The sequence below is a fragment of the Salvelinus alpinus genome, chromosome 2 (genome assembly GCF_045679555.1).
Source record: "Salvelinus alpinus chromosome 2, SLU_Salpinus.1, whole genome shotgun sequence".
Taxonomy (NCBI): Eukaryota; Metazoa; Chordata; class Actinopteri; order Salmoniformes; family Salmonidae; genus Salvelinus; species Salvelinus alpinus.
Genome location: NC_092087.1, coordinates 63902269 through 63963216, shown reverse-complemented (window position 1 = coordinate 63963216; position 60948 = coordinate 63902269). Strand labels below are relative to the sequence as shown.

Genomic DNA, 60948 nt, shown 5'->3' with positions numbered 1-60948 from the left:
AATGATATAGTACTGCTGGCTGGTGAAATAGGCTAGCTAGCAGTGGCTGCGTTGTTGACTTTGTTTGAAAGTGTAGCTGGCTAGGTAACCTCTAACTGGCTAGGTAACCTCGACAATTACTCTAGACTACACAATTATCTTGGATACAAAGACGGCTATGTAGCCAGCTAAGATCAAACAAATCAAACTGTTGTACTGTAATGAAATGAAATGTAATACTACCTGTAATACTACCTGTGGAGCAAAGCGGAATGCAACTACTCGCTCCAAACCAAACCGGAAGTGCGTATCGTAGAGGGAGAGGCAATAGAAGTGTTGTTTCTTGTATTATTGTCTTTTGTGTCTTTAGAGGACTGCTTCACCTTAATGTCCCCTTTCCCTTTTCTTCTGTCCTTATTTTGTCCCACTTTGTCCCTTCTTTGTCCCTTCTTCTCTTCTGCCAACTAGACACTCCTTGTTAGCTAGCTAGCTTCTTTCAGGAATGTCCCTAGCAACTGCCTAGCAACAGGTAAACAACTTAGCTAGCTAAGAAAACGGTATAATTTTATGAAAAATTGTTACTTTTTCAAAAGCCTTTCTTCTTTGTTTGCTGCTTGTTTGGTCTCCTATTCAGTTTGAAGTTTTCTTTTGATTTTTTTTCGATGTACTTTACTCTAAAAAAAAACATTTAAATTTCAATATTTGTAGGAGCTCATCTTTTCAAAGTAGTAAATAGTAAATAGTTTAAGTATACAACAGCATTTTTTTTAAACCCAATTGAGTATAACACAAACATAGCTTGTTGCACAAATTTGTTCATTTATCTTCTGCGATCATGGTCAGATATGGGGAGTTATCTTAAACTGTGACGTGTGCAAAAACACACCATCAATGAGGTCACCCAATGACTGGGGAGTTTTGACAAAGGGGGTGTGGGGGGCAAAGTCAATCATTGCCTTTTCTTCAATCAGGTCTAAAATACAATGGTTTAATCACTGGACGGTAATATGCTCTCTTTGTATCTTTGCTGATAGAAAATGTATTTTAAGAGTCTTGACTGATAACTGCATCAGTGGTGTGGTTGAGAAAGGCAAATTACTTTTACAGTAAGAGATTTGCTTTTCACTGTTCCTGACATTCTTGGGTGTAAACCTTAACCCTGTGTTATAAATGTGTACACATAGCTATGTTTGTAGTACATTTTCCTTTTAAGGGGGAACAGAAAAGCTAGTTCTTGAATTATTTATCCCTCTTCCATCCCAAATGTAGTTTAACGTGCCCAGAAAGCACCCCCTTTTGCCCTCAGAACAGCCTCCATTCGTCGGGGCACGAACTCTACAAGCTGTTGAAAGCGCTCCACAGGGATGCTGGCCCATGTTGACTCCAATGCTTCCCCTAGTTGTGTCAAGTTGGATGGATGTCCTTTTGGTGGTGGACCATTCTTGATAAACACGGGAAACTGTTGAGCATGAAAAGGTCAGCAGTGTTGTAGTTCTTGACATACTCAAACCGGTGTGCCTGGCATACCCCGTTCAAAGGCACATGCATCTTTTCTCTTGCCCATTCACCCCTCTGAATGGCACATATACACAATCCATGTTTTAATTGTCTCAAGGCTTAAAAATCTTTCTTTAACCCGTCTCTTCCACTTCAAGATGGTGCCGACAGATGGTTGCCTCGCTTTGAGTTCTTAGGAAACTATGCAGTATTTAGTTTTTTTATGTATTATTTCTTACATTGTTACCCCAGGAAATCTTAAGTCTACATGCAGCCGGGAAGAACTATTGGATATAAGAGCAACGGCAACTTACCAACATTACGACCAGGAATACGACTTTCCCGAAGCGGATCCCTTGTTCGGATCACCACCCAGGACAGTGGATCTAATCACAGTAGCCGACCCAAAACAACTGTGCCGCAGAAGTGGCAGACGGAGCGGCCTCCAGTCTCTTGACAACAAGGTAGACAAAATTCGAGCAAGGGTTGCCTTCCAGAGAGACATCAGAGAAAGTAACATTTTCTGTTTCACGGAAACATGGCTCTCTCGGGATATGTTGTCAGAATCGGTTCAACCACCGGGCTTCTCCATGCATCACGCCGACAGAGATAAACACCTCTCTGGGAAGACGAAGGGCGGGGGTGTATGCTTCATGATTAACGACATAAAGGGACTCAAGTCCTTCTACTCACCCGACCTAGAATTCCAAACAATCAAATGCCGGCCATTTTACTTACCAAGAGAATTCTCGTTAGTTATAGTCACAGCTGTGTACATTCCCCCTCAAGCAGACACCAAGACGTCCCTCAAGGAACTTCACTGGACTCTATGTAAACCATATATCTGGATGCTGCATGTATTGTAGCAGGTGATTTTAACAAAGCAAATTTGAGAACAAGGCTACCTAAATTCTATCAGCATATTGATTGCACTACATTCAGGGGTAATACACTCGACCACTGCTACTCTAACTTCCGTGATGCATACAAAGCCATCCCCCGCCCTCCCTTTGGCAAATCCCACCGCATCTTGGTCCGACCGTCTTATAGGCAGAAAATCAAACAGAATGTACCAGTAACGAGAACCATTCAACCCTGGTCTGACCAATCGGAAGCCATGCTTCAAGATTGTTTTGATCATGTGGACTGGAATATGTTCCGGTCAGCCTCAGAGAACAACATTGACCTATACACTGACTCATTGAATGAGTTTATAAAGAAGTGCATTGGAGATGTTGTACCCACTGTGACTACTAAAACCTACCCTAACCAGAAACCGTGGATAGATGGCGGCATTTGCACCAAACTGAAAGCACAAACCACCACATTTAACCATGGAAAGAGGTCTGGGAATATGGCTGAATATAAACAGTGTAGTCATTCCCTCCGTAAGGCAATCAAACAAGCGAAATGCCAGTACAGGGACATGGTGGAGTCGCAATTCAACGGCTCAGACACGAGACATATGTGGCAGGGTCTACAGGAAATCACGCTTCCAGACATACTAAACACCTTCTTTGCCCGCTTTGAGGATAATACATTGCCACCGTTGCAGCCCGCTAACAAGGACTGTGCACCCCCCCCTCTTCTTCTCCGTGGCCCGACGTAAGTAAAACATTTAAAGGCTGCAAGGCTGCTGACCCAGACGGCATCCCTAGCCGTGTCCTCAGAGCATGCGCAGACCAGCTGGCTGGTGTGTTTACGGACATATTCAATCGCTCCCTATTCCAGCCTGTTGTCCTCACATGCTTCAAGATGGCTACCATTGTTCCTGTACCCAAGAAGGCAAAGAACTGAACTAAATGATTACCGTCCCGTAGCACTCACTTCGGTCATCATGAAGTGCTTTGAGAGACTAGTCAAGGATCATATCGCCTACCCCTTAATGGCCACCCTAGACTCACTTCAGTTTGCATACCGCCCCAACAGGTCCACAGATGATGCAATCGCCCTCACACTGCACACTGCCCTATCCCATCTGGACAAAAGGAATACCTATGTAAGAATGCTGTTCATTAACTACAGCTCCGCATTCAACACCATAGTACCCTCCAAGCTCATCATCAAGCTGGAGGCCCTGGGTCTCAACCCCGCCCTGTGCAATTGGGTCCTGGACTTTGACGGGCCGCCCCCAGGTGCTGAAGGTCGGAAACAACATCTCCACTTCGCTGACCATCAACACTGGGGCCACACAAGGGTGCATGCTCAGCCCCCTCCTGTACTCCCTGTTCACCCACAACTGCGTGGCTATGCACGCCTCCAACTCAATCATCATATTTGCAGATGACACAACAGTAGTGGAATTGATTACCAACAATGACGAGACAGCCTACAGGGAGGAGGTGAGGGCACATGGAGTGTGGTGTCAGGAAGACAACCTCTCACTCAACGTCAACAAAACAAAGGAGATAATCGTGGACTTCAGGAAACAGCAGAGGGAGCACCACCCTATCCACATTGACGGGACAGCAGTGGAGAAGGTGGAAAGTTCTAAGTTCCTCGGCGTACACATCAGACAATCTGAAATGGTCCACCCACACAGACATTGTCGTGAAGAAGGTGCAACAGCACCTCTTCAACCTCAGGAGGCTGAAGAAATTTGGCTTGTCACCCAAAACTCAAACTTTTACAGATGCACAATCGAGAGCATCCTGTCAGGCTGTATCACAGCCTGGTACGGCAACTGCACCGCCCTGCAACTGCACCGCCCTGCACAACGCATCACCGGGGGCAAACTACCTGCCCTCCATGAAACCTTCAGCACCCGATGTCACAGGAAGGCCAAAAAGTTCATCAAGGACAACAACCATCCGAGCCACTGCCTGTTCACACCGCTACCATCCAGAAGGCGAGGTCAGTGCATGTGTATCAAGCTGGGACCGAGAGACTTAAAAACAGCTTTTATCTCAAGGCCATCAGACAGCTAAACAGCAATCACTAACTCAGAGGCTGCTGCCTACATCTCTGGCCACTTTAAATGGATCACTAGTCACTTTAGATAATGCCACTAATAATGTTAACATGTGTCAGATCATATGTATATACTGTATTTTATTCCATCTACTGCACCATGCCTATGCCGCTCGGCCATCGCTTATCCATATACTTATATGTACATATTCTCATTCACCCCTTTAGATTTGTGTGTATTAGGTAGTTGTTAGATATTACTGCACTGTCGGAACTAGAAGCACTATCATGACACAAGGCGAGACCCAGTTCAGAGTCCAAAAGGTACCGAAGGGTAGGCAGAGTCAAGGTCAGGGCAGGCAGGATTATCAGGCAGGCGGTGAAAGTAGTCCAGAGACAGGCAGGGGTCAAAACCGGAAAGACTATCAAAAAGAGAAAAGCAAAAGGAGACGGGGAAAAACACACTGGTTGAATTGACTAACATACAAGATGGCACAGAGACAGGAAACACAGGGATAAATACACTGGGAAAATAAGTGACACCTGGAGGGGGTGGAAACAATCACAGGGACAAGTGAAAGATCAGGGCATGACAGTATTCCCCCCTAGGGACGCCACCTGGTGTCCTACCTGGGCACCGGGGTGTCGGCTGTGGAAGTCGGCGATGAGGGCCGGGTCCAAGATGTGTTTAGCAGGGACCCAGCACCTCTCCTCTGGGCCATACCCCTCCCAGTCAACCAGGTACTGGAAACCCCTGCCCCGTGGTCGAACCTTCAGGAGGAGTCTCACCGTTTACGCTAGCTGGCCACCGATAATCCAGGGGGGAGGGATGGGCTTGGAAACAGAAGACAAAAGGACAGTGAGACACAACACAGGCTTAATCCTAGACACATGGAAGGTAGGGTGACTACGGAGGGTACAGGGTAACACAATACGGACAGCAGTGGAACTGCAGTGAAACTCAGGACTCTAGAGATGAATGAACCAATGACCAATGAACCGGGGAGACAGCTTGCGGGACTCTATCCGAAGGGGCAGATCCCGAGTGAAAAGCCATACCCTCTGCCCAATGCGGTAGTGGGGAGCTGGGGTCCGGGGACGGTCCGCTTGTCGACGATACCTGGAGTTGGTCTTGAGAATAGCCGCCCTGGCTCTTGGAGAACAGGGTGGCGTTGGAGAACTGGTTGACTACCGTCAGAATGACAGTGTTGCCATCAGACAGAGGGAGCCCAGTGACAAAGTCCAGAGATATACGAGACCAGGGACGATGAGGAACAGGTAGTAGCTGCAGGCGGCCAGTAGGAGCTTGCCGTTGAGTCTTGTTTTGAGCACACAGTGCATGCAGTGACAAAGGCAGAGACGTCAGGGACCATTGTGGGCCACCAGAAAGGTTGTCGAAGGCAGGCTAGTGTACAACGGGACCCTGGATGACACGTCAACCTGGAGGAATGAGCCCATTCCAGGACCCGGGACCGGACTGGGTTAGGGACAAACAGCCGGTTAGCCGTGCCTCCTTCAGGTTCAGGCTAGGAGCATTCAGCCTCGCGAACCAGGTTCTCAATAACCCAATCCACAGTGGCAGCAGGGCATGAGGTAGGGAGAATGGTTTCAGAGGTCGAGGGTGTGGCAGAGGAACTATATAGGTGGGAAAGAGCATCAGGCTTCACATTTTTTGACCCTGGGCGGTAGGAAATGGTAAAGTTGAATCTGGTAAACAGGAGGGCCCACCGGACCTGCCTTGAGTTGAGGTGTTTGGCTGAATGGAGATATCCCAAGTTTATGGTTGGTCCAGACCAGGAATGGCTGCTCTGCTCCTTCCAGCCAGTGTCGCCACTCTTCCTACGCCATCTTCACCGTTGTCAACATCGTAGTTCCTCTCAGCAGGATTGAGACGATGGGACAGGAAAGCACAGGGATGAAGCTTCTGGTCCTGGGCAGATCGCTGGGAGAGGATGGCCCCCACGCCAACATCCGAAGCATTCACTTCCACCACAAATTGACTTGAGGGATCCGGATGGATGAGGATGGGTGCTGTTGTGAACCGATGCTTCAGGTCCACAAAGGCTTTGTTGACAGCTGGAGACCATTTGAACGGTACCTTGGGGGGAGGTGAGTGCAGAGTGGGGTCGCCAGGGTGCTGTAATCCCGAATGAAACGGCGGTAGAAGTTTGCAAAACCAATAAACCGTTGCAAGTGCACCCTGGACGTTGGTTGAGGCAAATCCACCACTGCTTTCACCTTTCCAGGATCCATCTGAACACTGCCCTCAGCAATGACACATCCCAGAAAGGTGATAGAAGAGTGGTGGAACTCACACTTCTCGGTTTTCACAAACAATTGGTTCTCCAGGAGGAGCTGAAGGACCTGTCTGACATGGAGTACATGTTCTTGGGAAGATCGGGAAAAAAAACAGGATGTCGTCCAAGTAGACGAACACAAACCGGTTTAGCACAATGATGTGCTTCGGGACATGTCCCGAAGCACATCATTGACCAAAGCCTGGAAGACAGGTGAGACCAAATGGCATGACCTGGTACTCAATAATGTCCACTGGCTGTGTTGAAGGATGTCTTCCACTCATCCCCCTCGCGTATCCGAAACAGGTGGTAGGCATTCCAAAGGTCCAACTTAAAAAACCCGGTAGCCCCCTGGAGAGGTTCAAATGCCGAGGAGAGGTAGGGGGGTAACGATTTTAGACAGTGATAACATTAAGTCCCCAGTAGTCAATGCACGGGCGCAAGGTCTTGTCCTTCTTCACAAAGGACCTTGCGCCGGCAGGAGAAGCAGACGGACAGACAGCCCCAGTGGCCAGAGACTCTGATATGTACTGATATGTACTGAATTATAATTGAAACAATCTGTGTAAACAATTGTTGTAAAAATTACTTGTGTCATGCACAAAGTAGATGTCCTAACCGACTTGCCAAAACTATAGTTTGTTAACAAGAAATTTGTGGAGTGGTTGAAAAACGACTTTTAATGCCTCCAACCTAAGTGTATGTAAACTTCCGACTTAAACTGTATATATATACAGTGAGGGAAAAAAGTATTTGATCCCCTGCTGATTTTGTACGTTTGCCCACTGACAAAGAAATGATCAGTCTATAATTTTAATGGTAGGTTTATTTGAACAGTGAGAGACAGAATAACAACAAAAATATCCAGAAAAATGCATATCAAAAATGTTATAAATTGATTTGCATTTTAATGAGGGAAATAAGTATTTGACCCCCTCTCAATCAGAAAGATTTCTGGCTCCCAGGTGTCTTTCATACAGGTAACGAGCTGAGATTAGGAGCACACTCTTAAAGGGAGTGCTCCTAATCTCAGTTTCTTACCTGTATAAAAGATACCTGTCCACAGAAGCAATCAATCAATCAGATTCCAAACTCTCCACCATGGCCAAGACCAAAGAGCTCTCCAAGGATGTCAGGGACAAGATTGTAGACCTACACAAGGCTGGAATGGGCTACAAGACCATCGCCAAGCAGCTTGGTGAGAAGGTGACAACAGTTTCTGCGATTATTCGCAAATGGAAGAAACACAAAAGAACTGTCAATCTCCCTCAGCCTGGGGCTCGATGCAAGATCTCACCTCGTGGAGTTGCAATGATCATGAGAACGGTGAGGAATCAGCCCAGAACTACACAGGAGGATATTGTCAATGATCTCAAGGCAGCTGGGACCATAGTCATCAAGAAAACAATTGGTAACACACTACGCCGTGAAGGACTGAAATCCTGCAGCGTCCGCAAGGTCCCCCTGCTCAAGAAAGCACATATACATGCCCGTCTGAAGTTTGCCAATGAACATCTGAATGATTCAGAGGACAACTGGGTGAACGTGTTGTGGTCAGATGAGACCAAAATGGAGTTCTTTGGCATCAACTCAACTTGCCGTGTTTGGAAGAGGAGGAATGCTGCCTATGACCCCAAGAACACCATCCCCACCGTCAAACATGGAGATGGAAACATTATGCTTTGGGGGTGTTTTTCTGCTTAGGGGACAGGACAACTTCACCGCATCAAAGGGACGATGGACGGGGCCATGTACCGTCAAATCTTGGGTGAAAACCTCCTTCCCTCAGCCAGGGTATTGAAAATGGGTCGTGGATGGTTACTCCAGCATGACAATGACCCAAAACACACGGCCAAGGCAACAAAGGAGTGGCTCAAGAAGAAGCACATTAAGGTCCCGGAGTGGCCTAGCCAGTCTCCAGACCTTAATCCCATAAAAAATCTGTGGAGGGAGCTGAAGGTTCGAGTTGCCAAACGTCAGCCTCGAAACATTAATGACTTGAAGAAGATCTGCAAAGAGGAGTGGGACAAAATCCCTCCTGAGATGTGTGCAAACCTGGTGGCCAACTACAAGAAACGTCTGACCTCTGTGATTGTCAACAAGGGTTTTTCCACCAAGTACTAAGTCATGTTTTGCAGAGGGGTCAAATACTTATTTCCCTCATTAAAATGCAAATCAATTCATAACATATTTGACATGCGTTTTTCTGGATTTTTTTGTTGATATTCTGTCTCTCACTGTTCAAATAAACCTACCATTAAAATTATAGACTGATCATTTCTTTGTCAGTGGGCAAACGTACAAAATCAGCAGGGGATCAAATACTTTTTTCCCTCACTGTATATAGGACAAAACACACATCACGACAAGAGAGACACCATAACACTACATAAGAGAGACCTGAGATAACAACATAGCATGGCAGCAACACATGACAACACAGCATGGTAGCAACACAACATTACAACAAAATGGTAGCAGCACAAAATGGCAGCAGCACAATTCATGGTACAAACATTATTGGGCACAGACAACAGCACAAAGGGCAAGAAGGTAGAGACAACAATACATCACGCTAACAGCCACAACTGCCAGTAAGAGTGTCCATGATTGAGTCTTTGAATGAAGAGATGGAGATAAAACGGTCCAGTTTGAGTGTTTGTTGCAGCTCGTTCCAGTCGCTAGCTGCAGCGAATTGAAAAAAGGAGCAACCTAGGGATGTGTGTGCTTTGGGGACCTTTAACAGAATGTGACTGGCAGAATGGGTGTTGTATGTGGAGGATGAGAGGGCTGCAGTAGGTATCTTAGATAGGGGGAAGCGAGGCCTAAGAGGGTTTTATAAATAAGCACGAACCAGTGGGTCTTGCGACGTGTATACAGAGTTGACCAGTTTACAGAGGAGTATAGAGTGCAGTGGTGTGTCAAATAAGGAGCACTGGTGCCCAATCTAATGGCCGAATGGTAAAGAACATCTAGCCGCTCGAGAGCACCCTTACCTGCTGATCTATAAATGATTCTAGCATGGGTAGGATGGTAATCTGAATCAGGGTTAGTTTGGCAGCTGTGGTGAAAGAGGAGCGATTACGATAGAGGAAACCAAGTCTAGATTTAACTTTAGCCTGCAGCTTTGATATGTGCTGAGAGAAGGACAGTGTACTGTCCAGCCATACTCCCAAGTACTTTAGTTTGATATGTTACGTTTCTTATGGTATGTATTCATTTTTGTATGTTATGTTACGAATTACAATTCATATTATATATTACGAATTTGATAAATTTACAATAGTAAGAATTCTAGCAAGGTGGCTAAAATTAGTTAGCTGGCTAATGTTATCTAGGCTAAATGGTTAACGTTAGGGTTAGGGGAAGGGTTTGCTAAAAGTGTTAAGATTAGGGGAAGGGTTAGTTAACACGCTAAGTAGTTGCAAAGTATCTAAAAAGTAGTAATAAGTTGAAAAGTAGCTAAAATGCTAAAGTTCCGTGATGCGATTCGAACTCGCAACCTTTAGGTTGCTAGACATTAGCATTATACGCCTACCCATCTACCCCGACCAACCACCCTACTTTCATTTTTGCCTTAAGTAATTATCTGTCTTATGTAACCAAACAACATATCCTACTAAAGTGAGTATCCCGGATTTAGTTTCATTATGTTACGTCTAGTCTATGAGACCAGGCTGTGTAGGCACAGGACAATGTCCTGTGGACAACATCGCCACCATGGCCTATTTATTACCTTACCTCCCTTATGCTACCTCATTTGCACATGTTGTATATAGACTTTTTCTACTGTATTATTGATTGTATGTTTGTTTATTCCATGTGTAACTCTGTGTTGTTTTATGTGTCGAACTGCTTTGTTTTATCTTGGCCAGGTGGCAGATGCAAATGAGAACTTGTTCTCAACTATTCTACCTGGTTAAATAAAGGTGAAATAAAAATGTTGTTGAGTCCTGTGTACTCAATCCCAGACTTCAGGCTAGACTGGTATTAAAGAACTACAACATTTGAGCAACTGTAGCAACACAACCATATCCAGTTCTGGGATGTTGTTGTAATGGATTTCAAAGTTAATGTTGTCCCACTTCCTTTGGATAGTGCCCCACAAATGATTTCTGAATGCCCAAAACTGACTATCAACAGACAGCCTATCTTGCAGATTTACTGTATGTGGTGATAACCGATGGCTTATGCTCAGTGGCGGTTCTAGCTTGTACTAACGGTAATTTTTATTCAGACATTTGGAACAACACAAATAAATAATCCTAACATTTAAAACTATATAAATATAAACAAAAATAAGACTAATAAATATCAAAAAGAAGTAACAAAGACAAATAGAAACAAATTTGTGTTGATTTGGCACTTGAGCATCAATACATTACCCATCCCCCAACATTGTCAACCAAGAGTCAAGACTAAACCAATTCAGCTTGGTGGTGTGCAGACTGGTTTTATATTGTTCTTAACGATTTCACACAAACCAGAAAAGTGAAGTGAAGCCACTTGCCAGTTGGTCAGCGCATACAGGCAGTACACGTCCTGGTAATCCGTCTGGCCCTGCGGCCTTGTGAATGTTGACCTGTTTACGTGCCCCCAGACGATTGTGTTTGCTTATTTGCGTTGTTTGTTACTTATTTTGTACATAATGTTGCCACTACCGTCTCTTATGACCGAAAATAACTTCTAGACATCAGGACTGCGATTACTCAACACGGACTTGCAGAATCCTCTTTTTCCTTTCACGACTCTGACGAGCCCGATGTGAATGATACGCTGCTCCATCGGGAACAGGCCCCGATCCACGTGATCTGCTTGAAGAGGAGGTGAAGAAAGAGGGGCTAAAGGTCCGGCTGCCTTCGGAGAATTTGTAGGCGATCGAATAAACCCCCACTTCCCTCCATTCTGCTAGCAAACGTGCAATCTTTGGACAATAAAAGCGGAAGATTAAACTACCAACGGGACATTAAAAACTGTAGCATCTTATGCTTCACAGAGTCGTGGCTGAATGACGACAACATCAACATACAGCTGGCTGGTTATACGATGTACCGGAGGATAGATCAGCGGCGTCCGGTAAGACAAGTGGTGGCTGCCTATGTATTTTTGTAAACAACAGCTGGTGCACGATATCTAAGGAAGTCTCGAGCTATTGCTCGCCTGAGGTAGAGTTTCTCATGATAAGCTGTAGACCACACTACCTACCGAGAGAGTTTTCATCTATATTCCTTATAGCTGTTTACATACCACCACAGTCAGAGGCTGGCACTAAGACAGCAATGAATGAGCTGTATTCCGCCATAAGCAAACAGGAAAACGCTCACCCAGAGGCGGCGCTCCTAGTAGCCGGGGACTTTAATGGATGGGAACTTAAATCCGTTTTACCAAATTTCTATCAGCATGTTAAATGTGCAACCAAAGGAAAAAGAACTCTGGACCACCTTTACTCCACACACAGAGACGCATACAAAGCTCTCCCTCTCCCTCTCTTCCATTTGGCAAATCTGACCATCATTCTATCCTCCTGATTCCTGCTTAAAAGCAAAAATTAAAGCAGGAAGCACCAGTGACTAGATCAATAAAAAAGTGGTCAGATGGAGCAGATGCTAAGCTACAGGACTGTTTTGCTAGCACAAACTGGAATATGTTCCGGGATTCCTCCGATGGCATTGAGGAGTACACCACATCAGTCATTGGCTTCATCAATAAGTGCATCGATGACGTTGTCCCCACAGTAACCGTACGTACATACCCCAACCAGAAGCCATGGATTACAGGCAGTATCCGCACTGAGATAAAGGCTACAGCTGCCGCTTTCAAGGAGCGGGACTCTAACCCGGAATCTTATAAGAAATCCCGCTACGAACCATCAAACAGGCAAAGCGTCAATACAGGACTAAGATCGAATCATACTACACTGGCTCTGATGCTCGTCAGATGTGGCAGGGCTTGCAAACCATTACAGACTACAAGGGGAAGCACAGCCGAGAGCTGCCCAGTGACACGAGCCTACTGGACGAGCTAAACTACTTCTATGCTCGCTTCGAGGCAAATACCACTGAAACATGCATGAGAGCTCCAGCTGTTCCGGGAGAACTGTGTGATCACGCTCTCCGCAGCCGATGTGAGTAAGACATGATATCATTGACATGACATACAAATGAGCGGTAGAAAACAGATCACGCAATTGTCACCATTCCAAAATGTTTTGTGCGGGCGCCCCGTGCCGCCCCCGGCAAGATGCCGCCCTGGGCTACTGCCCATGTCACCTGTACCTAAATCCGCCACTGCTTATGGTGCAATGGGACAACATTGGTAAAGTAAATGCTAACTGCAAGTCTGTTGACATGCAGGAATTTATGTCACAGACATCTTAGAGATATCTTACCACTCCAAAAAGTAGTTGTGTTGTGTTTGATTAGTAGGCCAGACTTAGGTAGAATTAGACATTGAGTATGGCTTGCTTGATTAGCTGACTCTGAATCTGTGGATATAGTATTTTGTCTGTAGATAGTCTATTTAGTCTCTTTTCTCTGTATACATCAATGATGTTGCTCTTGCTGCGGGCGATTCCCTGATCCACCTCTACGCAGACGACACCATTCTATATACTTCCGGCCCTTCCTTGGACACTGTACTATCTAACCTCCAAACGAGCTTCAATGCCATACAACACTCCTTCCGTGGCCTCCAACTGCTCTTAAACGCTAGTAAAACCAAATGCATGCTTTTCAACCGTTCGCTGCCTGCACCCGCACGCCCGACTAGCATCACCACCCTGGACGGTTCCGACCTAGAATATGTGGACATCTATAAGTACCTAGGTGTCTGGCTAGACTGCAAACTCTCCTTCCAGACTCATATCAAACATCTCCAATCCAAAATCAAAGCAAGAATCGGCTTTCTATTCCGCAACAAAGCCTCCTTCACTCACGCCGCCAAACTTACCCTAGTAAAACTGACTATCCTACCGATCCTCGACTTCGGCGATGTCATCTACAAAATAGCTTCCAATACTCTACTCAGCAAACTGGATGCAGTTTATCACAGTGCCATTCGTTTTGTTACTAAAGCACCTTATACGACCCACCACTGCGACCTGTATGCCCTAGTCGGCTGGCCCTCGCTACATGTTCGTCGTCAGACCCACTGGCTCCAGGTCATCTACAAGGCTATGCTAGGTAAAGTGCCGCCTTATCTCAGTTCACTGGTCACGATGGCTACACCCACCTGCAACACGCGCTCCAGCAGGTGTATCTCACTGATCATCCCTAAAGCCAAAACCTCATTTGGACGCCTTTCCTTCCAGTTCTCTGCTGCCTGCGACTGGAACGAATTGCAAAAATCTCTGAAGTTGGAGACTTTTATCTCCCTCAACAACTTTAAAAATCTGCTATCCGAGCAGCTAACCGATCGCTGCAGCTGTACATAGTCCATCTGTAAACTACCCACCCAATTTACCTACCTCACCCCCCATACTGCTTTTATTTATTTACTTTTCTGCTCTTTTGCACACCAGTATCTCTTCTTGCACATGATCATCTGATGATTTATCACTCCAGTGTTAATCTGCTAAATTGTAATTATTCGATTTATTGCCTACCTCATGCCTTTTGCACACATTGTATATAGATTCTCTTTTTTTTTCTACCATGTTATTGACTTGTTTATTTTTTCATCCATGTGTAACTCTGTGTTGTCTGTTCACACTGCTATGCTTTATCTTGGCCAGGTCGCAGTTGCAAATGAGAACTTGTTCTCAACTAGCCTACCTGGTTAAATAAAGGTGAAATAAAATAAAAATAAAATATTCAAGTAAAGTGTTGGCATGTTTTTTTTCTTAATACAACTCTACTTTCTTCCCTGCAAGAAAGGTCCAATGCCAGTACTCCTTGTTGTGTTTGGAAACCGATGATAATGATTAACTGGTGCCAAGAGTTTCCCGGTTCTACCTGGCCTGCTTGCCTAACTGTGTTTGCCTTACAATTGGGAGCAAACACATGTCAAGGATGTGTGCTGTGCTTTGAAGGTGTGTGTCTGCAGTTGGGTGTAGGTGAGGTGTGTGTGTTGCAATGTGTATATTGGTACAGGTGTCTTTGCATGTGTGCTATGTGGATATGCATAGTACTTGGGAATTCAGGTTCACTTAAATGTGAGGGAACAAAGTTAAGTGTGCGTGCATGTGTGCATGCGTACGTGTGTATGTGTATGGGTGTTGCAATGTGTGTATTGTTACAGGTGTTTTTGCATGTGGGCTATGTGGATATGCATAGTACTTGTGTATTCAGGTTCACTTAAATAGGAGGGAACAGAGTGAAGTGTGTGTGTGTGTGGGAGAGAGAGAGATAAATAGATACTGATGGAACAGTCCAACAGAAATAGATACGGAGACCTAGATTTGAGACTACAAATCCCAAAAGTCTGGCTTTATTGAACAGTCACGCCTCCTTTGTCTCGTGCAGCCTAAAACTGTCTTCGCTACTTACCACAGCCACAAAGTCATAAACCCCGCCTATTTCTACCATTTATCTTTTTAAAATCTGAGATTAAACCTAACCCTTACCTCAACCGTAAATGTATGCCTAACCCTAACCTTAAATTAAGACCAGAAAATATATATTTGTTTTCATGATTTTTTTGTGATATATTGACTTTGTGGCTGTGGTAACTAGTTGAAACCCTAAAAGTGACGTGGTTAGTTTAAATGCCTTTGACTGATCTCCCTCTACCCAATGAAATCGCTCTTTGAAATTAGTTTTTTGGGCAACGGGATGGCTGTTCGCCAGCTCAGAGAAAGTGCCACGACTCCACACTCAGCGGCTATTCAGAAAGAGTGAACATTGGTGGTCGGGGTAAGAGATTCTTTATATAAAAAAAATTATGAATCATTTAAAAGAATAGGAAATGGTCTTAACTGAGCGTAGTGTAAGGAACAGTTGTATCGTAACCCAGCCTCGTACGAATAGACAAATGCATGTCGGAAAATGAATTGATAATTTTTCACGTTGAGAGAAAAAAAATGATGTTCTTGAAACTTTGACTTCGGAACTATCGTTACTTTTCGTGATACAATGTTGCTTGATCTTTTCCGTTTGAAAGAGTAGACAGTATTGATTAATGTTTGGGGAAGCCTAAGCCTACTTTTTACTCATTTTTGGTGCCCTATTCTAATGAACTGCATCTGTAGACCCAGACTAATGTATATATATTTTTAATATTACGTAGTCTAACCAAGTGACGTGTCAAATATCATAAGTTTGGCATTGAGATGCATTTTAATGGCTGTATTGATGGTATTGGGGTAGCCTTATCTCCTCGCTCATATTCTTGAGTTAAAGGGCTCAACATCAAACACATTGAGATGCTGCGGTCAATGAGTGATCAATCAACGGGTTCTAATGATGGTTGTAGGCCGTCTCTGGAGGACACGTAGCTAAGGACACTGGACACTGGAGTTAAGTTTTCTTCGCTAGAGACAACGAAAACAAATTGGCCAGTTACATTTATTTCGTGTGGAGGGGATGCTAGACATTTATTTCGTGTGGAGGGGATGCTAGATGTTTTAAAATTTAAAACACTACATAATGAGAATAAGGAAAATGGTCTATTGTAGACCTGCCTGTGGTGAAACGTTTTAACACTGCATAAACCTATTCAAAATAATATTCTCTACAACTCTTTTAAATGATTACTTGTTTAACTGTAATGAGTAGCATATTTGAGGTACTGTAAGTTGTAAAGTTGTATGGTGCCAATAAGCTTTGTGAAACTGGCAAGTGGTCAAGTAGACTATAGGTAGAAACATTAAGGCAACTGTTCTCTTCTTGTTACATAACAAGAGGGGTACATCACAAGGGGTTAATTGTTTGTAGAGACACGTAGCCCCTTCTACACTCTCGAGAATTCAGCATTATCTACAGTTAGGGTAAATGTCTGCAGTGTATTTTGAGATACATTGGGCATTTTTACATTAGAATGATTAGTTACAGATTGTTACACCAGATAATGTGATTTATCCAATGATTTTTGGTATCTATTACTGGGAGTTACAGGTTAGGTACTGTTTGGTGTAGTACAAATAATTTTCTACCATTGATTGAGACAGGTGGGTCCACCCCAAAGTGTCATGATGAGACTCACCTGTCTTGATCTAAGAGAAGATTTGAACTGGACAAGATGGCGCGTACATATTGTTGGATTACGTCATGGAGCAACATTTTTGTTTTAATAACGGAGCATTTTCTAAATTCAAACCCACCATCTGCAACTGAACACGGACATTTTAGGAGATACATGTTTGGCCAAATCGAGAATGAAAATAGTATTGCCAAGTTAAGGTTGGTCAAATTCTCTGTGCAACTCCCAGTAATGGACACCAAAAATATTTTGTTAAATCACATTATCTGGTGTAACAATCTGTAGCTAGACACTGCACAGTGCACACCCACGTGGTTCGCTTTTGTTTTATAGCATTATTAGAATGACTAGTTGTTGCCTATTGCAAAACCGATAGATTGATCAGTGACCCTATTTTATCTATAGGCTAATGTTGATGTAAATCAACTGTTGGCTCCTTTAGGAGTTTATTTCAGTTTGATCGAATGTCTCCGAATCACCTTGTCAAGTAATTTTCAATTCAACACTAAAGCATTTTATCCCAAAGTATCAGTTTCAGAATGGATACCCAAATGTTTGTATTCCATAAGATTGCTACTATTGGTTTCCGATTGATTATGAGCATTTGACTATTGAAGAGGGAGAAAGCATGGACGTCTTCACTCCTTTAGAGTCAGCATTTTTTTCTTCACCCGAAGGCCTTGTTTATGTCCTAAATGGCACACTATTCCCTATGTAGTGCACTACTGTTGGACAGAGGGCCCTAGTCAACAGTAGAGCACTACATAAGGAATAGGGTACCATTTGGTACACAGACCTTATCTACTGTATAGAGTCAGCATTGCCTCTCAGGCCTATGGGTAGCTGAAAGCCCACTCTTGAAGGAGTCCTTCTCCGGAATGGTTCCTGGTCAAGTAACTCATAGGGAATTTGTGCAGTGCAACTGCGTACAGGTGTATCCTCTGCAAACTGGAGACAAAGTGCTTTTTATTTTTTTACATGAATGTAGATGGGAAGGGGGGTGTAGCGTAACATGAGTTCTCTTGTGGATGAAAATTTGCATGCTGAACTCTCTGTCCTCTGTGAGAAGAGCTTTTTGTCCAGGGGAGAAATTAAGGGCTGTGAAGCTTTTCTCAGACATCTGTTTTTCTTTAACCCTACTAGAAGTTCAGGAGCTGGTCGTATAGCAATGGAGAGATTGTTGTTTTTACCCAGCAACATTTGGTCCACCTTTACCAATGTAGTGACTGGAATGTGTGAGACGCATAGACCCTATCCCTATTTTTGCCCATCCTCAACATTATTCCCTCAATGTTAACCTTTCCTCGAAGACTCCTACCAAAACTGAGCCACTAAAACAAGAAAGCCTAACCCTAAACTATAAGAATCTGGTTACTGTTATAAAATCCCAATAAATTCATCAATGGATAGGTAGGTGACTGTTAGATTAGGTTGATAATCAATTACTTAATTTTGAAAAGTATGCAAAGGGTTACAGATTCAGTAAAATGTATATTTATTGTGATTAGTGCCTTTCGTGTGTGTCATCTCCTGCACCACAGGGGACGAATAGCCTACTGGTATGAACTTCTCAACTTCTGCGAGACACTCATGCGTGCCATCTCTACTCCTGCTTGTGATTTTTTTTCTTCCTATTTGACTGATCATTGTAATATATTAGATCAGTGAGCCAGCCAACACATTTTTCTAAATAAATTAAGGCTTTTAAACATTACTACACATGAGCGAGCACATTTTTGGAAGTTTTGCTACCAGCATCAACTTATTTTTGCTTGTGTAACTCTTGTAAATATTCTGAAATCACATGTTTTCTTAATTTATATCGCCGTAGATCATCCTTCTTGATAAACCAGAAAAATAGGAGTTATATTTTAGTGGTTACCGAAGTTAGCTGGCTAACTCATTGATCCTTCTCTGTGAAATGTCACCCTGGTGGTTGATAAATATATTGAGAGGGGAAAAACTAAATCGTGAACTGGCCGTTATTGAACCAATTTACTAAACATTATGTTGTGACTTTTGATGACTATGGCTCGCATCCTTTGACACCTAGCTAATCGCGACCTCTACTTTTTTTGTGCTAGGCTTTGCGGAGGGACAAGATTTAAAAAAAAGAAGACATGGACGTTTACGACCCCCAAACCCTCGGCTTCATGGTCTTTGGTGGATTCATGGTAGTCTCCGCCATCGGCATCGCTCTGGTCTCCACACTCTCCATGAAGGAGACATCGTACGAGGAGGCCCTGGCCAAGCACCGCCATGAGCTGGGCAAGTCTGCCCAGACCCAGCTCTCTATGAAGAATAAGAAGAAGAAGGCGTTGGAGAACAAAAGCAAAGCCAAGAAGAAGGAAGAGCGGCCCAACGGGGATCTCCCAGAACCGGTCGGAGAGTCTGCTAGCGAGCCCGAACCCGAACCTGAGCCTCTCGCTTCCCCCGAGCCTGAGCCTGAACCTGAACCAGAGCCCATTGCTACACCGGATCCTGTCATGGTCGCTTGTGCTGCCCCTGCCCCAGTGGCCATGGAGGCCGCCGCCCCCTCCCCGAAGAAGAAGAAGAAGGTGGCTAAGGTGGCGCCGGCCCCTGCCAAGCCTACCATTGTCCCGGAGACCATCGCCAAGGAAGTGCCTGTCATGGTCGTGCCACCTGTGGCGATTGAGGTTGCCCCGTTGACTGCCGCGCCCACTCTGGTGTCTAGTGACACTCCCGCCGCACCCGTTGTCAAGGCAGAGGAGCTCAAGGCTGAGGCACCTGCTAAGAAGAAAAAATCCAAAGCAAAGGCTGAGCCAGGTTGGTAGTAAATAATTTGCTATGATCACATTTTTACTTTATTTTATTTATATGATAACTCTTAATATAAAACTATTGCAATTCATGTACTCTATAAATGAGGATTGGGGTCAATTCGAATGACATTGTACATTTTTTTTGTATTTTAGTAATTTAGCAAACGCTCTTAACCCTAATACAAAGCAACTTACAAGATCAATAAGTGCTTTACTTCAGGGCACATCGACAGATTTTTCACCTAGTTGGCTCGGTTTTGAACCAGCGACCTTTCGGTTACTGGCCCAACACTCTTTACCACTAGGATACTTGCCAAATTCAGTTAAGTCAATTCAGGAAGTTATTTAATATAACATTTAGGAATTAAAAAACTTAACATGAATAGATTCTCCTTTTTATGTTAATCAAGAAGTCATTGAAAATAAATGTGCTTTTTTTCAATTATTGAATTAGTAATTTACCCCAGCCCTGCTAACAACCTCTGCATTCCTAGAGGAAGTTGTTAGCACAGTGTCTCTCTAGTGATGCATTGATATTATGATGAAAGGTCAATTGAAAGCAATGGGTTCTGGTTGTGGATTAGACCCTATGTCATCTATGCTGAACAAAAAATATAAACGCAACATGTAAAGTGTTGGTCCCATGTTTCATGAGGAGAAATAAAAGATCCCACAAATGTTCCTTAAAGCACAAAGGTCATTTCTCTCAAATTTTGTGCACAAATTTGTTTACATCACTGACAGTGAAGATTGTATCCTTATTGTTACACAGGTGCACCTTGTGCTGTGGACAGTAAAAGGCCACTCTAAAATATGCAGTTTTGTCACACGACACAATGCCACAGATGTCTCAAGTTGAGGGAGCATGCAATTGGCATGCTGACTGCAGGAATGTCCACCAGAGCTGTTGCCAGAATTGAATATTCATTTCTCTACCATAAGCCGCATCAAACAGAATTTGGCAGTACGTACATCAGCAGACCACCTGTAACCACGCCAACCCAGGACATCCACACCGGCTTCTTCACCTGCGGAATCGTCAGAGGGGGGGCACCCATGGGGTAGCTTGCCCAGTCATGTGAAATACATAGATTAGGGCCTAGTGCATTTATTTAAATTGACTGATTTCCTTATGAACTGTAACCCGGCAAAATCTTCAAAATTGTTGCATGTTGCGTTCTAATAATTTTGTTCAGTATAGAATTGAAGATCACATGGCCCTTCATTCTCCCAAGACCTCCCCCTCTAACCATCCCCAACTTATTTTTTGTTTACTACTAGTCTACAGTAACTCATACAAGTAAGAAACAATCAAGTAATTCATCGAAGTTAAGAACTGGTCTTTCATCCAAGTAATAAAGTAAACCATCCAAGTTATAGAAAAGTATGTTTATTATTCAATTTATAAACTATTAAGTCATCCAAATGATAGGCAAGTAGTAATTCTGTAACCCCTGACATAGATGATATGTGTGCCAGGGAGTTCCCTAACTCACTCTCTCTCCTTGTAGTGGTTGCTGCCGGCGACTCTGCTGATGCTCCCCTCCTCCTGCCATACAAGACTCTACTGTCTACTGTGAGCAGCATGACATTCAGCGAGGGAGAGGCCCAAAGGCTCATCGAAGTGCTCAGTGTCAAGGCTGGCCTCAACTCCTGGCAACTGGTACAGTATTCCTCTCCAGAATGACACTGACTGACACACGCAATCATTAAACAGTGGCTCGTGGCCAAGTCACCTCCGCATTCCCTTTAGTAGAAATGCAGGCATACAGTGCTTTCGGAAACTATTCAGACCCATTGACTTTTTCAATTTTTATTTTACAGCCTTATTCTAAAATGTATTAAATTTAAAAAAAAATCCTCATCAATCTACACACAATACCCCATAATGACAAAGTGAAAATAGCTTTTTAGAAATATTTGCAAAATAAAAAATACCTTTTGTACTCAGACTATGAGAATTGAAATTGAGCTCAGGTGCACCCTGTTTCCATTGATCATCCTTGAGATGTTTCTACAACTTGGAATCCAACTGTGGTAATTTCAATTGATTGGACATGATTTGGAAAGGCACACACCTGTTTATATAAGGCCGCACAGTTGACAGTAGATGTCAGAGCAAAAACCAAGCCAAAAAATGTCTGCTGGATTGTGTTGAGGCTGAGATCTGAGGAAGGGTACCAAAACATTTCTGCAGCATTGAAGGTCCCAAAGAACACAGTGGCCTCCATTCTAAAATGGAAGAAGTTTGGAACCACCAAGACTCTTCCTAGAGTTGGCCAAACTGAGCAATTGCGGGAGAAGGGCCTTGGGCAAGTAGGTGACCAGAACCCGATGATCACTCTGACAGAGCTCTAGAGTTCCTCTGTGGACATTGAAGTAACTTCCAGAAGGACAATTATCTCTGCAGAACTCCATGGTGAAGTGGCCAGACGGAAGCCACTCCTCAGTAAAAGGCACATGACCACCTGCTTGGAGTTTGCCAAAAGGCACCTAAAGGACTCAGACTCAGAAACCAAGATTCAACTCTTTGGCCTGAATGTCAAGTGTTATGAATATGTATGAACTTTCCAATTTGTAAGTCGCTCTGGATAAGAGCGTCTGCTAAATGACTTAAATGTAAATGTAAATGTTATGACCATCCCTACTGTGAAACGTGGTGGCAGCATCATGCTGTGGGTATGTTTTTCAGTGGTAGGGACTGGGAGACTAGTCAGGATTGAAGGAAAGATGAATGGAGCAAAGTACAGATCCTTGATGAAAACCTGCTCCAGAGCGCTCAGCACCTCTGACTGGGGCGAAGGTTCACCTTCCAACAGGACAGAAACCCTAAGCACACAGCCAAGACAATGCAGGAGTGGCATCGGGGCAAGTCTCTTAATGTCCTTGAGTGGCCCAGATTTGAACCATCTCTGTAGAGACCTGAAAATTGCTGTGCAGCGACGCTCCCCATCCAACCTGACAGAGCTTGAGAGGAATGGGAGAAACTCCCCAAATACAGGTGTGCCAAGCTTGTAGCGTCATACCCAAGACTCAAGGGTGTAATCGCTGCCAAAGTTGCTTCAACAAAGTACTGAGTAAAGGGTTTGAATACTTATGTAAAAAAAAATCTAAAAAATCTAAACCTGTTTTTCCTTTGTCATTATTGTGTATAGATTGATGAGGGGGGGAAAAAAACTATTTAATCATTTTTAGACTAAGGCTAACGTAACAATGTGGAAAAAGTCAAGGAGTCTGAATACTTTCCCGAATGCACTGTATACATGCATAAATAAAAAGGAACAGGCGTTTTCTGAGACAAGATTGAGAAACCTTGGCTACGGTTAAAATGACTCAGACATGATTGTACATGGAATATATTTTGTCTGAGTCAAACTGTCTTCACACACACTTCTAAACTGTAGAAGCCTGAATTAATTAAGCTTAGCAACATTTCAAGTAAGAACACTGTAGCTTCCCCCCCCCCCCTAGCCTTTCACACTTGTTAACAAATTTTAATATTCTAAAGTTGATTTTTCCTAGTAGTTTTGGAAGCACCTTTTTTCCGATATTTCCCAACAGAGATTATATTGGCTGTGTCCCAAATGGCCCTGTGGACCCTGGTCAAAAGTAGTGCACTATATAGCAAATAGGTTGCTATTTGGGGTGTAGTCATTCTCTGGCTTGTCTTAACATCAACTGTAGCCGATCAATGGTGGTGAACTTGTGTCGTATCTGTTGGTTAGGCCTCTCAGAAGGGGGATCCCACGGCTGCCCTGAAGAAACAGCTAGAGGAGAAGGAGAAGCAGTTGTCTACTGAGCAGGAGGGTGTCACCGCCGCCAAGAATCGACTGAGGGAGCTCACCAAGGTAAAAGACCACGGGTCCAATAATATCTTAATTTTCCTGAAGTGTACACAAGTCTAAAAGCATTTGATTGGTGGAGGGATGGGCTACTGGGTACTTTCCACCTTTTTTCTTATACCAGTAATGTAATTTCATATCAATGAAGGGCACACTTTGGGAGGAAGGAGAGATAATTGGTTAAACAAACATCCTACTGACTTCCAGGCACAGGGTACAATATAATACACCTTATTCGACTAATGAAACCGCATGATGATAAGTTGATGAATTTAATTAACTGTACTAGTGCTGGGCTAGGTAGCATCTTAAACAGGTCTTGGCCTCAGTGCAGTAGGCCAGGATTTGGTAGCTGGTGCTTACAGTAACTATCTTCCTGTGGTATTTATGCCACTGGCTCACACTGTGCCTGTTGGAACACTCAGGAAGAGAAACAGATTAACAAACCCCCAAAAAAGGGGCAGAACAAAAATGTGCACCCCAGGACACCGACTTTAACCAAGTGTTTTTCGCTGATGTCACTAACGATCCCCAATGCCCACACAGGAGCTGAGCGCAGAGAAATCGAAGATGGCGAAGGTCGAGACCCGTCTGAGCTCAGAGCTGAGTGCTCACACTCAGGAGATAACTGCCCTCCAGGCTCGCATGCAGGCCTCCTCCCAGGACCACGTGGCTGAGACCCAGCTGCTCAACCTCAAGGTCAGTTCACGACCCCATAAACGTCAGGGTCGTGTTCGGGTGGAGTGATTAAACGTACTGAACAGTCCTGACAGAAATGCAATGAATAGAGCTGACTTGAGTCCTGACTCCACATCAGAGGCATGTCTGTTCTACAGTGTTTCCATCTGAATGTTCCACAATGTTCCTGTGCTTGACTGAATATGGAGCTGCTGCTACCACCATTTCCTTTTTGTGTGATATTGACAGCAGCCTCTGAATTTGACAGTAATGACATATTGTGACCCCTAGGTAAAAATGTGTTGGACTTGTTTATAAAAGTATAAGGCAGACAAGATGAGAAACTATTAACTGTCTGCAAAAAAATGTATGTAAATGTTTTTTGCCAACACCTCCATACAGATAGTGAGCCTGCAGGAGCAACTGGACAATGGCCCAGTCGCTCAGCTGGCCCGCTTGCAGCAGGAGAACTCCATCCTGAGAGACGCCCTCAATCAGGCCACCAGCCAGGCCGAGAGCAGGTAGATGGGGAAATTAACAATACAACTCCTATTCTCTATTTAATGGGGAAATCTGAGTCTTGTTCAGTGGGCACCCAATGTAAACAAATTGAGTAAAATAGGGTGGAACTACCTGGACTTTTCCCAATAAGAAATGTTGTTTTCTTTTTTGTTATAAAGTATGAGGTACAAGTGGGTGTATTGGCTGGCTGGATGGATAAATAATTCATTCTAACTTGTACAGACATGGTAAAGCGACTCCAAAAATGAGCATGATTTATCTAGCATTTTCAATATGTATCACAATTTGCTTAGCATGCCATTTCATTTTAAGTATTAACATAATGCAGAAATAAAACATGCCTAAAGAGCATCAATTATGTCCGTTCTTGGACACCAGCAACTGAGATATACAGTTACTGCATATGCCAAACTGTCCTAGCCACACTCAAATTCATCAAGTCTGACAAGTCTCCCTCTGTTCTCTTTCCCCCTCCAGGCAGAACGCGGAGCTGGCCAAGCTGAGGCAGGACTGTGTTCGTCTGAACCGGGACCTGGGCGAGAGGACAGAAGCTCTGCAGACTGACGATGAGCACAGGAAGGCGCTGGAGGCCAAAGTGGCAGCTTCAGTGGAGCAACTTGCCCAGTTCAAGGTGAGCGGAGTAGGGTGAAGTTGCCCCCCCCCCCCCCAATCGCCACTGCACCAAGTGACCTATAACCTTTCAATCACAATGGAGGACAACAGTTGAGAAAGAGGTGTGGCCTTGCTTTCCTCATGTTTTATCTTTAGTTGGAAGGGGAAAAAGTATGCATTGTACGATTTTAAAAGTTGGAGTGCAAAACAAGTTGAGAATGTAACAACTCGGCATCATGATTTGGGCTTTAGTCAATTGGCTTTAGTCAATTCAGTTCACCTGCATCTGTGCACTGCATGAGAACATGGGTGTCAATTAATTTGGGACTAAGGACAGTCAGTTTTTTAAAATCTAGAACAGATGTGGACAACTGAGGCGTGTTCAAGTAGGGAGAAAATTTGAGTGAAATATGGAGGTAATACCTAAATGTGTTGCATAATTACAGATATTTTAGTTTTCCATTCTGTTTTGCTACAGTGTGCCTTACTACCTTTATTCATACGTCTTTTAGAATGGAGACAAACATTTATTTTTCACTTATCGTGTTTCTATACTCCGTTGCAAAATTCTAGCTTTGATTCCAGTCGGTTTGTGCTTTTGTCAACTCCTGTCGATGTAATGTCAAACAACAGCTGAGTTGACTGAGCATGCACAGACTGACATCCAGGCTACCAACTAATCTACAACTACTACAAACTACTTAACCCCCTAGAGTCGATTTCCGCAGTAACACTTGTCATAATATGCCCTAACAGCTGGCATAACTTGTCAAAATATGGTCATAACACTATCATTACCCATATTTCTACACCTGTTGAGACCTATATTGCGTTATTTTAGGGATGGTTATGACACCTAATTAAGTGTCAACGTTTCTGCCAAGAATTTATTTCATTTGAAAGTTTGTTAAATTCTTTTTTGTTGTAATGAATTCTTTAGTCACACTTTTTTTTTCTTTTTCTTATTTTAAAGAACTTGTAGAAAATAAAGTATGACACTGTCATGAAATATTATGACCGTCCTGTGTCACTTTACTTGGATGAAGAAAATACACTGACGAAGCATTATGACGGTCAGAATCATATAGGCCTATTACATACATGCCCTTATGTCAATCATCAGTCAAAAAGAGGGTGTCTTGTCCTACATCAATATGTGCGCAATTACAATGTTCATTTAGTATGGTACATTTATTTTAAATGTGTATATATAACAAACGTACTGTTGACACATGTATGGTGTAATGGAATGTTTTGCCTTGTGTGGTAGGTTTTGTGGGTTGTGACACTATGTAGGTGTCATAACCAGCCATAAAATAACGCAATATACTGTATGTCACATCAGGTCTCTGTGTTATGACCATATAACAGTTTATGGCACTTTGTCAGCTGTTATGACATATTATACAACGGGTGGGTCTAATGCTGATTGGTTAAAACCGCATTTCAGCCGGTGTCTATTCCACAAGTTACCACCGGCTAAATCTGATGTTAAAATGCATATTTACTCTGTTCCATCTGACTGCACAATCCACTGTCTCATCAACCTAACCAGGCAATTTATAAACTTGATCTCCACTATAAGAAGCATCTAGGCATTATCTCACATTTCTTTTAGGCTAGAACTTTCACTAGGTGCGTCGTTGGAGCATGATAGGATGGAAAGGTTCAGCATTCTCCGTTGAAATCTTACCTTAACATTACAAATTATTCCACAATGCTGACGATGGATTAGCTCCTATAGATGTATTATCACCTATGTCTGCAAATATTGAGGTGGCTTATTCTAATGCTTACCCTATAATAATACACAGCTCATTGCACACGTTACACGTCATGAAATACGTTGAGGCACAAGACGGTAGCCTACAATTGGCAAAATAGAAGCCGATTTGAATGAACATGAAATTGATGTCAATATGATTGAACCGTTTTAGATACACCCATCTAGTACAGAGTCGGACCCCCCTTTGCCTCCAGAAAGACCTGAGTTCTTTGGGGCATGGATTCTACATTCGGAAATGTTCCACAGGGATGTTGGTCCATGCTGACGCGATGGCATCGTGTAGTTGCTGCAGTTTGGACGGCCATACACCACCACCACCAGCCTGTACCGTTGACACCAGGCAGGTTGGCGCCACTGTTGTACTGCACCGTTATTTGTCTGTTTATGGCCCGCCTGTTAGGTTGCAAGATTATTGCAATTCGACATCTCATCAACTAGAGCTATTTTCGCCCACAGGACGTTTTTTGTTTGTCGCACCATTCTCGGGAAGCCCTAGACACTCTCGTGTGTGTGAAAAGCCCAGGAGGGTGGACATTTCTGAGATCCTGGATCCGGCGTGCCCTGGCACCGACGATCATACCACGCTCAAAGTCGATTAGGTCACTCGTTTTGCCCAGTCTAACGTTCAATCAAACCGTAACTGAATGCCTCGATGTCTGCCTGCTCTATATAGCAAGCCATGGCCACGTCACTCCCTGACTAGTGTGGTGTACCTGTCTGTATATATATATTTTGGTGCATTCATCTCGGTTTGAATATGAAGCATCTCTTTATCCTTTGCAGCGTTGTATTTGTAGTCCACTTCGTTCTGAAGTTATCGGTGGTCACCGAGAAACCGATAAACGTCTTGATTCTATGTTTAGCGGAAAGACTTTATTTTCTAAAGGCTCACTTAGCTGTTCTACACGTGGTCTAAGGCAGTCGGTTATTAACAAGCATTTAAGTGCTACTTTAACAATGGTTTTGGGACCAATGTTCTTACGATTAACTTAGCCTTAAGATGCTTTTGGGAAACCGGGCCCAGGTCATACAGTGGGGTATTCCAGAAAGCAGGTATATTAGCCAGCTAACTTTGCTAAGCAACCACAAATAGCTTTTTATTTCCTGGTTGATTAAGAAATCTAAATATGTATATTGGTTGTTGCTGTCAAATATTTTAAGTCTATATTTCTCAATGATTTAAGGTTTTTCAAGGCATTTTTGGCTAACTCATTGATACAGCTTTCTGGAACAGACCCAGATATCTTATATAAGGAATATGCATGCATAATAGATGCATTGCACATGATAATAAGCTGTTGCCGTGCTCATCCACAGGCGTGCCAGGCGAAGAGCGAGCAAGCCTGGCAGCAGAGGCTGGAGGGGTTGAGCCAGAAGCTCCAGAGGTCCCAGGACACCAGCAACACCATGCAGGCCCAACTAGACCAGGCTCAACAGGAGGCCAAAGCCTTCGCCGGTCAGTGGAACCCACCTCTCACTGGTTACATACCTTGACCACATGATAACATGCTAGTCTCGCTAACCCAGTCACTCTAACCTCTATTTTAACACTAACCATCACAGGAAAACCCTTGCACTAAGTGGGAGAGATGTCCCTCTCACACAGCTATGTTCCCGATACCTTATTATTTAGATTCATGCAAATTTCTCCTTTTTTTTTTGTCCTTTTTTGTGTGGATTTATAAAAAGGTGTCTGACTAGGCTCTGGCTTTGAATTGAATAAAACGTTGATCTCCACAGAGCTCCAGGAGCGCATGGCCACCACGGAGGCCGAGCTGAAGGAGCGCTTTGCCGAGCTGGAGGACCTGAAGGCCCAACAGGCAGTAGTGTCAGCTGTGGAGGAGGCTGCCAAGGAGCAGGCTGCCCCACTGGAGTCTCCCATAGAACCCCCCCCCGAGGAGCAGGAGACTGTGACGACCAATGTAATCTCCAAGGGCCTGTTTTTTTTCTTTCCCTCAGCTGCAAATAGTTTAGGCAGTAGACCCAATTCCAAATCAACCCCTAAGCAGTCTTGTAGATCGGAAATGATTTGGATAGGTGTAAGCAAGATGGCCGACATTCCACTTGTCAGAGTACAGGTGGAGCTGTACCCATATTGCTTACAATTCCAATACTTTCAGATCTACCTGTTTTGTCAAAGCTCAGGGATCTCATTTATCAAAGGTGCATGCACACAAAAAGACTGAGCCAGTTTTCCCGCGAAGTTTGGTATTTACCTATTCTTGAAATTTGGACGAAAGTGTGCGCATCTCCACTCAAATATCAGATCATGAGTATTCACAACTTCTGGTGGTAGATCAACTGTATTGCAAGCAAATAATGTTGTTTTGGGGGAAATTGAGGTGTTTAATGCACAAAAATTATAATATTGGTAGGCTAATTAAACACTAAGTGTAGGCCTAATGATTAAACAGATTAATTTGCTGGAAAGATTTTTCAAATATTCTATGTTGAACTATTGTCATTCTCAATGGATGTAAAAACAGACTTTGTTTACTTGCTGTTTGAGGTGAAGGAAAAAAAATACTTTCAAAATGCTATGTACCCTATATCAGTCCACCGAATCCAAGCAGTCTTATCAGTCTTCTTGGAGTACACAGTAAGTGCGTGCGTAATTTACAATGGCAAGAAGACCAAGAATGGCTACAAAATCTGACAACGATTTATGGTGTGGAAGAAATGAATCATGACGTGTCTGATTATTCTTCTGATTCTGAGCTTCAGCCTACAACTCAGACACCTAAGTGTAAAAAAATCCAGAATGGTGCGCACTGAGCAGGTGTCCGCGCCACCACCAAATAAAACGGCGAGGCAGGAGAGAGTAAGGGACCACGCCCATTTGGATAGAACAAGCCGGCGACAGTGCCACGGGCCGATTATCAGCACAAAATGTAAACACTGAGCGCATATCCCTTACATCGCAAGCAGAAAACATATTCATTATAATGCCATTATTGCTTGCTGATTTTGACTTTATCACGCACACATGGCACTAATGATTAGGCTATGATGTTTTCATAATTTGAAGCAAGTTTTGACGAACGTGCGTCTAGGTGTTTGGGTTATTTAATTTTTTTGTTATAAAAAGAAGCTGTTACCGCGTTCCAACATGTTTTCCGTTTCATAGTTGTAAGAAAGCCACTCCACAAATAAAATTGATTGACTTAATTTTTTTTTACACACAGCCTACCTACAGTAACATAAAATAATACAAATGCTATTTTGTTATGTAACATTACAACACATTTTTATAAGGCCTTAACTTTTTTGTTGCATAAACTGTATATGAAATGTATTAATTACATTGTTAGAATGACCGCTCATTAGCTTGAAGGGGGGGGGGGGGGGGGTTCCTTGTGGGTCAGCGGTTTAGTCTATCCATCTTGTTTCTAAACAGGGTGACAACTCCGGAGAGGTTGAAGAGCTAAGGAACAGGTACGTTGAGTCATATTTCTGTTAGATACCATGTATCGAATCTCCGTATCCAACTTTCTCTACCGAATGGGGATATTTATTTCTCTCCCTCTTTCAGTCTGAGAACCAAAGAAAGTCAGGTGGCCGTTCTAGAAGAGGAGCTCCAACAGCTGAAGGTTGAACTGGAGCTGGTGAAATCTTCCCAGACTGAGGATCCACAGGTCAACGGGTATGTTCACTTTTACCGGGACACCATGTAGCCTGGGGTTGGTTTAGCCAAGTGGTTAGCGCCGCGGTCCTCAGCGCATGTGTACAACCGTGTCCTTGTGGGTTCCAATTCTGCTCCCCACTGCTATTGTTACACATCTTGCCTTATCTCACTTAGCTGGCTGTCTCTAACTATACTACAGTCTTTGTTCTACAAAAGTTGGAATTCCCACTCTTCGGGAAATAAAGCTTACTGGTGCTTTATCGACATATGTAGACCAATAAATAAACAAATGGGAAGGATCCCTACCCAAAACCAAAAACTATCAAATCTGGTCAAGAATCTGATGTCATTCCATAAAATGTTTAAAAACATAAAGTTTTGTTTTTCTGGCACGTCAGTGTGAAGGAAGAGGAGGAGCAATCACCTGTTCAAGAACAGCACGTGCAGATAGACAACACGGCAGAGATCGAACTCTTACAGAACAGGTATGGGAGGAATCTGCTATTTCTATCCGGTTATAATACTATTATGAACTATTCACTTTACTTAGCCGGTACGCACAAATCTCCAATGACAAGCCTATTATTCAATTATTGGCCTTCTAGGGAAGAAGTACTGCCTGTGTTTGTTAATTGGTCAGTTTATCATTGACTAGACAGTGAGTTCACTCACCTGGTGTCCCAAGTCTGAAGAATGAAACCAGGGCAGTGTTCAGTAGAACACAATGTTGTGTAATGTTCAGATAGTAACACTATGTACACGCAAAGGATAAGAAATCACATCAGCTCTATTCAACATTTGCCTAGTTTTGATCCTCTAGGACAATAATTGATTAGCCCTGTCTACTATGTAGTGCTTTAAATAAGTCTGTCTTACTGTATCACAACCTAATAACTCAGTTTTTCCATGTCAGCCTTAAGGAAAAGGAGAGCATCGTGACGTCCCTCGAAGAGCAACTGCAGACATTGAGAGCCAAGATGGAGGTGAAGATCACTGATGCTGTAAATTAGCAAACCTGTTGGCAACTTTCGAGTTCAAATTCAACATTGCTCTCTTACAATCCTATATTTGTCTATGTACTATATGTTCCATATCAGAAGGTCCCTCATGGGACAAATGTATTATAAAGTTATTTGAATTGTATTGAATCTGTTGTGCAGGTGAAGAGCCCAGCAGACACAGAGCAGCTTCAAAGCAGTCTGAAGGAGAGGGAGACCCAGGTGGCCTCGTTAGAGGAAGAGCTCAAACAGCTGAGAGAGGAGATGGACCAAGGGAAGAGTGCAAACGCTGTAAGTCTTCTATTCTCTCTCCTGTGTATGCGCACGTGTGTGTGTGCTTGGTGTTAAGCCTTACTGTTTAAGATTTAGTCTTACTCTGTAAGGCCTAGAATTAGACGTACTGTGTAAAATGTAAGTTTTACCAATGTGCTTTTGTCAGATGAAAAACGTAACCATTGGCATCTTGAACAATGCATATTCTTTCAATTCCCTAACACAGGAGTCTGGAAGTGAGACCGAAGCGGAACAACCATTTGAATGGTATGTGTCCATTCCTAAGTCTTTAAGCACTTGAGGTGTATTATTTGACCCCATAGTGCATGCATTATCTAATCAGGGTTGGGGGTCTATTCCTGTCTGTAGAATTGGACATGGTATTTCCCCATAGGAATGAATTTCAATTCCTGAACTGGTACTGGAATTGATATGGACTTTTCCCACTTCCCTCCTAATGAGTGTTATATTTTCAGCCTTGAGAGAGATTCCCAGATGCTATCTCTGGAAGAGGAGCTACAAAGGCTAAAGGAGGAAATGGAACAAGTTAGGAACAAAAGCAATGTAAGTTTAATGGTTTGAGGGTTTTGCGTTGCTCAAAGAGGTATGCTTGTTGCCCCTTGACTGTGTTAGCTTAGCTGAAATCTGCTCTACCCTACAGGATCTCCGCGAAAAGAACTGGGCGGCAATGGAAGCCTTGACCGCTGCTGAGAAGTTGAATGAGGAAAGACTGGCTGTGGCGAAGGGTGCGCAGGTCAGTGGCATGCAACACCCAGAGTCGTGTGTGTATACATGCGCTCTGCTTCGTGCTGCCTCCTGATCAATATTGGCCAATAGGAGGTCAGGGATCTTCTGAATTTCCAAAAAGGTTATCTGAATGGCTAAAATTGGAACTAAATTCAAGTTTTCATGAATGAAATGCTCAAAGACAGCAACATGTCTGGCACTAAGGTTGTTTGAACTCTAGCTAAATACTCTGGCTACACTCCCATTGACAAACACTGTTGTGAATACGGTTTGTGTTGGATGGCTTTCATGATGCTTTGACTTTGCGTCTATTTGTAGCACGTAGCCGAGGAAGCACTGAGCTCGTTCCAGACAGAAGCTCAAAAGGCTCTTCAGATGATCTGCCCTGACGTCTCTTTAGAAGCTGAGCAGGTAAGTTAGTTGGGTTTGCAATCGCCGACACAGACTTGGAGTTGGAAGGTGTATTGTTTTTCAAATTATTATTCTCCGCCACAAAGCTTGTTGTTCAGTGTGGATACTCTTTGCTAGTCTGAATTGGAGCTCATTCCTTATTTATATACCCAAACGTTACCAACAGAGTGGTCAGTAATATATTATGTTAGCAGGAATGGATTTGGAAAATAAAATCACTCTGGAAACTTGCCAATGTAAATGGAATTCCCCTTAAACATGATTACACCAGCAGCCATTTTTTCCCCCAGATCTGTAGTTAAAATGCCTCAATTACTAATTACAGAATAACTGGTTGGAGTTACTCATCCAGAAAGCACAGGCTACTGAAATTCCACAGAGCCAAGAAGTCCAGCAAGAGCATTTGCAACCCACAGACTCTGAGGTGAGGACCCTGTGTTTTACCCTGGTATAGTGTATGCATTGCATTTTGAAGTAACCAACATTATTGTAAGGTTGGACAGCTTCAAAATACCAGTAGAGGTTCCTCTACACCTGTTGCTATATCAAGACAGTTAGTTGCCTACTGCTGACCATTACTTACATGTTTGTCTCTGGAAACAGACAACAAAAGTGCTTCTTGGCTTTTCCTGCCCTGGTGTTTCAGATGATCCCCAGACAGTCATGACTGTGTGCTTGTTTTCTCTTTAGGAGCTTTTGTCAAAACTCGGAGAAGCAGAGGAGTCTCAGAAAACACTACAGGCGGAGTGTGAGCAGTACAGAACTGTCCTGGCTGAAACGGTAAGTCAATCCATGGTCCTGCGTGTGAACGCCTGACTTTCCATCCAACTTCAGTCCATTTGAGGGGGACACGGCTTGACTTTGGTGTCTGTGATAAAACCCTCGTGTGTCCCCAAAATGGCACCCTATATCCTACTATGTGCACTTTATATGGAATAGAATGTGTAATACAGAAGGTGGAGTGACATGAATAATGTGTAAGCTTTATTAAATTAAGCAGGCAAGAATCGCTAGCCCCACTAACATACTTGTACTCCTGCTTTGCACCTAGAAGTAGGTATTATGATGTAAGATAACTGCATTCCCACATTATCACCCTTCCTTTAGGAGGGCATGCTGAAAGACCTTCAGAAGAGTGTGGAGGAAGAGGAGCATGTGTGGAAGCTCAAAATTGTAGAGGCTGAGGAGCAAGGGCAAGCAGTGAGTTCTTTTTCTTAAATTCTCTCTCTGGTCTTACTGAATAGCAGCAGACGAGATTTCCTATAAGATGACTTGATACGAAGTTAAAAGCAATTTTGTCTTGCAGGCTTTGGATCAGGTGAAGGTGTTGCAGCAAGCTGCAGAGGATATGAAGATGAACAATGAAAGTACAGACCAGGTAGAGCTTTAGTACCGGTATTGTAATGGGGATGGGTGTGTACAGAGCTCAATCTAAACTTTAATATGTCGGATTTACTTCCAGTCACAGACTCAAGTAAACCAATGAGACCTTTTTTGATTGTTTTTAGTTTGATATTAAAAAGTGATTTATTATCCTGTGTTTTGTGCAGCTGAAAGAGCAGGTGATGCTTCTGGAGGCCCAGTTGGAGAAACAGCTGGAGTCCATCAGCTTTAGCCAGACTTACGCCGAGGAGGTCGCCCAGGTAGGCAAAACACGCCATTACACCTGGGTCATGATGTTTTCAGGTTGAAAATATTTTCGCTCTGTCATTGTCACGTTGTAGTCTGCCTTTTATTTTCATAGATTTTATTTTGGATTAGGATCTCTTTTAGCCCACCAGGGGCTAGTCTTCCAACTGTGGCAATAGTTGTTTAAACCCAGATTTTTACATCGTTAACATCCACCTGTATGCATTTTTTGCTACTTGGGTGTCCATTGATTGCTTGTAGCTACAGTCTACATCTTGTTTGCCTTTGCAGCTGAAGGCCTTGTTAACGAAGACCCAGAGTCGGCTGGAGACGGCCCAATTGGAAGCACAGAAGCAGGCCAAGGAACTTTCTGTGGTAAGTTTGACGCGCCAGTCGCCATTTTAGTGCCATAAAATTATGCCATTTCCACTCCAGCAGTGATGGACTCCGCTGTTTGGGGGCTTAAATGAGCAATCTACTATTGACCTTCTGCTTGAAGTAGAAGTTTCCCTCAACCACAGCTCTAGGATCAGATTACACTAACCTTTGCCATTATGCTTATGAAAAATATCTGATCTTGTATTAGTGGTCACTTCTACCAACTGTATTGCACCCTTAGGGGGGCAATGATCAACAAGGCTCTTCGGCCTCTGTGAACAGAAGTTTGAGTTCAGAAGGGTGCAACGATATGGAATGTTCTGATAGAAGGACATTGTGGAGAACAGACATGGCTTTCTGATGTGTAGAGTTAATGGCAGCTCAATTTGTGGTATTTCTATCTGCAATGTTCAGTAAAAGCACCCTACTGAGGGAGACCCAGGGCTTTGGGTGCATCCCAATAATATTTCCTTCCCCCTGAAGGGTGCATTTGTTCACTACATCCTTCAAATCTAAAAGCATTGGCTAGTGGGAGTTAACACCATATTTCTCATACCAGTCATTTCTTTTCAAATCATTGAAGAAGTGAACACGTGCACACTTTGGGAGGAAGGAGAGATAATTGGAGCATTGCGACATTGCCTTTGTGTTGAGCGGCAGACTGCTTCCTGTTGCAGGTCAGACAGCAGCTGAGCGAGACGACGGAGCACGTGCAGAGCCAGGAGGCCTCCGAGTCAACACAGGTCAGGGTGCCTGACCGACGGGGTGCACCCTGCACAAGCTAGCCGAGAACTATCAGACTCAGAATGTATTAATCGAACTGACTACAAGCCGCAATCCTGAATGGAAACGATAAGCACCGCGTCATTTTCAGATTTGTGGTGCTCATCTTAATTTTTGCCTGTAATATCCCTTTAAGGATTCGGCTAGGGCACCCTACCAATGTAGTGTTCACTTGCATATTAGAGACCAATCCGTATTTAAATAATAATGTGCGGCATGATGGCACACTAATTATGCCCGTATACAATGACACATATTTGACTTCATTCAAATCAGAGGCAGTAGAATCCCACCACATCTATTCAGTCTGACAGTTCTCAAAGGCAGCAGCTTTTGCTATACACTAACCACACTGTATGTGCTTTATAAAACAAATGTTTTACAGCAACGAAATCCCTATTTTAACTCGTTGTCTTGCATGAAACTGTATGCGTGTGTGTGTTTGCAAGTCCCTTGCTTACTGAGTTGACATTGGAGTTGTGCTATGCTCTGAGGTGCTGCACCAGTGGCTGTTGTAATACTTTTTTGGGGAGGGGGGGGGGGGGGCGGCAAAACGCTAGCACCCTTCAAATGTATTTTTCAAAATGCCAGAGCTCAGTAGTGAGTGAGGTTGTCTTTGTTGATGCTTGTTTGGTACATTGCGTAACGGACCACTTTGGAAGACAAGTGCAGCTTGCTTGTTTCACCTGAACCAGAAACTGCCCTTCAGGAGTCTACTTGTTCTAACCTAACCGTTTGGGAGAACCTCTGCACACTGTAGTGGGGCTGGCCCATACGCCACCACATTGTGTCCTACAGTACCCCACCTCCCCCCAATGTGATCTATCTGGGGGGGTGATTTGACTGACCTGTTTTGTGTGTATTATCTCAGGTCCAAACCCAGCTGGAGCAGGTTACAAACAAGTTGCAAACGGAGGAAGAGATGAGACAGCAGCTGGCCGTTGACTTTGACCAGGTAAGTCATAATAATGACATTCTGCTGAAACTAAGTTCAAATCAAGATATAGCGAGCATACAACTGACATGGTAAGAATGAGGATAGATGTGCCGGAGACTGATGTAGAAGTCTAAACTCCCAACCACATATACCCCTGTCAACGGGGGTTGGAGCCCTATCTCGGCCACCCTTTTGTCTCCATCTCTACATTTCCAGCTGTGCTGTCCAAAAATAAACATGTAAGGTTAGAATTCCTATGTCCTTAAAAAAAATAAACATTAGATAAGTGTTTTATTGATTCAATGTTTCAATCTATTACTTAATGCATTCCCACAGTATTTCTGCTGCATCTTTCATCGTTAGTTGGGCACCAGTGATCACATCTGGTTGAGCACAGTATGGAACAGAAATCGTACAGCTTTTTTAACTCAAACAGCTCTCTCGTGACCCATCGGTCATACAATACAGTACAACTTTATTGTCCAATGTGAATTGGACATTCTGATATTATTCCGAACCTCCTCGGATATCACCACATCCTTTGGATACAATCAGTCGTTATATTTGGGATGTATTGCCAATGGCATTTTTATTTCTAAGACTGTTTATTTAATCTTTGTTCTCAAATCTTTTTGTGCTCCCCTTGCAGGCTCAGAAGTGTGTGACTGACCTACAGACACAGATGGACCAAATGAAGGCAGCAGGAGACTGTTCCACAGGAGAAGTCAAGGTGCTTACCCCTGTCTTCGTTTATTCCTTTACGCTCTACCTCTCTCACCGACATGGACTTCATAGGTCATCCTATTAGATAGCATATTTGAGTCGGCAGCAGCTTTCCTAAGCTATCAACAGACTCCGACATGGTTCTGTAATGGCACACCAAACTGGACCTGCTAGTGTGGTGGTGGCGAACCGTGACTATAGGACCTAGGCCTTCAGAGGGACCAAAAATCTTCCAATATGTTATCAAACCCCAAAAATCTAGAAATTAACTGAAAACATAGCATCACTTAATGCGCCCAACATTATATCTTCTGTAATCGGGCCGTTCTAGTGAAGGAAGGGGCAATACTTTTTGATAACTTTAGGAATTAACCAAACAGGCCTGGCTGTGCTTTGGGCTGCCGCACACACAGCGACAACCGGCATGGACACATGACAAAAAGTTTAAAATATTGCACTGTTTACACAACTTATAGTAGCCAATACCACTATCACCAATAGCGACAAGTGTCACATCAAAGGTGACAGGCTCATGATGCTGAAAGGACAGCGGCTCTAATGCCTGTGCACTGCGTTGCAGGAGAGAATTTTGGTCAAACATATAGACAGGCGACAGCAGTCTCACAGCATCAAATAATGTTAACGATTAAGCAGCTCATTCACTCCAGTAGGACCCATAAAATCATACCAATACAAAAACACAACCATTTCAGGTCCCAAATGAAATGAATAAGCCAGCTATTACTTCCCATTGCAGCTAACGTTACTAGCGTTAGCGTGGGAAAACTACTGCTTGCAACACTGGTTATTTTCTCTTGTTCTCTGTTTAAGTTTTTCTGGCAGACGATAACCTATTAGTGTATTGCCGTAACCATTATGAATTCATTACCTCTTGCACTCTCAGTAGTAACATGTCTAGGCCTTCTCTCTATCAAAAAATATATTAAAAAAGGCCCACACATTGCAAGTCAACATGATTGGTTCATTCCACTGTCACTCCAAAATTCTGCTCTAATACATTTGAATGGCAGAGGCCTTCTGTCCAGCTTCTAAAGGCCTAGCCAGAGAACGCCAAAAAAACGATATTCAGTATTAAGCCTTCTCTTTCTAACACAAACTGAAGAGATTAAGTCAGAATATTATTACAAATACTGTAAGGATGAAAAATAATATACATTTTTATAAATCCCTAGGCCTTGGCTGTGATGGTTCCCCACTGCGTGGTGGGAAATTACTGGCTTTATGCCAAATCCCAAATTCATAGTTGCCATTGTGAGACCGGCAGCTTTTAGTAAAAAAAAGAAATTGGTGTATTGCCCCACTAATTACCTAGAAAGTAAATATTTCTCAATTAGTACTTCTCGGTCACAATTGTTACCAGTTTGGTTCAATGATTGAAAGTACAAATAATTTCCAATTGGTAATTTCACAATAAATACCACAACCTTCTGGCTTCTGGTCTACCTATCTAATCTTTAGGCTACCTCCCCTCTCCGTTGATATTTAAATAAGTATTTTAAGAATTAGAATAACTTTATTTTGTGTGTTGTCTGAATGATCCAGGAGAGGCTGGAGAAAGAGAAGAAGCTAACCAAGGACCTTGGCCAGGCGGCCACTAAGCTCCAGCAGATGCTCAAGGCCACCCAGGAGCAGCTCGTCAAAGAGCGGGACACCGTCAAAACCTTGAAGGGCCAACTTGTTGGGAAGGTAGGCCAACCACACTGCACCACCTTATTTAGCAGGCGCACCACAGCTCCTATACCTACACTGTGTGGGTGTAGACACTTTTATGGAAAACCCCTTTCCCATGTTTAGGTTTCAACTGAATGCCAGTGTAGGTAGGGGGCTCAACTCTTTTGGTGGTATGTGGCTATATTCAACAGAGTATAATGGGCCTTTATTAATGCTCTGCAGATCCAAGAAGTATGCACTTTGCTGATTCCAACATAGGAAATTACGCATTTCCTACACACTTCTCAGTAGTTGGTATAAAGACTTACACTATGTATACATACACAAGTATGTGGACACCCCTGTTGCTGACAGGTGTATAAAATTGGGCACAGCCATGCAATCTCCAGAGACAAACATTGGCAGTAGAATGGTCTTACTGAAAAGCTCAGTGACTTTCAACGTGGCACCGTCATAGGATGCCACCTTTCCAACAAGTCAGTTTGTCAAATTTCTGCCCTGCTAGAACTGCCCCGGTCAACTGTAAGTGCTGTTATTGTGAAGTAGAAACGTCTAGGAGCAACAATGGCTCAGCCTCGAATTGGTAGGCTACACAAGCTAACAGAACGGGATCGTCTGTCCTCGGTTGTGAAACTCACTACCGAGTTCCAAACTGCCTCTGGAAGCAACGTTAGCACAAGAACTGTTCGTCAGGGGAGTCTAAGATCGGCAGCCTAAACCTAAGATCACCATGCGCAATGCCAAGCGTCGGAAAGCTCGCCGCCAGGCAGTGGAAACGTGAGTGATGATCACGCTTCACCAACTGGCAGTCCGATGGACGAATCTGGGTTTGACGGATGCCAGGAGAACGCTACCGACTCCAATGTAAAGTGCTAATGGTCTGGGGCTGTTTTTCATGGTTTGAGCTAAGCCCCTTAGTTTCAGTGAAGGGACATCTTAATGCTACAGTGCACATTCTAGATGATTCTGTGCTTCCAACTTTGTGGCAACAGTTTGGGGAAGGCTCTTTCCTGTTTCAGTATGACAATGCCCCTGTGCACAATGCGAGGTCCATACAGAAATGGTTTGTCTTGATCGGTGTGGAAGAACTTGACTGACCTGCACAGAGCACTGACCCCCAACTCCATTGAACACCTTTGGAATTAATTGGAACGCCGACTGCGAGTGCCCGACCTCACTAATTCTCTTGTGGCTGAATGGAAGCAAGTCCACGCAGCAATGTTCCAACATCTAGTGGAAAGCCTTCACAGAAGAGTGGAGGCTGTTATAGCAGCAAGGGGGGGGGGACCAACTCCATATTAATGTCCATGAATTTGGAATGTGATGTACCTTTTTTTAAGGTGCATAACAGGCTTTAGAGGTGTGGTTAAAAGCTGAATAACATGTCAGAACACGATATTTTGGTATACTGTACATACGCCCATCCCTAGTTGTCAGTGGTTTAGACTGTTACTATTTATCAGATTGTCTTTATGTTTCTGGACAGTGATTATTTAAAGTCCTTTGTTTTTGGTACTTTCTCTCCACCAGGAGGAGCCCGAGCAATCAAAGGAAGGGACATCTGTCTAAGACCGAATGAACATTCCACAACTTTCCAAAATGCCGTCATTATTTTACTTATTCCTTTTTTCCCCCTCTTTTACTCTAGTTTGTAGTCAAAAATGATCATTTTGTTAAGGGATGGGGGAGTTCAGAAGTGTTTTAATATTGTATGCCTTTTTTATTATTATTTTGGAACCAACAATCAATTGGAGTCTCTGGCTGTGTCAGAAACTTGTTTATTTGTCCTGACATTCCCAGAACATGCAGCGGTTCAGTGTTATTGAAAAGGGGAATTGCCTGTGCGTTAAACGTGCAGCAACTAGTGCAATCACTTTCTTGTTGTCCTTTTGCCTGTCCTTTTTGTATGACATTGGAAAGGGAGGTTATTTCATGGTACGCAGACGCAATACAATGTAATGCCTTATATTTTACGTAGTGGGCTGCTGACAAATGTGAGAATTTGTAACAAATAAACTGTAGCTCTATTTGGGTGTGTTACTGTTTATTGCACAAATGCATTATGGAAAAGAGGAATTATTTGTGACAAACACAATATGCAGTTAAACTGTACTATATGATAAAGGGAAAGTTCAGGATTTTAGTTCAGAGGTGTTGGATCCGGCCCGCATGTGAAATCATTAAAATGTTTACTTCCACAATGGAAGTACTGTAATGATTTCCCACAAAGTAATATGATTACTTTGTCAGCATTGCTGTCATTTAGTGACCCCCTCACATGATATTTTCCTGCTGATTGTCCACCAAGGGTGGATGATGTCTTTTGTATTCAAACTGGTTGAATGAATAGGTAAGGCTTCCAAATTGTGAACCATGCTTAGACCAATGGTTTAAACTAGGATCTAAAATGGCTAGCTGTTCTCTTTTCTCATTGGCCAACCTGGCCCCCTTGCTTCACAATTTCTGAAGCTGATGCAGTAAATCTGATTGTGCTTTCCTGTAGCACATGCTATTGACTGACTGGCCTAGCCCATTAAAATTAAGCTATCTTCATGGTTATAGACGTGATATACGCTAATAACACCGTTTTGGGACACGTTGGCCTATAGTCGGTTTAAACCAACATTAGGCTATGGTGTTGATATAGGCCAGCCTACTAGACGTTGCACAATTTCACACCAGATAGTATCCTCCTTGCTATATCCTTTAGTGTAGCCTACACTTCAAATAATTATTAGGCCTACACTAATTGTGGATTGAAGAGCAGGCAACATGTTGTAGAAAATCAATAACGAAAGGAGCTTCTTGGAGTCACTCAGACTAAAACACAGGTTATAGGACAGGCCTAATACAGAAATATTTGTCACTACGATGAATATAGGTGAAATTACTTGAGACGTGTACAAGGTTTTATAAGCATTTTGATCATCTGCTATTTCACTCATGGACCAGCAGTGGAGGCTTTCTCCCTCTAAAATAATCTTTCCCCGGAGGGGATTCAAACTCGCAGATGCCAACATCCCTTCAGTGGATCATTCCACCACTACAGGCTAGAAGTAATGGGTAAATTACTTGTAGTTGACAAAAGTTATGACGTCAGTAATGTTTTGTCACATAGTAAAGGAACATCACGTAAAAATATATTGGCACATACCACTTAGACCATGGGTAACAAATTAAACCAAGCAGTCGAATGGTTTAACAATCTGCCTTTGCTGGCCAAATTTACCTGTTGAACAAATGCGATTGGATGGTGGGTCTACCATTTTAAGGTCTCTGATAGGTTGATTCGTTACCGAATATAATTTTCTGCTCAGCTGGCCATCCTAAGCATCATGGCTAATTTTGGCCAGGTTCGGCCTATGAGAAAAGCTAGCAGCTAGCCATTTTAGACCAATGGTTTAAACCATTGTCTCAGCAAGTATGGCCCCTACAGATTTTCTGCTGTTTATAGTGCACTTTCACTCTCTCATTTCTGTGCTCTGAGTAGCAGGAGAGAAATATGCTTTCTGATTATGCAATGTAATCACTGGGAAAACACCATTTTGAAAGCAACCACTGTTACGGTTGAAGAGAAGAGTCCCAGCTTTCAGTAGGTCTACATTTTATTTATGAACCATTGAGTTATGTATAAGTCATTCACGGTGAGTGCATTGGCCTATACATGAAATGTACTATTAGACATCAATTACATGGCGAACTATCAGCAATATTAGGCTATATTTAGAGTTAGTGATTTAGCCCCAAATTAATAAACCCTATTTTGACAGTAAAATATTGCATGACCATCACTGGTTTATGTTGCACATCAAAGTATCTTGAATCATGCTCAAACATGTTAGATTAAACTATTTATTGAACCATACCATTTTAAAGCAACACCTCACAGCACAATGCTTCTCCCCATGTGACCTACTTGTGTGTATGTACAACTGACAGATGTACACCACATGTTAATGTTTTTAAATACAGTGCATACTGAAAATATTCAGGCCCCTTGTCTTTTTCCACATTTTGTTACGTTACAGCCATATTCTAAAATGGATTACATAATTTTTTTAATCTACACACACTACCCCATAATGACAAAGCGAAAAAAAAGTTTTGAATGTTTTGCTAGAAATGTTAGCAAATTTATGAAAAAATAAATACCTTTTTAGTTGCATAAGTACTTAGACCCTTTGCTATGAGAATCAAAATTGAGCTCAGGTGCATCCTTTTTCCATTGATCATCCTTGATGTTTCTACAACTTGATTGGAGTCCAACTGTGGTAAATTCAATTGATTGGACATGATTTGGAAAGGTACACACCTGTCTATATACCGTCCCACAGTTGACACTGCATGTCAGAGCAAAAGCCAAGCCACGAGGTCAAAGGAATTGTCCGTAGTGCTCCGAGACAGGATTCTGTTGAGGTACAGATCTGGGGAAGGGTACCAAAATATTTCTGCAGCATTGAAGGTCCCCAAGAACATAGTGACCTCCATCATTCTTAAATGGAAGAAGTTTGGAACCACCAAGACTCTTCCTAGAGTTGGTCGCCCGGCCAAACTGAGGAATCGGGGGAGAAGGGCTTTGGTCAGGTACAGCCAGAAGAGGATTGGCCACCACTGAGCCTGGGAGTTTTTCTTTGCCACCGTGCTTCTGCATTGGTTGCTGTTTGGGGTTCTATGCTAGGTTTCTGTATATCACTTTGTGACATCTGCTGGTGTAAAAAGGGCTTTATAAATACATTTGATTGAGGTGACCAAGAACCCAAAGGGGTCCAGAGTTCCTAAGTGGAGATGGGAGAATCTTCCAGAAGGTCAACCATCTCTGCAGCACTCCACCAATCAGGACTTTATGGTAGAGTGGCCAAACGGAAGCCGCTCCTCAGTAAAAGGCACATGACAACCCGCTTGGAATTTGCCAAAAGTCACCTAAATGACCCGGACCATGAGAAACAAGATTCTCTGGTTTGATGAAACCAAGATTGAACTCTTTGGCCTGAATGCCAAGCGTCACGTCTGGTGGAAACCTGGCACCATCCCTATGGTGAAGAATGGTGGTGGCAGCATCATGCTATGGGGATACTTTTCAGCGGCAGGGACTGAGAGACTAGTCAGTATTGAGGAAAAGATGAACGGAGCATTGTCATTATGGGGTATTGTGTGTAGTTTGAATAAAACAATTTAATCAATTTCAGAATAAGGCTAACGTAACAAAATGTGGAAAAAGTCAAGAGGTCTGAATACTTTAAGACTAGCTGTCGCCATTGGTGGCCGTAGGCTAATGGGGATCCTAATAAATAAAATAGTACTCTAGTACACTTAATATATGCCATTTAGCAGACGCTTTTATCTAACGCGACTTACAGTCATGCATGCTTACATGGGTGATCCTGGGAATTGAACCCACTACCTTGGCGTCACAAGCACCATGCTCTACCAGCTAAAGTACAAAGGACCACTTCTTAATGAAGGACTTTGAATCACTCTATAATACGATTAAGCATCTAATTTTTCTATTGCGTGAATTTTGGTGCGACCAAAATTAGTTAATGGGAAAAAGTTAGTATGGAACCAACCCTGTGTATGCTCTCACACAGACCATGAAGAGAGCATGTGAACTATAGGATTTTCATGCTCTCACTAGTCCCCAAAATGAACTCAATTAAATAATCCTATTAGGTGCATGTTTAAAACAAACAACAACAAAAAACCTGGGTGTTTGAAGTGAAAGTAATCGGATCACGTTACTCATTTTGAGCAATCAAAAGTATTACCTTAGTTTTTTACCCTGATGAGTTCCAAAGTTTAACCCAGGGGCAGACTGGGACAAGAATTCGGCCCTGGCATTTTATCCACACCAGCCCACATCACTGTACACGTCGCTAACTAAATGAAGCAATTCCAGTATATATTTGGCCTTATGTTTTAGGTTATTGTCCCGCTGAAAGGTGAATTTGTCTCCCAGTGTCTGTTGGAAAGCAGACTGAGACAGGTTTTCCTCTAGGATTTTGCCTGTGCTTAGCTCTATTCTGTTTCTTTTTATCCTAAAATAAACTCTGCAATCCTTGCCGATGACAAGCATACCCATCGGCTACCTCCATGCTTGGAAATAGGACGATTGGTACTCAGTGATGTGTTTGCACCAAACATAACACTTTGTATTCAGGATATTTCTTTGCCACATGTCTTGCAGTTTTCACTTTAGTGCCTTACTGCAACAAATTCATGTTTTTGATTTATTTTTACTCTGTACAGGCTTCCTTCTTTTCAATCTGTCATTTAGGTTCGTATTGTGGAGTAACTACTTTTCAATCTGTCATTTAGGTTCGTATTGTGGAGTAACTACAATGTTGCTGATCCATCCTCAGTTTTCTCCTATCACAACCATTAAATTACGTAACTGTTTTAAAGTCACCATTGGCCTCATCATGAAATCCCAAGTGGTTTTCTCCGGCAACTGAGCTTAAATCTGTTGGATATTCACTGCTCGATTGAGGGACCTTACAATTATCTGTATGTGTGGGGTACAGCGATGAGGTAGTCATTCAAAAATCATGTTAAACACTATTATTGCACACTGAGTGAGTCCATGCAACTTATTATGTGACTTGTTCAGCAAATGTTTACTCCTGAACTTATTTAGGCTTGCCATAACACAGGGGTTGAATACGTATTGACTCAAGACATTTCAGCTTTAATTTATTTGTAAAAATGTCTAAAAACATAATTGTGTGTAGGCCAATGACACAAAATCTCAATTTAATCAATTTTAAATTCAGGCTGTGACACAAGAAACTGTGGAAATGTCTGAAGGCAGTGCCTCTGCTCTAGCCATTTTGTTTGCCTCCTTGCTGTGCTGTCTATCGGTCTCAGCATCTTCTCTGCTGTCATTCTGTGCTTCTTTTGTTTTATGTCTCTCTGTCTGCCTGCTTAAGCCTTATATGTTTTAAAAGCCAATGTAACAACTTAGGCTATATTGCAAATTAGTGCCTGTGCATGTCAGTCCATCCAGGATTTTGCAGTTTTTTTTGTGACATTTGCTGCAGCAATTCTGTCATTGTCTAGCTGATGACCGAGTCGGAGCAGGTCTCTTTGCTGATGCCGCATGACCTCAGCTCAGAAAACAAACAGAGTCGGCCATTGCCCACTCATCAGCCAAAAACTCATTATAGATTAGTATGACAAAGAAATTGTGCAAATATATATATATTTTTTTTTATGTTATGAGCCCCATGGCACCCCGGCCTTTTCACCTTTTAAATTTTTTAATTAAGAAAGTATTTTTGTGTGTCAAGCACACCCAACCAAAAAATGGTCTAGCCCTTCTGGCATTAGTTTAACAGAGACTGTCATACTGGATTGATAAGGTAACGTTAGCCAAACATTGTCTGAATTTTCATTCAGAATTAATTATTTGAGTTTTCAATTGCCCAGAGATTCTATGTTAGCCATTCTTAGAGCCAAGTTGGACATGGTGCTAGATAGGATGGAATGGTATTTGTTACACATACTTCTCATTGCCGGAGTGGATGTCATTTCTAAGAATTACATAATGGAAAAAAGTATGTTTTAAATTCACGTTAAAGCAAGAACAATTTGTGGACAAATGGTCACTACTCACTGAGAACATGGAGAATCAGTGGGATTAGGGTTTGTGTCTGATCAATGACCTCTTCCTCTTTATGGAGAGAACCATTGAAGGTCAACTGGAATGAAACTGTACATCTTACCCGTGTGTGTTGTGTTTTGCTTTTGTCACGTTATTATTATATATTTTTTTCACCTGTTTGTATATGTTCACTTTACTTGTCTTACCTTTCATAAGCATAAGCACGACCTGCACACTGGAATTTAAATTTGTTGGGGTATTTTTTAAGACCCATTTCTATAGAGAATGATAAGTGCCAGATTGAAAATGCAATGCTTAAATGCTCAATGTAAATGCAAAAATGACGCATTAATATTTTCATAACAGTGGGCATGATTTTCACCACAATGAAATTGTTAAGTGAAAATGAATAAAGGTCATTGTAAAGTGAAAATGATAAAAGAAAAGTTTAAACATAATAACAAAAAGGTAAAAGCAAACTGAAAAGAGCCAATTTCAATTTCTCACACCACCCCATTTTCTGTTTGGAGTGGCTTCCAGACCTTTCTTCCCGATAACTAAAGGTCCCAAATCTTCTGCGCATGTGTGCGCAAAGTAGAGAATCCCGCAGTCTGCTCTACTCATAGAGAACAGGCTACTCTGGTGAATTGTGCTCGTTTAATAAAGTTGGATCAAAGCATGATCACATAATGAGTATTCAACATAACAGAAGTGAATATAATAGCATAGTATAACATTAGGCTACTGTAAAACAAATGTAATTAAATTAACATCCCTTAATTTCTTATGAGATTTTAGGATGATTGTGCGAATGGTTCCATTTTTCTCTCATGTGGCCAAAACTCAACATATTTTACTGCAAAGTATTTTACGGCAGATGTGGTTAAAATTATAGATATTGTGACACACCCCCTTAACTCTAACAGTGCAGAATAGTGACTGGCTGGAGGGGGAGTTGGCCACAGAAGCTCATGTAACCCAATATGGCAAGCTCTGATATTGCGAAAATGTGAAATACATGTAGCCAATTGTCTGCCCTACATACAAAAACAAACAACATTAGGATATCTTAAAGAAAAGCCACAACTCTTGAGTTCATTTTGTGTTTTGCTAACGTTAGGGAACCTACCCTGGCGGTTTGCACTTTTTGTTGTATATACTGTAGTTGTTTTTGTCAACACTTCATGCCTAAGTTAGTCATTACAGTATATGCGTTGTTTTTGTTATCTTTTTGGTCAGCTACTGTTTCACTTTCCCAGCCATGCCCGCTACTCACTGATGTCAATTGTAAGCGCTGCGTTAATCGAATCCGGTATCAGGATAAATAAAAAGCAAGGTCTGCTAACTTTCTAAAATTATGTTTAATTAATGCAAGCAATAAATGGCAAATGCAATTTTCGTATATACGGGTTCACTGTATCACCGCGCAGGGTAAAACAGAGAACTCTGGAATGTGCGCATACAACAGTTATTATACTATGACAGCCATCCGTTGGCCTATCACAGTAGAGGCTGAGCGTGGTTTAAACTTTGCTCAGCCTATCGCTGGCACTCAGACTTGTCCCAGTCCCTTGGTGCTCGCAGGTGTCCGCATCTGGTCTTTGGGTAGATTAGATCTGTCTTGTTCCGCTCCCCAGATGCTACACTCAAACAGTTCCTATGGTATTGTCCAGTGTCCTACCCTCCCTGGTTGGCCTGGAGATATGCACCACTCCCCTCTCCAGATTGACCACAGCTTTTGTAGCAAGTCACTCTATGTTGCTCAGTCTTTACACACATACACACACACACACACCTGCATTGTTTGTGTGTGTGTGTAACAAAACAATATTCATCTTCATCTTCCGCTATGGTAGCGGGCCATAATGCATAAACATAAATCCTAACACAATCTAATGTACATATCCCAATGACTGATTTGAATGTGGTGAGCTTTAATTTAATGGGTTTGAATGCACCAATCAAACATGATGTTTCGAATATCTACACCGCAAGCAAGTATCCATTGCATTGATTCAGGAAACTCATTTGCTGGATAAAGATAAGCACAGATTCCAAAACAGACGCTATAAACTAATTGCCCATTCATGTGCTGCAAATAAGTCAAAAGGGAGTACTGATCTCGGTGGATAGAAAACTCCAGATCTCTGTCGAGCTCTCAGGAAATGATTCTTGTGGGGGCGATTTGTTTATGTATAGGTGACCGTGAATCATGCAAAACTTATTTTAGTTTCAATTTACGACCCAAATGAATATGACAGCATGTTCTTGGCTTCCATCAGCGACTTTTTGCTACAGTTCCATGACGGTCATCTCATGGTGGGGGGAGATTTTAATGCAACGATTAACCCAGCGTCAGAAAAGATCCTCAAATAGTCAGGATTCTCTTCCTGCTCCCTTGCTCTGAGAACATGTAGTACAGAACTGAATTTAATAGACCTATGGTGGATTCATAAGGACCAGGTCAAAGCTAACTAATTTTACTCTTCTCGACATAGATCATATTCTAGAATTTGCTATAGTTTTGTCACACCTTCACTGATCGAAAATATATCAACATTGGAGATGTTGCTCATTTTTATATCTGATCACTCTCCTGTGATGTGCACAATAACCCTCTTTAATAAGTATCCTTGAGTTCGTAGATGGCTTTTCAATCAATCATTCTTTGTTGTTGAACCCAAGATTTACTACGCAGATTAGTCAACAGCTGGAGGAATTTTTGGTAATCAATAGGGAGCAGTGTGAAAGTCCTTAAAACATTTAGTTGCTTCCCATAATGTCTATCAGAGGCAATTGTATAGCATTTTCTTCTAGATTAAATTCTTCCACGAATAAGCGATACACAGAGATTGAGGTGGAGGTTGACCGTTGGAGAAAGAGCAGACGGATCAAATAAACTCCTAGCATTGAGAGGCAAATTCAATGCACACTCACTGCAAAAAGCTGCATTTATTATGCAGTGAACTAAACAGAAAAATCATTTTTGATGGGGACAGACCTTAGAGATTGCTTGCTCTGCGGATGAAGCAGAATGAGTCTAAGGCATCAATTAATGCTATACGTTCAAGTGATGGGCAAGTAGTCACAGAGCATAACGCAATAAATTACGTTTTTATAGTGCCCTTTACTCTTTAGAAGCTACACTTGATATGCAAAGGTGCAATTTATTTATGCAAAATTTGGCTTTACCTAAATTGGATTTATTAGACTGAGCTGCTGGAACAACCCATAACCTTAGAAGAGCTAGGGGGTGTGGTCAGGACTCTACAAAAAGGGAAATCTCCCAGGCTTGATGGGATCCCTGAACTATATCTGGTTCTATGGGATAAAGTTGGTCCCCTGATTTTGGACTCCATTAATTATGCAATTGAGACTGGGTCACTCCATAGAGACCAGAACATTGCTTTAATTACTCTGTTACTGAAGAAGGGAAAAGACCCGCATGAATGTTACCACCTTGTCTCCCTGATTTTGTAGGGATGCAAAGTTGTGTGCAAAAGTATTAGCCATGCGTATTGATCTCTTGGTAAGTTAATACACCATGACCAAACTGGCTTTGTTAAAGGGAGATTGGCTGCAGATAATGTACGCAGGTTACTGCATGTTATTGACATTGCTGACAATTTACCTCATGACTGCACTGTTTTGTCACTTGATGCTGAAAAGGCATTCGATATATATTATATATATATATCTATTATTTATTATATAAATATATATATTTATAGATTTGCAGAGGTGGTCTAATCTAACTATATCGTTACAGGGCAGAGTTATCACAGTGAAACTGAATAACTTGCCCCGGGTTAACTTTTTATTTTTCATGATCCCTTTGTCGCCACCTCCAACGTTTATAAAAGAAGCACATGCATAACTTTATATGGGGTGGAAAGTGGGTTAGGATCAAACTCACTACTTTGCTGCGTCGAAATGCACAGGAGGATTAGCTGTTCCGAATCTCAATTTCTATTATTCAGCTTTTCAAATAAGAGCATTACGAGTGTGGCTGGACCGTCAATCAGTTTTACCTTGGAGAGCTATTGAATCTGCTCTGGTTAAACCACATAGACTAGAAGAGTTAGTATTTGCTGGGGATGATAGAAAATATCTTAGGTTTGGCAGCATAGTTCTGAACTCCTTGAATATATCGAAGAGGATGGAAAAGGTCATAGGTCATCAGACAAAATTCCATCCGTTATATCCATTTATTGACAGGTGGACATCCTTTCACACAGGCCTCGTGGTCTTCAAAAGATGTTTATGTTTTGAAGGACATTTATAGTGAGATTGGCTTGCGCACATTTCAAGATATTAAAGACGACTATTCCCTGCCAGGATCCTCATACTTTCTGTATCTGCAGTTAAGGTCAGCAAGGAAAGCTTATGGTGTACTCTGGAATATGCCCTTGTCAGAACACCCAATGGCAGCCTGGTAGGTCCAGATAGGAGTTCAAGAGGGCTAGTAGCAGAGATATAGGACACACTTACAGGGAAGACATATAAGAAATTACACATGGAGGTTGTATGGGAGACAGAGTCAGAGAGGATGGGATTAACCTCTGATTGGGATAGGATATGGTCATTGTGGAGTTATGGTGGAATTCGGGGCTGGCTCTTGCAATTTACTGGATTAATGTTTTGCAGAATATTGTTAATTTGGAATGCATAATAGCACAATTTAGCCTACCAGTGATCAGATATAGCCTACCAGTGGTCCCTTATGGCGGAGGATTACTTACATCTTTTGTTTGTTTTTGACTATCTCTACTTTTTGAGAAGTTTGTTACGGGCTGTTGGTAGGGAGGCTTGAGGGAGGGAGGCTTGACCAAATTTTACATTCAATTGTATTTTACTTCTGGGATTTTTCATGGGCTGGAGCTGCATGTATAACATTGTGTGGTGTTGACTGTGTGTTATGTAGATTTTATTTTTAATTTGTATAAATAATTTGTTGTTTTGATCACAAAAAAGGACATCTTAAAGCATGGATATAGAGACCTGTAAACACAAAGATACAATATGCGGAAATATCAACTATGAAAATGTATGATGAATGTAAACCACTCAATATTAGCAGGGTGGTCTTAAGGTTTTGTACACTCAGTGGAAGTAGGACTATGAGTGGCACTGCCATGCCTCTGTGTTAGAACAGCCGAAGCCAACTAGTTTTCAATGTGTGTTCATGTTTTAATCTCATTCACACATTTACAGCATATCAACAATGGGCAATGCCACAAATATAATAACATGCCTTTCTTGACACAGGCACACAGTAGCGTAACCAAGTCACAGGAAAGCAACCATAATACAACAGTCAGCTACTCTAGTAGTGTATACAGTTGTAGTCAGAAGTTTATATACACCTTAGCCAAAAACATTTAATCTCAGTTTTTTCACAATTCCTGACGTTTAATCCTAGTAAACATTCCATGTCTTAGGTCAGTTAGGATCACCACTTTATTTTAAGAATGTGAAATGTCAGAATAATAGTAGAGAGTGATTTATTTCAGCTTTTATTTCTTTCATCACATTCCCAGTGGGTCAGAAGTTTACATACACTCAATTAGTATTTGGTAGCATTGCCTTTAAATTGTTTAACTTGGGTCAAATGTTTCGGGTAGCCTTCCACAAGCTTCTCACAATAAATTGGGTGAATTTTGGCCCATTCCTCCTGACAGAGCTGGTGTAACTGAGTCAGGTTTTTAGGCCTCCTTGCTCGCACAAGGTTTTCAGTTCTGCCCACAAATTTTCTATAGGATTGAGGTCAGGGCTTTGTGATGGTCACTCCAATACCTTTACTTTGTTGTCATTAAGCCATTTTGTCACAACTTTGGAAGTATGCTTGTGGTCATTGTCCATTTGGAAGACCCATTTGCAACCAAGCTTCAACTTCCTGATTGATGTCTTGAGATGTTGCTTCAATATATCCACATAATATTCCTCCCTCATGATGCCATCTATTTTGTGAAGTGCACCAGTCCCTCCTGCAGCAAAGCACCCCCACAACATGATGCTGCCACCCCCGTGCTTCACGGTTGGAATGGTGTTCTTCGGCTTGCAAGCCTCCCCCTTTTATGGCCAAACAGTTCTATTTTTGTTTCATCAGACCAGAGGACATTTCTCCAAAAAGTACAATCTTTGTCCACATGTGCAGTTGCAAACCATGGTCTGGCTTTTTTATGGCGGTTTTGGAGCAGTGGCTTCTTCCTTGCTGAGTGGCCTTTCAGGTTATGTTGATATAGGACTCGTTTTACTGTGGATATAGATACTTTTGTACCGGTTTCCTCCAGCATCTTCACAAGGTCCTTTGCTGTTGTTCTGGGATTGATTTGCACTTTTCGCACCAAAGTACGTACATCTCTAGGAGACAGAACACGTCTCCTTCCTGAGCGATATGACAGCTGCGTGGTCCCATAGTGTTTATACTTGCGCACTATTGTTTGTACAGATGAACGTGGTACCTTCAGGCGTTTAGAAATTGCTCCCAAGGATGAACCAGACTTGTGGAGGTCTACAATTATTTTTCTGAGGTCTTGGCTGATTTCTTTTGATTTTCCCATGATGTCAAGCAAAGAGGCACTGAGTTTGAAGGTAGGCCTTGAAATACATCCACAGGTACACCTCAAATGATGTCAATTAGCCTATCAGAAGCTTCTAAAGCCATGACATAATTTTCAGGAATTTTCAAAGCTGTTTAAACTTCTGACCCACTGGAATTGTGATACAATGAATTATAAGTGTAATAATCTGTCTGTAAACAATTGTTGGAAAAATTACTTGTGTCATGCACAAAGTAGATGTCCTAACCGACTTGCCAAAACTATAGTTTGTTAACAAGAAATTTGTGGAGTGGTTGAAAAACGAGTTTTAAAGACTCCAACCTAAGTCTATGTAAACTTCCGACTTCAACTGTATGTGAAACCCTCTTTTCCCCGCTAAAATTAAGTGTGTTCGGTTTAGTCAGTCAGCAGATGCAGCTTGCATACCAGAGACCTATTGACTAACTTGAATGTTATCCCAGCCTGAATGATGCTGGGGATACTCCAGTAGTGGAATGGTAGCTTGTCTGGTTGTGAAGGAGAGTGTGTGAAAGGGCTGTCACAGACTTGCCTTTATATTTTTTTATGTTGAATGTGGCAAAAAGTCCTGCAAGTCACGTCCTACATACACTATTACACTATACACTAAAGTATGTGGACACCCCTTCAAATTAGTGGATTTGACTATTTCAGTCACAACCGTTGCTGACAGATGTATAAAACCGAGCACACAACCATGCAATCTCCATTGACAAACATTGGCAGTAGAATGGCCTTACTGAAAAGCTCTGTGACTTTCAACGTGGCACCTTCATAGGATGCCAACTTTCCAACAAGTCAGTTCGTCAAATTTCTGCCCTGCTAGAGCTGCCCCGCTCAACTGTAAGGTCTGTTATTGTGAAGTGGAAACATCTAGGAGCTACAACAGCTCAGCCCCGAAGTGGTAGGCCACACAAGCTCACAGAACGGGGCCGACGAGTGTAGAAAAATCATCTGTCCTCGGGTTGCAACACTCACTACCAAGTTCCAAACTGCCTCTGGAAGCAACGTCAGCACAAGAATTGTTAATCGTGAGCTTCATGAAATGGGTTTCCATGGCAGAGCATCCGCACGCAAGCCTAACCACGTGCAATGTCAAGCATCGGCTGGAGTGGTGTAAAGCTCACCGCTATTGGCCTCTGGAGCAGTGGAAACATGTTCTCTGGAGTGATGAATCACGCTTTACCATCTGGCAGTCCAACGGACGAATCTGGGTTTGGCGGATGCCAGGAGAATGCTACCTTCCCGAATGCATATTGCCAACTATAGAGTTTGGTGGAGGAGGAATAATGGTCTGGGGCTGTTTTTCATGGTTTGGGCTAGTCCCCTTAGTTCCAGTGAAGGGAAATCTTAATGCTACAGCAGACAGTCACATCCTAGAAGATTCTGTGTTTCCAACTTTCCTGCAACAGTTTGGGGAAGGCCCTTTCCTGTTTCAGCATGACAATGCCCCCGTCCACAAAGCGAGGTCCATACAGAAATAGTTTTTTGAGATCGGCGTGGAAGAACTTGAAGGTCCTGCATGTTTCATGTGAGCTTGGTTGCATACCCAATCTTAAAGTGTAAGAAAAGAAGGCATTTGATATCACAAAGTATGCTGTACTTCAATTTCTCCTGGATTGCCATTTCTCATTTAGTTAGCCCCACCTCACCGCAGAAATGCAAATCAGTTTACAGAGAAAATACATAGATGCATTTATGTGTCTAACAGATCCATAAAAGTGTGCTCCAAAATGTCCCAGTCATTTAGCAGACACCAAGCATAAGAGTTTGCTGTACATCAGAGTAGCAATATTGGCTAGTAGATAGCTAACTAACATTAGCAAATGTAAACTAATTTGTGGTGTACCGTGGTGTACAGTCGTGGCCAAAGGTTTTGAGAATGACGCTAATATTAATTTTCACAAAGTCTGCTGCCTCAGTTTGTATGATGGCAATTTGCATATACTCCAGAATGTTATGAAGAGTGATCAGATGAATTGCAATTAATTGCAAAGTCTCTCTTTGCCATGCAAATGAACTGAATCCCCCCAAAACATTTCCACTGCATTTTAGCCCTGCCACAAAAGGACCAGCTGACATGTCAGTGATTCTCTCATTAACACAGGTGTGAGTGATGACGAGGACAAGGCTGGAGATAACTCTGTCATGCTGATTGAGTTAGAATAACAGACCAGAAGCTTCAAAAGGAGGGTGGTGCTTGGAATCATTGTTCTTCCTCTGTCAACCATGGTTACCTGCAAGGAAACACTTGGCATCATCATTGCTTTGCACAAAAAGGGCTTCACAGGCAAGGATATTGCTGCCAGTAAGATTGCACCTAAATCAACCATTTATCGGATTATCAAGAACTTCAAGGAGAGCGGTTCAATTGTTGTGAAGAAGGCTTCAGGGCACCCAAGAAAGTACAGCAAGCACCAGGACCGTCTCCTAAAGTTGATTCAGCTGCGGGATCGGGGCCCCACCAGTACAGCGCTTGCTCAGGAATGGCAGCAGGCAGGTGTGAGTGCATCTGCACGCACAGTGAGGCAAAGACTTTTGGAGGATGACCTGGTGTCAAGAAGGGCAGCAAAGAAGCCACTTCTCTCCAGGAAAAACATCATGAACAGATTGGGATTCTGCAAAAGGTACAGGGATTGGACTGCTGAGGACTGGGGTAATGTCATTTTCTCTGATGAATCCCCTTTCCGATTATTTGGGGCGTCCGGAAAAAAGCTTGTCCGGAGAAGACAAAGTGAGCGCTACCATCAGTCCTGTGTCATGCCAACAGTAAAGCATCCTGAGACCATTCATGTGTGGGGTTGCTTCTCAGGCAAGGGAGTGGGCTCACTCACAATTTTGCCTAAGAACACAGCCATGAATAAAGAATGGTACCAACAAATCCTCCGAGAGCAACTTCTCCCAACCATCCAGGAACAGTTTGGTGACGAACAATGCCTTTTCCAGCATGATGGAGCACCTTGCCATAAGGCAAAAGTGATAACTAAGTGGCTCGGGGAACAAAACATCGATATTTTGGGTCCATGTCCAGGAAACTCCCCAGACCTTAATCCCATTGAGAACTTGTGGTCAATCCTCAAGAGGCGGGTGGAAAAACAAAAACCCACAAATTCTGACAAACTCCAAGTATTGATTATGCAAGAATGGGCTGCCATCAGTCAGGATGTGGCCCAGAAGTTAATTGACAGCATGCCAGGGCGGATTGCAGAGGTTTTGAAAAAGAAGGGTCAACACTACAAATATTGACTCTTTGCATCAAATTCATGTAATTGTCAATAAAAGCCTTTGACACTTATGAAATGCTTGTAATTATACTTCAGTATTCCATAGTAACATCTGACAAAATGATCTAGACACTGAAGCAGCGAACTTTGTGAAAATGTATATTTGTGTCATTCTCAAAACTTTTGGCCACGACTGTACAGCAAACTTTCATGCTCAGTGTAGCTAGCTAACTATTTAGCTAGCATCATGCAAGATGTTCGTTTTTGAATAACATATGAACACGGCAATGTTGGGGTAGGGAGACAATTTATCAACTTATTAGCAAGAAAGTAATCTTGGGGATTGTTGTTTCATACAGTGGAGGCTCCTCAGGGGAGGACCATCCTCCTCATTGAATTTCATAAAAATAGTAAAACATTTAAAGTTATCCTTTTTAGATAAAACTATAAATATATTCACGTCAACAAATAATTTATTAAAATACACTGTTTTGCAATGAAGGTCTACAGTAGCCTCAACAGAACTCTGTAGGGTAGCACCATAGTGTAACCAGATGGCAGCTAGCTTCCGTCCTCCTCAGGGTACATTGATTTCAATACAAAACCTAAGAGGCTCATGGTTCTCACCCCCTTCCACAGTAATTATGACAACTTCCGGAGGACGTCCTCCAACCTATCAGAGCTCTTGCAGCATGAACTGACATGTTGTCCATCTAATCAAAGGATCAGAAAATGAATTTACATTTACATTTAAGTCATTTAGCAGACGCTCTTATCCAGAGCGACTTACAAATTGAATCTAGTACTGAAAGCACAAGCTACAGCTAGCTAGCACTGCAGTGCATAACATGTGGTGAGAAGTTGACTCAAAGAGAAAGACAATAGTTGAACAGTTTTGAACAAATTAATTTATTCCAAAATGAAGGAGAAGCAAGAGAGAGAGTTTCACTTACTTAGCTAGCAAATGCAGCCAGCTAGTTTAGCTTACTCAAACACCCTGCTCAAACAGAGGGATGCTATGTTAGCTAGCTGGCTAAGACTATCAAACACAACACTGTAACTCTTCCAAGTCAAGGTAAGCTTTTGGGTTTTACTAATTTATTGCCACCGGGGCCCGCCGGTTTAAGTGCTAAACTGCTTACTGACTGTACACTAACGTTAGATAGGTTGGAGGACGTCCTTTGGAATTTGTCATAATTACTAACGTTACTGCATGATTGTTGACTATGATGTTACTTTACCTAATATGGTGATAACGATGTAGGCTGTGTGTAGCGGTTTGGCTTGGAAAGGTTTTTTCAACAGGTCACATACAACTGATGTGTTGTGCATTGAAGTCTTCAAGTGAAGGGAAAAGGTGAGAGGAGGAGAGGGCATGGATGCGAGAAGGAATACAACGTGGCTGCTATGAAAGTGAACTGTGTTTACGCGTGATCAGGGGTGTATTCATTCCGCCGATTTCTGTTGAAAAACGGAACTAAATGATAAAAATACCAGAATTTGTCCAATAGAAACTCTTGTTTGCAACTGTTTATTATTACACCTTATATCAGCTAGATGCAAGCAAGAGTGTGCATATTTGTCTCTCCACCTGTGTGCACCTACGTTGTAAACTTTCATTCATAGGCTAGGTTGTAACAACCTCATGAGTTATCATGTAGTAGCCTAAACCTATCACTGTTATATTGAACAGGGTGAATGGAATATGAATGACAGTCATCCAATATACTGTAATGTAATGGCCATGCGCATGAATTTTTTGTTGTTGTCCTCCCTTATCTTTAACGGCACCAACCGCCACTGGTTAATATACAAATCATATGCAATAGTGACATTTTACAGCAGTGCATCAAGCCAGTGAACTCTGTCAAGTACTGTGGAAATCAATTTGATTTGTAGGGATACGATTACACCTAGTGGTTGTATAGTTGATTTCTCTCTAACCATCTTTTATCCCCTCTCCCTCCCCGCTGTTCACCGTTTGTTGTGATTTGACTGGTCCCTGAAAGTAGTCTCCACTTCTTCCCTGCTCAAAACTATGAGACGAATGTCAGAGAAATTGTGGGCTAATATTGAGAGATATTTTTTCAATGCATGTTTTCATGCGAGAGCAGGATGTATAGCTAATGGAGATAATGACACATCTGGCTAGCTATACTGAACAAAAATAGAAATGCGACATGCATTACAGTTCATATAAGGAAATCAGTCAATTGAAAGAAATTCATTAGGCCGTAATCTATGGATTTAACATGACTGGGAAGGGGTGCAGCCATGGGTGGTCCTGGGAGGGCATAGGCCCACCCATTTGAGAGCCAAGCCCAGACAATCAGAATGAGTTTTTCCCCACAAAAGGGCTTTATAACAGACAGAAATACTCCTCAGCACCACCCCCACCGCCCCTCAGACGATCCCACATGTGAAGAAGCCAGATGTGGAGGTCCTGGGCTAGCATGGTTACACGTGGTCTCCGGCAACAGCTCTGGTGTACATTCTTGCAGTCAGGATGCCAATTGCACGCTCCTTCAAAACTTGAGACATCTGTGGCATTGTGCACATTATAGAGTGGCCTTTTATTGTCCCTTGCACAAGGTGCACCTGTGTAATGATCATGCTGTTTAATCAGCTTCTTGATCAGGATCTTTTAAGGATCTTTTATTTCAGCTCATGAAACACTTTACATGTTGCATTTATATTTTTTGTTTAGTGTACTTTACAACATGAAGAGAATCCTGACTATTTAAGGAAATTGATCCAGAGTTAACATTGATCAATGGCAGCACAGTAACACTTAAGGAAATTGGTTCATAGGGTCTAAGGAAACTGATTGACATTGTCTCTGATAGTAGGGATTGGTTTACCTACAATCACGTGAAAAATAGTGTTGGAAGAGTATATTAACAGGAATTGGATAGCCTGCATGTAAATAAAGTCTCAGACAAACATTGGCAAATGTTCTATGCTTTTAAAACACCTTCCAACTAAAAATGTAATTGCCAAGTTACTCAGAGCCTACTTCAAGAATTAAAGGAATAACCAGCCACAATAGGGATGCCCCTCAGGGGAAACAAAACACTTAACACAACAATATCCACGGGTTCATGTAGATCAATCTGGCCCAAACATTATGGTAAAAATACAATGAAAATAAATTCCTATGTTGGTAGCAACGGGAGCCATTGCATCCACTTTTGGTGGAACCGGAATTGGCCTGCCCCTAACCAAACACTTATGGGATTCCCTCCACCCTGGTAATACATTTTGAAACAAAACCCATGCCCTGTTCAATAGGACCACTGAATGTTGAACATGATTTTCTGTATTCACCTACTCAACCGTTTAACTTGTTGGGTAGAGACTTGTTAACTAAACTTAATGCTACAATTTATTGTACCCCTAATGGAGTTTTCGTTGACATCCCAAACGATGAGGTCTTGAACCAATGTGTAAGAAGGCAAATTGAACCACTCCCCCAGGAGGAGTGGGGTTCTGACACTGCCTTCCAGTCTATTCTGTCTCAGGTGCCAGAAACCTTATGGACAGAACATTCCAATGAAAATGGACTGATAGTGCCAGCCCAGTTGTAATTAATGTTGATCCCAAGAAGAAACTCCTATTAAACCGGAGGCAACAGAAGGGATTACCCCAATTATTCAATCACAGCTGGCACTGGGTATACTGCTTGTAACCAAAAGTGTTTGCAATACACCCATTTCTCCTGTTAAGAAATTAGTGGCGCCTGGCTCAGGACCTGAGATCTGTAAATAATGTGGTAATCCCAGTTAATCCCGTGGTACCCAACCCAGTTACCATCCTGTCATCAGTTCACCCGGAGGCAGAATCGTTTTCTGTAATATATCTCTGTAGCACATGTTTCTCTGTTTGAGTGCACAAGGATAGTCAGTACCTGTTTGCATTATATGGATGACATCTTGGTGGCATCTAGGAGTAGAGAAAGACACATTAAGTATGTTACCACGGTATTACAAACATTAGCACACAAAGGCCACATGACATCCAAAAATAAATGACAGCTGTGCCAATCTTAGGTTTTGTATTTGGGTCATCACCTCTCCTGTTGTCAGCGTTCACTCACCAATGCTAGAGTTAAGTCTATTTCAGACTGCCCCGCACCAACTACCAAAGGTTTCTTAGTGTCTAACAAGCTTTCTCTGCCCTTAACCTTGTTCTGAACACCTCCAAAACAAAGTTCAGGTGGTTTGGTAAGAAGAATACCCCTCTCCCCACAGGTGTGATTACTACCTATGAGGGTTTAGAGCTTGAGGTAGTCACCTCATACAAGT

General features: G+C 42.5%; 1 protein-coding gene across 4 annotated transcripts; it reads left to right on the top strand.

Annotated features, from left to right (window-relative positions):
• Nucleotides 1-15411: 15411 nt before the first annotated feature.
• On the top strand, nt 15412-41268 carry rrbp1b (ribosome binding protein 1b). 4 transcript variants are annotated; one of them, XM_071387605.1, is made up of 29 exons: nt 15412-15535; nt 18905-19607; nt 21115-21266; nt 23329-23451; nt 23992-24144; nt 24526-24644; nt 25123-25276; nt 28361-28499; nt 28784-28965; nt 30441-30478; nt 30576-30686; nt 31067-31153; nt 31582-31651; nt 31829-31957; nt 32166-32206; nt 32416-32503; nt 32601-32693; nt 33005-33097; nt 33423-33521; nt 33788-33877; nt 34205-34297; nt 34404-34475; nt 34648-34740; nt 35018-35101; nt 35782-35847; nt 36759-36842; nt 37474-37554; nt 39111-39254; nt 40770-41268. In XM_071387605.1, exons 2-29 carry the CDS (start codon nt 18941-18943, stop codon nt 40806-40808), a joined length of 3384 nt encoding a protein of 1127 aa, XP_071243706.1. In that variant the 5' UTR covers nt 15412-15535; nt 18905-18940; the 3' UTR covers nt 40809-41268. The 4 variants fall into 4 exon arrangements, with proteins under 4 accessions (XP_071243706.1, XP_071243697.1, XP_071243721.1 ...); XM_071387596.1 differs by having other exon boundaries at nt 34994-35101; XM_071387620.1 differs by lacking the exon at nt 35782-35847.
• Nucleotides 41269-60948: the final 19680 nt, after the last annotated feature.

Bases quoted from the DNA above. Each gene is read 5' to 3' on its own strand.
- rrbp1b (XM_071387596.1), top strand. From the start codon at position 18,941: ATGGACGTTTACGACCCCCAAACCCTCGGCTTCATGGTCTTTGGTGGA. The intron at 23,452-23,991 runs GTAAAAGACCAC...ATGCCCACACAG, and splicing joins GACTGAGGGAGCTCACCAAG to GAGCTGAGCGCAGAGAAATC. The intron at 25,277-28,360 runs GTGAGCGGAGTA...GCTCATCCACAG, and splicing joins AGCAACTTGCCCAGTTCAAG to GCGTGCCAGGCGAAGAGCGA.